Below are 72,089 nucleotides of genomic sequence, written 5' to 3' on the forward strand. Positions count from 1 at the left end.
GTGCTTACTGTAGGCATGGCACAGTTCAGGTATAGGTTACTTCCCTTCCCCTGCCTCACCCAAGGAGCAAACCAAGTCCTGTTTGTTTTTTGGAGAAGTCCCTCTCTGCTTATAGGATCTAATCAAATTCAGGTTCAAAGGCACATTGTCTTTAAGGATTAAGTATCATAGAGCATACACCTTTCAGAGAGGCATTATGGATCAGTAAACAGAGCAGCTGTTGGGAGACCCAGATCTCAGAAAGGTCAAGAAGCTATGGCATATATGGTTTTTCCAGCATTCTATCAATTGGAATCCATGACCATGGTAGAAGGGAAAGAAGCAGAAGATCTGGGTTGAGTCCCAGCTTCATCACTTAGTAGCATTAAAGCTGTAGGCAAGTAATATTAGCTCTCAGAGCTTCAGTACCTTCTGTAAAATGTAGATTATAACACTACATTACTCTAAAAACACCAGAGGGTACTTGGAGGAAGAAAAAATTTTCTGGGATCATTGATTAGGATGCAGTGATATAATTTCAAGAATATTGATGAATGGGAATGTCAATTTAGGGACAATGTGTCATCAGTCTTGTCCACTGAAAAGATAAAAAGTCCACATTTTTTCTTAATTCCTGGTACTTCTTCCCTTGCTCCTGACATAGAGAAAGTTCTTTAAGTGAATCTGTGGGTTAATTTAATGCTAGTTATTCTGTGAATTCTCTCCCTGTATGATGGGAAAATGAAGCCTCAAAGACCACTGTAAATGCCTCTGAATGAATGGAGCAATACAGTGGCTATGTGTCTCACCTTGAGCATAGCAACTTCAGCAACCTGCTCTTAACTCTTTTCTTTGGCCCTTTCTATTTCCCATTCTACATTTCTAGTCCCTCAAACCCACAACATTTATTTGATAAATGAGATCAGATGTGAGAATTGACTTACAGAATTCACAAGCTATCAAATCAGTCCTTCAACAATTGTTAAGCGCCTGCAATGTGCGGTACACCATGCTAGGTGCTGTCCTGGTGTAGATCCTTAATAGACACACCCTAAATGGTAAGCGTAGCCTGAAATAGTGATTACATGGATAGGTTCTCAGTGTCTGCCGAACCTGAATGCCATGTCACTGGAAGCTGGTGTGAGCTGTGCACAGACTCTCCAATGGTGTCTGAACTTGACCAAGGCAGATAAAGTGTCCCAACAGAAGCACAGAAATCACCCACTGTGTGTGTGTAGCTTGCCATGAAGATCGATGTACCAGAGTAGTGCACTAACAGAGGCAAATTTCAGCTCAATGTGGAAAAAACCAAACTTCTTAGCAACTAGAGATATACCAAAATAGACCAAATTGCCTTGGGGTATAGTGAGTTCCCTATTATCGGAAGTCTTAAACTGAAGGCTGGATAACCACTTATTGTAGAGAATATTCCTACAGAGGTTTAGGTTGGACTAGAAGACCCCTGAGCCCCGACCCAACTCTGAGATTCTGTGATAAGAGCTAAGCCAGAACTATTCATCTGGTTTCCTGATTCCTAACCCAGTATTTTTTTCTGGTTCATAAGAAAGAATGTAATGCTAAGAGCCACTATGCTGTATTCCAAGTGCACATTATACATATGCCCACACATTCTGAGGCCTGAAGGAACACAAAGCATGAAAGAAATGGCATCCCGTGTCATCAGGATGCAGCTGATTCCGGGGGTGGAGTCTTGTTTCTGCTTACCAACTATACAATAAGAATTTGTAATTTAAAACACTAAAATGCTCTAAAAACTAGAAGTAGTTTAATGCGTTGGACGGAAAGGCCTTCCTCATACAAAAAACATAGATTTTCAGAAAAGCAATTTTGTACTAGAAAGAACTAGACTAGGAACCTGGGAAAATGAGGCTCTAAGTTCAGATCTTCCTGCTCCTGCTTAAGAGCTGTGTGTGTGAGTACCTGCAAAGTCATCACAGATTGAGAGAGCTGGAAGGGCCTTTAAAGGTCATCTAGTACAAACTCTTTATTTTACAGAAGGGAATAAGAGAATGGCCTTTAGGGACTGGGTATCACGAACAGAACACCTTTCAGAGAGGCCTTATGGATCAGTTAACAGAGCTGCTGTTGGGAGGCTCAGATCTCAGGGTGGTCAATGGAAGGGAGGAGATAGAACTTACTAGGGGAATCCACCTTCTTCACAGAACCAAACCTCAGATATCTTGTTGGTAAAATGAGAGAAAGAACATCAGGACTGTGAGGAAGATGTTATTAGAAAGAACTCTCGTTCCTGTCATGACCATGCAAAACTTTCTTTGGCGTCCCCTGTGTGAGATCGCCCATAGTACACAGCTATGTGTGAACATGTCAGGAATACCTAATCCAAAGGGTAATTTCCTGGGATAAGAAAAAAATATTTATACTTCTGGAAAAAATTCCATTTCTGTTGCCAATTAGTTCAGCTTTAGCACAGTGTTCTCAACACCAACATGTCATCAGTGGAGCTGTGAATTTTGTTGATTATCTCAAGGATAAAAATCTTAAGGAAAAAACCCACATGATTTATCTTTTCTCTCCCCTCCCCTTTCCCCCATCTCCTGCCCTTTGGACATGCTTATTAGTGATGAAAGGGTCCTGTGGATCATTCTGTTTGCTTTGTTATTACTCCAGGAAATGCTATAAAAATGATCTGGGAGGCCTGCTCACCGTAATTGACTGTGGAGAGAAGTTGGCTACTGCAGAATTCTCCATCTCAAAATCTGTTTTGAACAAAGCTCCAGTCCAGTGGCTCCTAATTATACCTGCTGCCCAGGACAAGTGGAGGGGAGCAGAAAGCTAAAGGATTGTAGACACCTTTCTGTTTTCACTTTGTGGTATAGTGAGAGACAACTGAACTGAAATCTAGGAGACCTGGGTCCAAGTTTGATCTCCCCTATTAACTGACTATATATGACTTTGGGTCAGTCATTTAGCTTTCTTTTTTAAAAAATTTATTTAGTGTTTTATTTTTCCCCAGTTACATGCAAAAACAACTTTCAAGATTTGTTCTCAAAATTTTGAGTTCCAAATTCTCTCCCTTCTTCCCTTCCCACCCCCACCCCCCATTGAGGAGGCAAGCAATTCAATATAGGCTATATATGTGTAGTCATGCAAAACATTTCCATAATATTCATGTTGTGAAAGAAAATAGACAAAAAAACTCAAGAAAAATAAATTTGAAAAAAGTATGCTTCAGTCTGTATTCAGACACCCTCAGTTCTTCGTTTGGGGATGGAGAGCATTTTCCTCATAAGTCCTTCAGTGTTGCTTTAGATTGTTGTATTGGTAAGAATAGCTAAGTCATTCACAACTGATCAGCTTGCAGGATTGCTGTTACTTTGTGCACAGTACATTTCACTTGGCATCTGCTCATGTAAGTCTTTCCAGGTTTTTCTGAAAGCATCTTGCTCATCGTTTCTTATAGCACAGTAGTATTCTGTCATAATCACATACCATAATTTGTTCAGCCATTCCCCAATTGATGGGCATCCCCTCAATTTCTCATTCTTTGTCCCCAGAAAAGAGCGGCTATAAATATTTTTGTACATATAGGTCCTTTTCCTTTTTTTTTTAATCTCTTTTGGGATATAGACCTAGTAGTGGTATTGCTAGGTCAAAGGGCATGCATGGTTTTATAGCCCTTTGGGCATAGTTCCAAATTGCTCTATAGAATGGTTGAATCAGTTCACAACTCCACCAACAATGCATTAATGTCTCATTTTTCCCACATCCCTTTCAACATCTGTCATTTTCCTTTTCTGTCCTATTAGCCAATCTAATAGATATGAGGTAGTACCTAAGAATTGTTTTAATTTGCATTTCTCTAGTCAATAGTGAGTTAGAGCATTTTTTTATATGGCTATAGATACCTTTGATTACTTGTCTGAAAACTGATCATATATGCTGATCATTTATCAGGTGGGGAATGGTTCTTATTTTCTTAATTTTGACTCAGTCTTTACATGTTTGAGAAATGAGGCCTTTATCAGAGAAACTTGCTTCAGAATTTTTTTTCACAGTTACTATTGCTAACTGTATTTTACTTCATCCTATCCCCCCATTTTTTCTATTCTCTCTCTCCTTTCACCTTGTCTCTCTTCAAAAGCATTTTGCTTCTGACTATCCCCATTTAGCTTTGAGTCTTATCTCTAAAAATGTGTTAGACAAGGTGATCTGTAAGGTTCTTCCAGCTCTAACATTTTATATTTTATGTTCTAAGGATACTTTCCAAGTCTGACATTCCATATTTTCAGGCCCCTTCCAGTTTTAACATTCTATATTCTAGTGGCCATCATGGCTCTGATAGCCTACATTCACAAAATCACAGAATCTGAGAGTTGGAAGTGACCAAAGTGGTCTTCTAGTCCAACCCATACGTGAAAAGAATCTGTAGTATAGCATATATTAATAACTGATCATTCAACCACTGCTTAATGACCTTCAAAGAGAGAGAACCTACCCCCTCTCAAGGTATTCCTTTTGACTTTTAGACGATTCTAATTGTTATGTTCTATAATTCTGGAAATTAACTGTAGATAAACTTTATTAATGAAAAAATTAATTAAAAAAAAAGACCTGTTAACATAGAAATGGTGAGGCCTGATTGCTCCACAGAAAGGTGATAGAATCGTATCCATACTGGAGGTTGGTTGCTCCTAGAGTCTGCTTGCTCAGAGATGAAGTCCAGTAAGCTTTTGGATTCTTTTTATGGATCCTCTTATAGAGGGAAAATGGATAATTTTTTAATGTTTATTGGGATTCCAGATTCAGTCTGCCTTCTTCTTTGTGTGTTGTAGTTGAAAGAGTGCTGTATTTAGCCATAAGATCTAGTACAAATCCTGGCTTACAACCCTTTAAAAGTAATTTAACTCTCTGAGTCTCAGTTACCTTATGTGTAAATTAGAGATAGAACTGTTTGCTCTTACCTCATAGTGTTGTGAGGAAAGTGTTTTGTAAATTCTGAGTAGCCATAAAAATGCGAGAACCTAGGCTAGTTATGTCACTATTCTAGAGAACTCCCAGGCTGGCAATCCCTCTACGTTCTCTAGCAGTTATAGTCTTGGAGAGTTGCTCAGATCAGAGGTGTCAAACTCTATTTCTATTTGAGTTGGGCATCTCTGGCCTAGAATATCAAGAGGTTAAGTAATTAGCAAGTGTATGTCAGAGACAAGAGCTGAACTCAGTCTTACCAGCTCCCTAATCACTGTGCCCTGCCGCCTCTTTGTTGATGATGATGATGTTGACTATGATTACATCTGCTGCTGCTACTGGCACCACTAAAACTATGACTATTGCTATTATTTGGTTGAAGGCTGAGCATTGAGGTTTGGAGGGATTCCCCCCTCTGCCCCCTGATACACGCTAACTTCTGTTGCGTTCCCATCTTTCATCCTTGTTGTTCAGTTGTGAAATCACATCCAACACTTTGTGACTCTGTGGACCATGGTACACTAGTAGCGTCCATGGGGTTTTCTTGACAAGGATACCAAAGTGGTTTGCCATTTCCTTCTCCAGTGGATTAAGACAAACAGAGGTTAAGTGACTTGCTCAGGGTCACATAATTAGTAAGTGTCTGAGGCTGAATTTGAACTCAGGTCTTCCTGACTCCAGGCCCAGCATTCTGTGCCATCTAGCTGCCTCATCCCTCATCCTGCCCCCTCTTTTTTTCCTACAATGATCATAGTAGATCATTCATAGAGAATAATTACCTGGAACTGTACAAGGCATCTCAGCATTTTGGCAAACATTTCTTTTTTTTTGTTCCTTAATAGTATTTTTTTTTCCAATTACTTGTAAAGATAGTCTTCAAAATTCATTTTTGCAAAATTTTGAATTCTAAATTTTTCTTTCTCCTTCTCTCTCCTCTGCCTTCCCCAAGACAGTAAGCACTCTGATATAGGTTATACATGTACATGCTATAGGTATATGATAGAGGTTATACATATGCATGTTATAGGTATATGATAGAGGTTATACATGTTAAGCGTATTTCCACATTAGTCATGTTGTGAAAGAGCAATCAGAACGAAAGGGAAAAAGCATGAGAAAGAAAAAACAAAAAAGTGAAAATAGCATACTTCGATCTGCATTCAGACTCCATAGTTCTTTCTCTGGATGTGAGTAGCATTTTCCATCATGGGCCCTTTGGAATTGTCTTGGATCATTGTATTGCTGAGAAGAGCTAAGTCTATCAAAGTTAGTCATTGCACAATGTTGCTGCTGCTGTGTAAGGTGTTCTCCTGATTCTGCTCACTTCACTCAGCATCAGTTCATATTGGCAAACATTTCTATTCTTATTTCTATTATAGATGGGCACAGGTTTCCCTAAATAACACCACCTTATATATTTCTATGGCACTTTAATTTTTAAAAAATTGACTTTTTTTGCTTTTATATGATGTTAATTTCTAAATCTCTTTCTTCCCCCCTTTCTTTATCAAGTTATCCCTTTTAATAAATCATTAAAAAGAAAGAAGATAAAAGGAATGCAATAACACTAAAATCTCAACTGAATCTGACACTATCTGTACTATTCCACATCCATTGCTGTTCGCTTTTTAAGAGAAGAAATGGAGGGTGCTTTTCCATTTTACAAGGTACTTTGTTCACAACAGTCCTGTGAGGTCAGTAGTGCAAGTAGTATTAGCCTCATTTTACAGATGAGGAAACTGAGGCACAGAGAAATTAAAGTGACAGAATTCAGGCTAAAACTCAGGTCTTCTGATACAGAAGACTTTTTCTGCAACACCCAGGCTCCTTTCAACAGTCATCCTCACTAGAACTATGAACAGAGTTGCTCAAGAGCAGACAAATATTGGCAGGTAAATCCATTTATTGAACTTTAGCAATTGTTTTCCCGCTCACCTTCTGGTAGGTTAACTGTGATATGGTGAGGCAGAGGCTGTGGATAACCTCAGATTACATGGTGGGTTCACTGAAAATTGACTGTACTTTGGATCCTGGTAGATGATAAGTACCTAGGCTTCCAAGATAATGTTCTTTCCCTAGCAACACCCACAGATGTGCTTCCCCTAGAGAGCATCAGAATTTTGGAGTACTATTAAAAAGTCACTGTCTTCATAGTGGCAAATTTGAAATTGTGCTCATACTTTGGGGGCTGAATCATTCTCCTTGCACATCCCTCACATATGTGGTTAGCTGACTTGCATGTGTTTCTATGTATGCATATGTGTGTGCATGTGTGAGTGTGTGTTGGTGGTTGTACATTTCACTCCCTACATCTGCTAGCATTTTAGGAGTCTCTACTTGGGACAACACATTGGAAAAATACTCTACTGAGATGTGATTTATTCACCACCAAGAGACCATTAAATCCTTAAAAACTTTTTTCCCCTTGAAAAATGATTCACTCAGGCCATTAAAAGCCAGCAAAAACCATTTCAGTAAAGCTGTTTCTTTGGAGGAAGAAGATGCCAATAACTTCATGGAATTGAATCAGAACTTGACATTAAAGGAAAAGAGGTCATCTTTGATAATTTACAATAGTGCACATTTTAATGGTGCTGCATTGCAGTCATGGAAATAGCTTGCTTTTCTGCATGGAGAAAGTCCAATCCAATCTTATCCAACAGACATCTTTTTTGTTTGTTCTGTTTTTCTGTAATAGTTTTATTCTGAATATAAACAAAGAAGAATATAAAAAAGAGGATTCTATGAGAAAAGGGGTCTCCATTTCATATCATTTGCTTTTTTTTAAGAACATATATTAAATCTGCATGTTACTTTCAAAGCTATCCTACTTGTCTGTGCTTCTTTCTGATGTTGTTTCTGTTTTCTTTGATGCATTTTTTTTAAATGTTAGAATGGTGCTTGCTCTCTCTCTCTCTCTCTGTGTCTCTCTCTCTCAACTTGGTATTGTCTTTGCTAATTCCACCTTCCCCCAATGCACTTGACAGAAAGAAAGGGGTGGGGACATGCTTGTTTAAAAAAAAAAACCTTGTCTAGCAAAAATTAATCCATACAATGGCTGTGTCCAAAAATATATATCTTTAGACATGGTCAACATCACTTCTTAGAAGGTGGGTAACATTAGGCTTCTTCATGGCTCCTTTGGGGACATGGTGGGTCAGTGATTTGATCAGTCTTTCAAAGTTGACTTTCTTTACAATGTTGCTTTCTTTTTATTAATTGTTCTGATTCTTTTCACATCATTCTGGATCAGTTCATATTATCCAGGATTCTGTACAATCATTTCTTTTTTCATTTCTTATGGTGCAATAATATTATTTTACATTCAAAGAGTATAATTTACTCAGCCATTTTCCAGTTGTCTAAGAGGTGATCTATGGTACCCCCTTAGATTCTAGTTCCTCTTTCCCACACTTTAAATCCTCTTTAAGGTCCAGGAAGTTTGTTTTCCTTGTAGCTATTCCCTCTGAGTAATCATCCTCCCTCTTAACCCTTCCATTCGGCTCTGATCTTTTTTAATAAAAATGCTTGAATTTCCTCTAGCCTAGTAAAGGTTCATCTTCTCTGTAGGAATTGTACTCATCTTTTCATAGTAAATTTTTTTTTATTGTAAGCCTATATCTTTCGCATTTTGTAATATTATAATCCAAGATCTCTTCACATTTTTTGAAGAAGCTGCCAGGTCTTCTGCAATCCCAGTTGTGATTTCTTGGTTCTTGAATTCTTTCTTTCTGGATCCTCACAGGAAATTCTCTTTGATGTGGGTGCCATGGGTTTTGTCTGTACAACTTTTCCTTTTGGGGTTTCTCTCAGGAGGTGATCAGGTATTCTTTCTGTTTTTACTTTGCCCTATGGTTCTAATAGATCTTGGAAGCCTCCATTATGATTTCTTGGAATCTAGTGTCCAGGCTTTTAAAAAAATCATAGTTTTTAGGGAGCCTATGATTCTTAAATTAACTCTCCTTTACCTATTTTCTAGGTCAATTGTGTTTTATATCAAACATCTTACATTTTCTTTTATTTTTTTATCTTTGGATTTTGTTCTAATATTACTATCTCAGAGTTGTTAATTTCTGTATGGTTTGTTCTGGTTTTTAGAGAGTCCATTTTTGAGGGTAAGGTCTACCACTCTTTCTTCTAAGTTATTTACTCCTCTTCCAGTTCTTTCCTTGAAAGATTTTTGCTTCATTGTTTTCTAAGTGTTTATGTAGTCCTTGTGAGAAATCTCACCTTGCACATGTCACAATTAGATGTGCAATAATTTTTATACTAGTCAGTGTTTTCTTCTATTTTCTCATCTCTTCAGTTTTAGTTCTGAAATCAGAGTTTTGTGCCTGCGCTGCACTTTTGGGTGGGGTGGTTAGCCCTGCTTAGTGTTATGCAGGGTGCTCTAAGTTCTTGTGCTGACCTCCATTTCCTGGAGTTTGGCCTTCCTTGAGATTTAGAATATTGGATCTTCACAGTTCTTTCTGGTGTCTCAGGACAGAATGAGAAGGACCTTAGAACCCTGGGCCTGGCCTGAGTGTTGTGGCCTAGTACCACCACACAACATATTGGTTGGTACTGTGTGGTTGTTGGCTGTACTTGCTCCCTAGGGTTTTCAAATTGCCTAATTGGGTGGGGGTGGGGGAGCACTTTCTAACTATGTTTAAAGCATTCTTGGCGGATCCCCTAGCACTTGCTGCCCCTGGACACGGCCTTCCTGGTTATACATGTTCCATCTCTGGTACTCTTGTACTTGTTTTACTTAAGGAACCCCATTCCTATTGCCCATGGGCTTCTGGCTGACTTTTTGTACAGTTCTGGGGTGGAAGATGGCTGGAAGTTTCTCAACAAGCATTTCTTAAGTGTCTACTTAAAATATTAGGCTCTGGCACACAAAGACAAAATGCACAAAGTCTCCACCCTTAAGGAAAATGCAGTGTCTGTGACTGAGAGTCACTCAGAAGGGTATGCTTGTCATTTCCCATAAGACATAGATAGCATGCTTATCAGGTTTTCAGGTGACACCTTGCTGGGAAGCATAGCTAATACCTGGGTGATAGATTAAGATCCAAAAGAATTTTATGGCTTTGGGTTTGAATGCCCCCTTAATATATACTAGCATGGCCACCAATCCACTTAACCTCTCAGTGTTCCAGGTAACTCTTCAAAACTATGGAAAGAATGTTGATCTGTATTGGTTGAGGAAGCTCTCTCTAGAACAATAAAATCACAGGGCTCATAAACATCAAGAACAAGAAGAAGAGATCAGTGTGCTGCATTTAATCAGGTGGAATTTGTTAGGGATAAGTGGAAAATTCTACACTCATTAAAATAATTGACTGTGTAAGTTACAACATGTCTACGGCTAGACAACAATTTGTGTAAAAAATACCTGGTGGTTTAACTGGTCTATAGCTCTATACGTCAATATTGTAGCATGCTAACCGTGAAAATCTATATGATCTTAGACTGCCTTAGTAGAAAAATGATGTCCATAATGAGGATGATGATGGTCTCACTGAACTATCCCTTGATTAGGCCAAATATCAAGTATTGTGGTTAGTTCACTTTAGGAAGGGCACTACTGATAAACTAGTGTGTGTCCAAAGGAGATGGACCAGTGCATTGAGGGAGCTCAAAAGCATGCTATACAAAACTTAGGTCAGCAGTGTGGGGCAGTGCAAAGGGGGGATTGCTCTAGCTTCAGATCCTGACTTTGGCACTTGCTGTATGACTTTGGGTAAGACACAACTCCCATGGGCCCTGGATTCCTCCCACATCTGTAAAGTGAGAGTGTTGGATTATGTAATCTATGAGGTCTCTTTTCGGTTCTAACTGATTCCATAATCTAAGGATGTTTATCACAGAGGAAGAAAATTTAGGGAGGGCATAACTGTCTTACAAGTATTTGAAGAGGGATTAGATTTGCTCTTTTTTACCCTGAGGGGGCAGGGGGAGGGGAAGAACGAGGAGCAACAGGTAAAAGTTACAGAGATGCCAATTCTAACTACATACGGGGAAATTTTCCTAACAATTAGAACTGTCCAAAAAGTGGATTGGGTTGCCTTGGAGAGTAGTACATTCCCAATTCGATTCAACAAGCATTTATTAAGTGCCTATTATGTGCAAGGTCTTGGACTAGACTCTAGGAATACAAAGTCAGAAATGAGAAAAAAATGTTTCCCTGTCCTCAAGGGGATTTTGTTGTTGCTGCTTGCCCTTCATTCTGGAAGAGGACTACGGCATCAGGAAGATGACGCTATGACTTGGAAATTGGATTTAAGTGAGGGAGGGCTGAGCAAAGTCACCAGACTCACTTTCTCCTCCACAGCCATCTGGGTCCAGTGGCAAGATATAGATCAGGATGACTGGAGATGGCTTCTATACAGAGGGAGGCCTTGGCTAAGGTCTTTCCCAGGTCTCAGTTTGTCTGAGGCAATACCCATTCAGTGATTAAGGCTAAGTAAGAAATGAGGCAGAGAATGGTCTCTTTTACCTTGTCAAAAGAAAAAAAATCAATCTGGGAGGGGAGGACCCTCGGGGGTTTCTGGCCCAAACAGAACCCTTTGCTATTTACATTCACTCTGAGCCAATCAGGGCCCAAACAATGACCAAGTGGGGCTTGGCCTGGGACCTACTGGGACCTACTGTTGGCCAGTCAATGAATGCCAGAGTGATTTGGGTTTAAGCTTAAGAGAATTACATTCTGTTGGAATGTAAACAGATAAGATAATATGAGGAGGGGGAGGCCATTAACAACTGGGGGCATAAAAACAGACTTCTCATAGGTAGAAGAACATTAACTGAACTTTAAAGGAGGCTAGGGACCCTAAGAAGTGTAGGTAGAGGAAGAACATTCTACATATGGGAGAGAGAGATTGCGGGATAGTTTCAGCCCGAGGCTCATTAACCTCTTATTGGTAACATCATACAGGGAATTCTTACTTAGATACATGTGGGGCTAGAAGATCTCTTCCATTTTTTATATTCTATGATATTTTAAGATGGCTAGAATCTTATGCCTTCCCACCATCAGCCTCTGGTCTGACTGTCCAGGTAGTTTCAGAAAAGGAAGTATTGAAAATGATTGCTTAATAATACTGATTAATGATCCTGGCATGATTGGGCAGAATTTTGGATTCAAAAAAGTTTAAGTACAAGATGAGAGAAGAATGGTTAGATAGCAATTTGTGAGAAAAAGATCAGTGTTTTACTGGATTACAAGCTCATGTGAGCCAATAGTGTGATAAGGCCACCAAAACTGGATTGAATTAAGAAAAGTATAATATCTTGGAATAAGGAGGTGAAAATTTGGTTATATTTCACTGTTGTCTGATCATATCTGCAATACTGTATTCCATTCTGGGACAGTTTAGGGAGGACATTCACATACTGGAGAATATCTAGAAGAAGCCAACAAGAATGGTAAAGGGACAGGAGTCCATATCTTATGAAAATGGGTTAAAGGAGCTAGGGATCTTTTGCCTAGAGAAAAAAAAAAGACTCAGGCAATCAACAAGCATTTATTTAAAAATCTACATGACAGAATTTATGAGACTACGAGTCATTCTCCAATTGATAAAGTTCAAAGGATATGAAAAGGCAGTTTTCAGATGAAGAAATTAAAGCTATCTATAGTCATATGAAAAAATGCTCTAAATCACTATTGAGTAGAGGCATGCAAATTAAAACAACTCTGAGGTACCACACCGCACCTAATATGAGTAATATGACAAAAAAGGAAAGTGATAAGTGTTGGAGGGGATGTAGGAAAATTGGGACACTAAGGCACTGTTAGAGTTGTGAGCTGATCCAACTATTTTAGAGAACAATTTGAAACTATGCCAAAGGGCTATAAAACTGCATACTCTTTGATTCAGCAAAACCACTACTAGGTCTGTATCCCAAAGAGATCATAAAAAAGGGAGAAGGACCCACATGTACAAAAATATTTATAGCAGCTCGTTTTGTGGTGGCAAAGAATTGGAAATTGAGGGGATGCCTAGGGAATGGTTGAACGAGTTGTGGCATATGAATGTAACGGAACATTATTGTTCTATGAGAAATGATGAGCAGGTGGATTTCAGAAAAATCTGTATTTACATGAACTGTTGCTGAGTGAAGGGAGCAGAACCAGGAGAACATTGTACACAGTAATAGCAACATTGTGCAATGACCAACTTTGATAAGACTTAGCTCTTATATCCCCTGACTTACTCTCCCAACCCTCATCATTGCTACTACTTCTCCCCTAACCTGAAGGATTACAATAGTCTTTGCCTCAATCACCACTAAGAAAGTGAGGAATCGGTTTTGACCATGCTTTTTGTATGCACAAGCAATTTTGGTTCAATAGCCAACCAAAAAGCCTTTACTACATAGTAGGTAGACAGGAAATAGTGCTCTAAAGTCCACATGCCATTTGTGCACACTTATAAGGACTGGGCTCTTATTGGCCAGTCCTCTTAGATATTGATGTTTTTTTCTTTTTTTTTTTTAAATCACTGTGACTGCCTAATTACTGCTGTATCATCCCCTCCAGAAAACCCTCCTTGTAACAGATAAGTTCAATGTAGTAAAATAGATGAGCGTGCTGGCCGTGTCTGTAAATGCCTCATTCTGCAGCCATAGTCTACTACCTGTCAGCTGAGAGGAAGGAAGCAGTTCCGAGGGTATCTTTTATCTCAGTTCCTCTTTGAAGTCCTTTATTTATTATATGCTATAGTGTACCCACACCCATTGTCTTCTATTAGATACTCATTTCTAGTTATTCTACTGAATTTTTATGACATTTTAACAGAGAATTAAACTAAGTCCAGTTCATTTATTTAATTCATTTTTTGTTGCTCTTACATTTATCACATGCTGGGAATTCCTGCTTAGAATGGAATTGGACTGGATGATCTCTGAGGTTCCTTCCAATTGTGATTTAATGTCATTGCATCTGAGGTCATTTTATTTTTGTCCATTTCTTTGTTAATAAAACCCTGGTTAGCAGGGAGTTTCAAAAAATCTCTGAACAGATTTATGGTAGGCCTTAGAATAGAGCTTAAGTTTATTCTAGTAGAATGCTTTAGCAACTCCTGGAAAAGGTTATGTGCCAGATCTCAAGTGATCATTTGAGTCCTTCTGCATTGGCTGCCTTACCTGACCCTGAATTTCAACAGATCAGAGGCCCAGGTAGTAATGGAAAAGTGGTGGAGGGAAAACAGAATTTCACTAGATTCTCATCTTTGTCCCAGTGTGATTCTGGACCAATGAATATGGTTCCTATCTCATCTTCTTGGGCTCTCCTTTTATTAGGCAATTTAATCTCTCCAATGATCTTAATGGCAGCCTTTAATAGTAATATAATAATATTGCTTTCCTCTATTAAAGCATAACTCCAGGGCCTCATCCTACTGTGGAGGTGGACCAGAAGTTTTGAAGATTATGCCAATGGAACATAAGTACTGATAGGTCTTACATGGATAGAAAGGTCCAGTAACTGTTATGAGCCTAGGACCAGCTTAAGTGTGGAGACGCTTATCTCTAGGTTGGTCACATGAAGTGTTAAGATTTTTGGCTATATTTACTTTCAAAGGCAGTCTACCATGTTGTAAAGGGGTAGTGAGAGCCAAGCATGGCACAGTGGGCTGTTGGATTAGGAAAAAGAGGGCCTGAACTTGAATCCCAGTTCTACTGCTTACTATCTCTGTGATCTTAGGCATTTTACTTCTCTCTGGGTTTCAGTTTCCTTATCTGTAGATTAAGGGTTCAGAGTAGATGACTATTTAGGTCCCTTCTTGCTCTAAATCTATGGTCCTGTGGTCCTTTGATTTATGCAGACAGGGAAAAATTCACATTTTAATCCATTATACACATGGTATGTTGGAAAGAACACTTGATTTAGAATGAGAACACATGGATTTTTATCTCAGTTCAAGTATATGCTATTTGTGTGTGATATTGGACTGTTCACTTAACCTCTCTGGGTCTCAGTTTTTCTCCTTTCTAAAATGAAAGGTTTGAACAAGAGAGTCTAAGAGAGAGAGAAGAAGAGAGAGGGAGTCAGAAAGACAGAGAAGGAGTGAGGGAGAGAGAGGAGAGTGGGAGGGGTGGGGGAAGGGGGGGGAAGGAGAGGGAGAGGGAGAATAAAATATGCCCCCAGATATAGACCTCATTTGCAGTGAAATGATCGCTTGACCTGTGCCTTTGCAGGTCCCTCCTCTAGGTGTTCTCTTCAATGTAGACAGCAACATGAAGGAACTAAATTTCACCTTGTTTGAGTTAGCCAGATTGTGCTGTGTATTCACTTTGTGCCGCTTCTTTTCTCTAGTTCTCATTTTCCTAATATGTGGAATGGCTGGTAGTGATGGTTTAGAACTAGGATCCCTAAGAGCCATTCCAATCCTCAGTCAGTGATTATGTGATGTTAAGACTTGAACCCTGAGGTGTGAACCCATGGAGAAGAAGAAAAAGAGACATTTGTCAGAAATGGGCAGCTAGGGACAGCCAACTGAATTGTGCATGTTGGATCTTAGGTGGGAAGATTTAGAAAGATGAAATAGATTTAGACTGGAAATTGAGGTCACTTGGGGGATCCTCTGGTTGTGTTGAGCCCTTTGAGGGCTAGGATGGTGTTCTGAGCTCTGGAAAATGCCCGGCAGCAGCGATGGCATTCTCAAATCTTAGTCAATCAACAGATATTTACTAAATGACTAAATAGGCCAAGCACTGTGCTAGTTGCTGGGGATACAAAGATAAACATGAAAGAGTTCCTTCCCTTAAGAGGCTTACATTCTGTCAGGGGAGCCAACACTTACATGTATGCAATCATGCGATATGAGTATGCAAAATAATTCCCTCAAATCTCCACAACATAATTTTTTGGGGGGAGGAGGGAGGCAATAACAGCTGTAGGGATTAGGAAAGGGGGTGCTTGATCTGAGTTTTAAAGGAAACAATTTAAAAGCCAGAGGTGAGGAGAGAGTGCATTCTAGACATGGAGATAGAGTGCCATCTGTGAGGAGTAGGAAGGCCAGTTTGGCTGGACCACAGTACACATATAGAGTAAAAAAGCCCCAGAGTAATCAGTCTGTTTAACTCTAGAGGGGGATGGGAGCCATCAAGATCCCTCCCCCTCCCCCTCCCCCTTACTGGACTTTCAGCAATCAATCAATTCATCATATGTACTCTGAAAATTTCCTCAACAGTGACCTGAGCCTCTGATGCTTCTTAACAGCCTCCTGCTGTGCAGGAGCCGAACAGGATCACAGTTCCAGGATCTAACCCAGCCTGCAGAGGAATAACCAGGGCAGGAATCCCAGACCAAAGTGGAGTCTGCGGTTCTGTCACCCTGAATCAGCAGAACTTTCATAGCTAACTGATAGGGGCTGAGTCCAGCAGTATTCTCTTCTTGCTTTTTGATCAAAACCCAAGTCAAGAACTTGCAGAGCTCAGATTAGGAGGGTAGAAACCACACTTTGCCCTAGATCAGACCACTCTGGAAGCACTAAAAGCTTGTAGGTCTCCAACCTGTTTTTGAGATCTTGAAATAATATAACACTCAATACCCAAAGAAAACATCAACAAAACCAGTCCAGACCTAACCTCCAGAAGTGTCAGAGTCCGACTCTAATATCAAATCCAAAATAAAGAAGCAGGCTGGAAGAATAGGCAGACAAAAGGTGAACCTCATTATAATGAGTTATTATGGTGGCAAAGATGCTCAAGACACAAATGCAGAAAAAGAGAATGACTCCAAAACACCACCAAGCCATCCATCAGAGAATAACACAGCTTGGACACAAGTTTAACTAGATTTTCAGAAAGAGTTGAAGCAAGAGTTTAAAAAAAGAATTAAAATTTTTTTTTTTACAAATCAAATGGGAGTACTTAAAGAAAAAATGAGGCAAAAAAAGACAACTATAGAAGGTGGACTTGGAAAATGAGTTAACAGTTTGGCAAAAGAGGTACAAAACCTTGTCCTGAAAATTTGAATGGATCAAATAGAAAGCCAATGACTCCACGAGACAATAAGAAATAATAATAAGGCAGAAAAAAAATAGAAGAAAATGGAAAGTATCTCATAGCAAAAAAAAAAAAAAAAGCTAAAAATAGATTGAGGAGAAAAACTGCTAAGAATCATTGAGCTATTTGAATGTCAGGATCAAAGAAAGAGCCTAGGCACCATATTTCAAGAAATATAAAAAGGAAACTGTCCAGATCTCCTCGAACCAGAGGGCAAAATGTAAATAGAAAGAATCTACTGGTTACCTCCTGAAAGAAACCTCAAAATAAAAATTCCTTGGAATATAACAGCCAAAATCCAGAGCTTCTAGGTCAAAGAAAAAATATTACAATAAGCCAGAAAGAAAGAATTCAAATAATGAGGAGGCATAGTCAGGGTTGTATACAATTTAGCAGCCACCACTGTAAAGGAACAAAAACTTAACATATGATATTTTAGAAGGCAAAGGATGTGTGCTTAGCCAGCAAAACTGTGCTACAGGGTCAAAAATGGACCTCTAATTAAATAGAGGACTTCAAGTATTCCTGATGAAAAGATCAGAGCTTTGGAGAAACTTTGAAGTTCAAACATAGGAGTTAAGAGAAACATAAAAGGAAAATGATGATCAACTAAATAAAGATAAATGGCTTACGTTCTAATATAGGGAGATGACACATGCATCAACTCTGAGCCCTATTATCAAGGGTCATAGAAGAAATTAATTAGATAAGGCCCGAGAGTCATCAGTTACGTCTTGATGATCTTAGGAGAAGAATGTAAAGAGAAAGGAAGAGTAATATACTGTCAGAGGGTGGGAAGAAAAGGAAGGTTAGGGGGAAATATGTCATATAATTACAAACAAGGAGGAGGGGTTGAGGAAGAAACCGTCACTTGAACTTCCCTTTCATTTGAACTAGTTAAAGGAAGAATACCAACACACCTACACATGGAGTTGGCACATATTAAAATTAATATAGGTACAGAAATATATTTCATTCAATAGGGAAATAGAAGAGATAGGAGAGAAGGGAGGATGGGGAAATTAGAGGAACGGTAGATTAAGGGAGGTATTAGTCCTCAACAAAACAAATTCTAAGGATGTGCAAATATATTTATAGCTTTTTTGAGGTAGATAAGAATGAAAATCTGAGTGCCCACAAATGGGGAATGAATAACTTATGGTATATAAATGTAATGGAGTACATTATAATTATAAGAATAAAATTATAAGAAATGATGGAGGTGATAGTTTCAAAGAAACCTGGGCAGACTTATATGATCTGATGCTTAATGAAGTGAACAGAACCAGGAAAATGATATGAATATAGTAAAAGCAAATAATTTTGAAAGAATTAGGAACTCTTGTCAGTGTAATGACCAGCCATGATTCCAGAGGACTAATGATTAAACATGCTGCCCACTTTTTGATAGAGACATGAAGAACTCAGACTACAGAATGAGAAATTTTTTTTAATATGACTAAAGCAGGAATTTGTTTTGATTGACTATACCTGTTTATAATGGAGTTTCACTTTCTTTAGTTCTCAAGTGTGGGGGGGGGTTTGAGATAGAAGGGTGAGAAGGCAGATTTTTGCCGATTGAAAAAAAATATATAATTTGAACAAAAGAAAGAAATTTCCTGGAGCCAGATGAATTGGTCTTTGTTTATTTTTGAGGAAGGGTAAGGAGTCCAGTGTCATAGGATTGCAGAGTACTTGGGTGGGGGGTTGCGGGGTGAGGTATAAGAAGATTGGAAGCGGGGAGCCAGTTATGAATATCTTTGAACAACAGAGGATTTTGTATTTGATTCTGGAGATGATATGGAACCTTTGGAGTTTACTGAGGTAATGTAGTCAGACCTGTGTTTTAGGAAAATTATTTTGACTGCTGAGTGGATGATGGACTGGAATCAGGAGTGACTTGTGGGAGGGAGACTAGCCAGAAGGCTATTCCAATAGCCCAGGCATGGGATGATGATGCTTTGCTCCAGGGTGGTGGCAATGTCGGAACAGAGAAGAGAGCAAAGGCAAGACATGTTAATGAAGGGAAAAAAATCAACAGCCCTCGGCAACAGATTAGATAGGGAAAGTGGGAGAGTTGAAAGAACTCTAGGTTGCAAGTCTGAGTGACTGGGAAGATGATGATACCCTTGACAGTAACAGGAATGTTAAGAAGAGGGGAGAATTTGTGGGGGAAAATAACGTATTCAGTTTTTGGACTTGTTGATTTAAGATGTCTGTGGGACACCTAGTTCAATCTGTTCAATAGGCAGTTGGAGATGTGAGATTGGAGTTCAGTAGAAAGATTAGGGATGAATAAATAAATTAGGGAATTGTAACAACAATGCTGCTTGCCACAGCTATGGCTATATAAGACCAACAACAGGAGCACACACAAGGGCTGCTAGCACAGATTCTTTGATCTGGTTTTCCAAGGAAAGCAACTTTAAGGGGTTAACAATCTCACTTTAATTAAACATATATATATCATTCACCTAGTTCAGGGGGAAAGGCTAGCACCCTTAACTTCAGAGCAAATACAAACAGAAATTAGAAACAGAGACAGTATAAAGAGAGCAAACACACACAGTTATCGACAGGCTGTCTGACCGAAGAATTACATAGTTACCAGAGAGAAAGGCACAATATCTGGGTTTTCAAAGCCGGGGCGGGACTCCAGTGGCTACCCAGAGTCTCATCTGGTCAAATCACACGACACTCTTCCAGTGAGTAAGAGCCACCCCCCACCAAAAAAAAAAAGCTGACCTCGGAGTTTATATACCCTGTTCAGGGTCAAAGGGCCTCACAACCATGTGAACTAGGCTTTCTTGTTTCTTAAGCAGGCCATCAAAGACTTCCAATTTAATCAAAGAAGCAAAGGCCTGACCCACCAAAGGCACTTGATTACCTCAGTGATCCAAAAGAGAAAACAGTAAAAAAGGCCCACCTTAATTACCATTACAGGAATCAATAGCATAGAGATGAAAATTGATTATATGGGAGTCGATGATATCACCAATATCATCAGTAACAGAATAGGAGAGGAGAAAAGGACCCAGGACAGAGACCTGTGAGACACCCTGATGCTAGCACAGGCATGACCTGGGGTAAGATTGAGCAAAGGAGACTGAAAAGGAGCTGACAAATAGGTAAGACAAGAACTAGGAGAGAGCAGTATCCTGGAAAGTTGTTTGTGATTTTGGGGGGAACTTGTGAGAAATTGAATCCTAGATTTTTAGCAGCGGAAGGGACTTTATAGTATAGTGAAAAGAATATTGGATTTGGAGCCAGAAGGCCTGTGTTTTAACCTTAGCTCTGCTTCTACACAGGCCTGTGATTTTGGACAAGTTAATTACCTAGGTCTCAGTTTCCTTGTTTGTAAAGTTATGGGGAGGGGTTAGATGTACTCTTTTAAGTCTTAACCCTGCCATTTATAGTCTCCTTTCCTGTGGAATCTTGTGTGATCAGGTGATCTAAGCTCACAGTAGAGATTTCATTGAAGACAGCTGCTGCTTTTCTCAGTATACTTGGAGTTTGAGGAAAGTCAGAACTTTAGGTACTTTCTCTTCAAGAAGGTGGTTGGTGAAGCTGGGCAGGAAGGGTCAGCCAGTAACACAGCAGGATTTATTTAGCACTTACAGGCTCCAAAACCCTGGGCTCCATCTCTCAGGAGTAGAAACAGAGACAACCTAGGGAGAAGAGAGAGCATCCTTTTGCATTTATGGATAGCATCAGAATGACAGAGCTGGAAGGGCCCTGGGAAGGTAGAGTGGATACAGTGGTTCTCAAATGTTTTTTCCCCCTCACAATATTATTCTTTCCCATGGAGAATACATTAATGGGACAGGAGAGTTGAAAGACTTCTTCACGTGCATACAATAGCAACTGTAAGTTCCATACAATTTGCAGCTAGTACTTTGTCATAGCCTACCCTTAGAAAATTACTGACAGAAATTCAAAGTAGAGAATGATCTTAGAATACAGATGACGTCAGAGCTAGAAAGAACTTTAGGATGCAGAATATAGAGTAGGAAGAGATCTTAGAACATAGAATGTGAGAGCAGGGCCTTAGAGATTATCTAATGCAACCCTCTTATTTTATAGATGAGGAACTGGTAAGGGGGAGTGACTTCCTGGGCACGTAGCTCACAGGACTCAAATATAGGCCTTCTGATTCCAAGTCCAATGTCTTTCCACTACACTGCTTTCATTGCCTTTCCCTGCCCTCAGGGAGTTTTCATTTTGATGTAAGAGAGAGAAAAAGTGCACCCTTAATAATTCAACAAGTGTTTATTAAGCACCTACTGTGTGTAGAACACAGTGGGTAGAATGTCTGGGTGAAATGTGCCTTAGTACACACACAATGGAAAATAAATATAATACATAATGATGTACAATAGAAACAGAATAAACATAGTGTTTTATCATCCCCCCATTTAATAAATGTTATTGAGTGCTTGAACAGTGGAGGAACTTACATAATGCAGTATAAACTGCTGCCTTTCCCTGAGGATCTTATAGTCTACCCGGGAGACAAGAAACAGACATAAAAGATTAAATTTACAATTAATAGAAGTTACATAGCAATGCACAGTGAGAAGAAAGGAAGATTATAAAGCAGTTTATAGTTTTTGAGTAAGTGTTAGGGACAGTAATTGCTACAAGAGTTGAGAAGATAAGAAGAGGTTACTGTGGGCTAGGATGCTCAGGGTTATATCCATTAGTTGATTTAATAATGGTAAGATAGATAGAGTGCTTTTTGGACCCGGAATCAGAAAGAATTGAGTTCAGATTTGTCCTCAGATGTGCATTAGCTGTGTGACCCTGGACAAGTCACTTAACCTCTGCTTGACTCAGTTTCCTCATCTATAAAATGGGGATAATATCAGCACCTACTTCAGTGGTGGTGGTGGTGGTGGGGATCATCATAAAGCTAAAATGAGATTATATTTGTAAAGGGCTCTGCAAACTTTAAATAAAGCACTGTATAAACCTATGTTAGCCTTTGTCCTTTAGGCTTGGTAGATACTACTTATCCCATTTTATAGATGAAGAAACTGAAATACTCTCTCCTTTGCTCCTAATTGTGATTGTTCCCCAAAGCTCTGTCCTAGGCCCTTTTCTGCTGCACTCTCATAGAATCTCATCAGCTCCCAGGGGTCAAGTACTATCTCTATGCAGACGACTCCCAGATCTGTATACTGTATATGACCCTAGCGTCTCCCCTGCACATCAGTCATTCAACAATAATAATTAAGGTAGCATTTACATAGTACTTTAAGGTTTGCAGAGCACTTGACAAATATTCTCTCATTTTATCTTCACAACAACCCTTGGAGATGGGTGCTATTATTTACAGATAAGGAAACTGAGGCAGACAGGTTAAGGGACTCAGGGTCACACAGCTAGTAAGTGTATGAAACTGGATTTGAACTCAGGTCTTCTTGACTCTAGCTCAAGCATATCCATTGTGCCACTTAGCTGCTTCCTAAATAGACACTTATTAAATGCTTGCTATGTGCCAGACACTGTGGATAGAAAGAGAGGCAAAAATACAATTCTTGTCCTTAAGGAGCTCCTATTCTAATGGTGGAGAACATGTGATAGCTGTATGTATAAGACATATAGTGCAAAAAGAAAGATGATCTCAGAGGGAAGGCACTAATTGGAGTTCAGGGGGAGGGGACACTACGAAATTCCTCTTTCAGAAGGTGGGATTTGAGCTGAGACCTAGAGTAAACCAGGGAAGCCAGGAGATGGAGCGGAAGAATGAGTCTTAGTCATGGGAGACAGCCAGGGAAAACGCCTGGAGTCAGGATATGGAATGTTGTCTCTCTTCAGTCTGGCATCATTAATTATTAATTGGATGCTTCAAACTAGATGTCCTAGAGACATCTCAATCTCTACATATCCAAACCTGAACTCATCTCCCACCCCCTAAAAAAAACAAAAACAATTTTCTCCCTTCCAGACTTCCCGATTTCTGTCATGAGCACAGCATCTTTCTGGTCTTCCAGATTCGCAACCTCGGCATTATCCTCACCTTCTCACTCTTCCTCACTGCACACGTCTGATCAGTTGCCAAATATTGCCGTTTCTGCCTTTACAACAAGCCTCTCATCTGAGATCTCTGTGCTCACAACACTCCCACCTTAGTTCAGGCCCTCATTACCTCTTGCCTAGATTATTGCAACAGTCTCCCAGTGGGTTTTCCTGCCTCATCATCATTCCAGGCCATCCTACACATTCCTGCCAAAGTAATTTTCCTTAAACACAGATCCCTACTCTGTAAACCCCCGTAGCTTCCTAATGCCCGCAGGATAAAATATAAACTCCTGTGTTTAACTTTTAAATCCCCAAACAAGGAGACTGGCCAAGATAACGGAGAAGAGAAAAGCAGTTCAGCCTAACTCTCCCTAATCACTATCCCAGCAGAGATCTAGAGAGAGCATCAGCCCCCAAAGAGTGATCAGGAAATTCATGGAGAAAGCATAGTCATTTTTCTAGCTCAGGAAATAAGAACAGGAGTCAGAGAGAAGCTGTGCTGCTTTGACCTCAAAGAAGGGTTGTAGATCCAAATAAGGGGACCTGTGGCTAGGTGTGGGGTTGACCTGCGGCTGTCAGGCCAAGGAATCAGTTTCAGCCGATACTGAGCTCCATCCTATATACCTTTCAGGGAGCAGAAATAGGGATTAGCCAGCTGCTGTATCTCTTTGACTCAGAGTTAGGTTGGGGATCCAGTGTTGATTAAGTAGGGGACCTGTGAATGTGTGCCAGTCTGACCTACAATTACGTTCCAGGGTAAAGGGGATCTCAGACATATCTTGAGGCTTTATGTTGAGTAAGGATCAGGAGTGGAAATGAGCAGCAGCTGTGTGGCAGTGACCTTGGAGTAGGGTCATGAAGTCATACGATAAACATGAACATGGACTGAGGCCTCCAGCTGAGTGACCAGGGTAGAGAGTTCAAACCAAGGAGGAGCCTGTGGTTCTGTTGCTATGGACTTGCCAAGCCTTTCAGCTAGCTAACGAGATGAGTGGAGCCATGGTTGAGCCATTAGACCTCCAACCTATACTTTTTTCTCTTAGACTCAGACCAGGGCCAGTGTCATATAAAGCTCAGGTCAAGAGGGAAGAAGACTTCACCCTAGATTAGACTTCTTAGGACTCATTGAATGCTTAGTTTCCTGATCTGAGCTTCCCCTAAAATCCACGAAGAATACAACACTAAAAATTAGGACCAAACAGGCCCCTGAAATTCTTTTCAGAAGTGCTCAGAGCTTAGTCTAAATACAAAGTACCAATTCCAGAGGTAAGAGTGGAAGAATGAGTAAATAAAAAGGACTCCCACCATAAAGAGTTATCATGATGCTAGGAATGCCTAAGACATAAACCCAAAAGAAAATAATAACTCCCAAACACCTATAATTAAAGCTTAAGAGAAAAACACAGCTTGGACACAAGGTCAATTAGAATTGCTGAAATGAAGCAGTAGGTTTTTTAAAAAATGGTTTTTGTAAATGACATGAGTATTAGAAGAAACAATTGGAAAAAAAATGAGAGTTTTGAGGAAAGACTTGGAAGAAGAATTAATAGCTTGCCATAAGACATATAAACTCTTACACAATTAACTATCTCTTGAAAATCTGAATGGACAAAATCGAAGTTAATTACTTTTGTTAATAAGAATCATTAAAACAAAGTCAAAAGGCTGAAAAAGAAAAAAATGTAACATTTCATATTTCAAAAAACTGTCCTAAAAAACAAATTAAGGAGAGATAATTTAAGAATCTGTGGACCACTTGTAAATCATAACCAAAAAAAGTCCTGGAAATTGTATTTTAAGGAATTATGAAGGAAAACTGCCCATACGTGCTAGAACCAGAGGGCAAAGTGAAAATAGAAAGAATCTCCCAGTTACCTCCTGAAAGAAATTCCAAAATGAAAATTCCCAGGAATGTCATAGCAAAAATCCCAAGCTCCCTGGTCAAAGAAAAAATACTGTTAAGCAGTAAGGAAAAAAAAAAGTTCACGTATCAAGGAGCTATGGTCAAGACCACACAAGATTTAGCGGCCACCACTATAAATAAGTTAAGAGGTTGGAATATGATATTCCAGAAGACAAAAGATATAGGCTTACCCCCAAGAATAACTTGCCCAGCAAAACTGAATTCAGGGAGGAAAATGGATCTTTAATGGAATAGAAGACTAATAAGTATTCCTGATGAAAAGACCAAAGCTAAATAAAAACTTTGAAATATAAACATAGGAATCAGGAGAAACATAAAAAAAAGTAAATAGGAGTTGAGAGGAACTATTCAAGGATAAAATGTTGATATTGTAATGGGGAAGTCGTGCTTAGACAAATCTCTTCTGATCTCTAATATCCTCAGGGGGTCTTAGAGGGATTTAAATAAGACAAAGATCCTGGGAGTGGCTCTTATTGTGTTTTGATGACTTTAAAAGAAGAAAGGAAAGGGAGGGAGAAAGGAGTACACTAGGGGAAAAGGGGAAAGTAATGAGGGGAACTTGTTATCTCATATAATGGGAGTATAGAAGTAGAAGAGCACATAACGATAAAAACTATTATTAACATTACAGATAAGGAGAAAGGAAGGGGTGGTGGAAGCAGGCATCCCTTGAATATTACTTTCATTTGAAGTTGCTGGGGAAGGATAGAAACTTATATACAGGCACTCACATACCCGAATAGTTTGAGATGGAAACACATTCAACTCAACTGGAAAACATAGAGGAAGGGGGAGAGAGGAAAGGGCAGTCTAAGAGGTGGGGTCATTTAGGTGAAAGCTTAATCACAAGTAAAATACACTAACAAACTCTAACCTGTAGTGGCCAGGTGAAAGCCTGGTTGGGGTGGGGAGGGGTTGGGGAAAATAAAAAGGAAAGGGGAGCAGAAGCGGAATGCATCAAGCCTGCAAAATGGAGCTGAACACACTCCTCTTTCCCCATCTTCTTCTTGGTAAAGAAGAGACAGGAAGCAAATAATGGGAAAAGCGTAAGAAATTAGGATGGAGAGATATACACAATTATTTATCATGGCCCTGAATGTGAAAAAGATTAGCACCCATAATAGCAGAATGGATAGAAAGCAGAATACAATATGTTGTTTACAAGAAGCACACTTGAAACATAAAACCCTACATAATCTGGCCCCAACCTATCTTTCCAGACACACTGGACATTACTCTCCCTCCCACACCCTGCTATCCAGCCAAGCTGGCCTTCTCCTTATTTCTCATACATAATTACTCTATCCCCTGTGCCCATGCCTTTGCCCTTGCCATCCCACATGCCTGGAATGGACTTCCTTCTTACCTCTACCTCATAGAGTCCCTCTTTTCATTTTTAATATAGGTCAAGCATCATCTGCTGCATGGAGCCTTTCCCAGTTCCCCAAAATTCTAGTCCCCTCCCTCCAAATACCCTGTATTTATCTACTTTGTATATATTTGTATTTACTCACTTTATATTTATGCTGTGTAAATTTTTTAATATGTACTTGTCTCCTCATTCAAATACAACTTCCTTTCTAGTAGGGATTATTTCATCATCTGTACTTGTATCACTAGCACCCAGGATAACGCCTGGCACAAAGTAGGGGCTTAACAAAAACTCGTTTGATTGATTGAAAGTGGTTAAATGACTTGTCCAACGTTACGGTACAAGTAAGTGGAAGTCAGGTCAGGACCACTGGTCTCCAATTTAGCCTGTGTTTTTTCCACTGTTCCATATATTACCTCCCTTTAGTGACACCCATTCAAGACCCCAGGGTTGGGTAATGTTGGTGGGTGGCAACAGGTTTAGAAAGTTAGAAGCTTGTGGGGATATAGAGAACGCTGAAAAAGCCCTATTGGGCTCTGAGGTTAAGAATGGAAAGGGCTCAGAAGACAGACAACTTACTTCTGTAGGATCAAATTTCATAGCATCATAGATTTGGGGCTGGAAGGCAACTTTACAGATCATTTAGTCTAGGCATTCCTAATCTGGGATCCTTGGATAGATTTCAGAGGGTCTGCTAATTGAAAAAAATTACATCATTATTTTCCATAACCTCTAGCTGAAACTTAACATTTCTGTCAATTATTTAAAAACATTATTCTGAGGAGGTCCATAGGCTTAACCAGACTGCCAGAGGGGTCTATGACACACAAAAGGGTAAGAACTCAGTATTCTAGTCCATTGTCCTCATTTTGCAGCTGCAGAAACTGAGAACCAGAGAAAGTTAAGTGAGTTACCCAAGGTCACAGGGGTACTAAGAGGCAAAACTAGGATTTGAAGCCAGGCCATTTGACATCAGCTCCAGAACTCTTTCCAACCATAGCTTTCTGCATAGCAGAGAGACAAATGCCTTGCTGTGCCTTCTCCAAGTTCTTTCCAACCATTTCACTAGTAGCTGCTTGAGAGTGTCTTTTAAAAAAAAATTTGACCCTTTTTCTATCCCTTCCCATCTCTATTAAAAAACATATTCTTGGGGCAGCTAAGTGGCTCAGTGAGTAGAGAACTGGCCCTGAAGTTAGGTGGACCTGAGTTCAAATTCAGCCTCAGACACTTGACACACTTACTAGCTGTGTGACTTTGGGCAAGTCACTTAACCCCGACTGCCCTGCCTTCTTCCGTTGCAAAAGAAAAAGAAAGAAAAAAAAACAATATTCTTTAAAAAACTTTGTTAATGGCTAATATGGAAATATTTTGCATGACTACACACAATAATCTAATCAAATTGTTTGCTTTCTCAAGGAGGCAGGGAGGGAGAAAATTTGGAACTCAAATTTTTGAAAAAACACTGTTAAAATTTTTTGTTTAGGGTAGCTAGGTGGCTTAGTGGATTGAGCAGTGGCCCTGAAGTCAGGAGAACCAGCGTTCAAGTGTAGCCTCAGATACTTACTAGATGTGGGACCCTGGACAAGTCATTTAACCCTGATTGCCTCTAAAAATTTTTTTTGTTTACATATAATTGAGAAAAAAATAAAACAAAAGGTTTAAAAAACTTTGTTAAAATTTTATATGTAAATTTTAATAGAATAATAAGACTGCCTTCTTTGTTTCCATGCCCCTTTTTGTACTCTCTTCTGTATGTTATTTTCTAATTTTTTTTTTTGGAGGCATTGTGGTATAGTAGATAGATAGACCTCCTCAAAGTCTGGAAGACCTTGGTTTAAGCCCCTTCCAGGCCTATACTACCTGAGTGACCCTGGGAGAGTTACTTCTCAGTACTCAAGGCAACCCTATAAAACAACAAATTGAAGAAAAAATGCCAGCCTGAATTAGTAAAGGGGATTGGCCTACCCAGAAGTCTGTAAAGTTTGGCACAGTGTCTGGCATGTAATAGGTGCGTAATAAATGCTTATTCCCTTGCCCTCCATACAAATGAAATTATGGGTCCAATCCCTAGCCCTATTTTAAAAAATGTTTTCTTAAACATAGTCTTAGTTGTGTAGTTTTTTTTTTTGCTCTGCATTCTTTATTCTGCATAACTTTCTTCCTTTGGAATGTTCATGTGTTATTTCTTGTGACACAGTCATATTTCATGTATTTCATTATGTTTATTTACCATCATTTGTTCAACTGTTCCATAATCCTTTGACTTAGGATTTGGGAAAATGGTTTCTTCAGGTAGTCTGATTCTAATGAAGTTCAGCTTTGCAAGGTGGCTAGAATACCTGGTGTCCTCCATGCCCACCTGTGCCTCCTGAGAGCCTTGATGGCACAAGTCACTTTTGATTCTAATAGTTTTCCATTCCATATTTCTTTAAAGTGCAGCCTACGCATAGTAACTTAGCCTATGTTCTTTAACCTTACGTGAGGGGAAGCACCTTCCCTTCCCCTAACCAGGTAATCAGGGCCTTCACCACCGACTCCTGCCCCCAGGCCAAACAAATTCATACGTGGGAAGTTAAGGACATAGTGGTGTGCTGGCAAATGTCTAACAACTGGCTGTCCAGTATGTATGAATAACACACACTTAAGTTTAATCTAGACTTTTGCCATTTTCTCCATTACTTTCTTAAGTCTAGACAGTTAACAAAGGAATAAAGTAAACACTGACTTGTATCACTTGATGATTTCTGAGATATAAATGCTCACACCGAAAATTAACAATCAGTTCTTTTACTGGTTTGACTCAGCTCTAGCACACCTCTGGAATTACCTTCTAAAGGTTTTCTAAGGATAGCACAGTATGCAAAATTAAGAGCCAGAGCACTTAAGCTTAAATCCTATTTTTGCTCATTATAAACAAACAAATATTTATCACCTTGGCCAAGTCTCCTAACTACTTCTCTTGGCCTCAAAAATCTTCATTTATTAAATGAGGGAGCTAGACTAGATGGCCTTTGATATCTGTTTCGACTTTATAGCTATTGTCCTATGTCTAAGCAGCAAGGTGTCGTGGATAGAAGGGAGTCAGAAAGGCCCAGGTTTGAATTCTGCCCCAGACTCTCATTAACTGTGAGACCCTTGACAAATCACTTAATTTCTCTTACTCAGTTTCTCATCCAAATAAGGGACATACATCACAGGGTTGTTGCAAAGATCAAATGAGAATATATATACACATATATATATATATATACACACACACATGCACATACACATATACACACATATATACATACATACACATATATAAATACATATACACACACCTATATGTATATATATGTAAAGCATTTTGTAAACATTAAATCTCTGTGTGTTAGCCACTATTATTATTATTATTATTATTAAATCAAAATCTTATCTGGACTTCCTGGCTCAGGCACATCCAATCTAGCCTTCAAAGCCCTATGTGAATACCTCTTTCATGAAGCCTTCCCTGATTACTCCAGCCCTCACTGATCTCTCCCTTCTGAGCCCTTATTCTTCTGAAACTCGAGGCCACACAGTTTAGCACTTAATTTTGTTCTCATTGTTTCCTGTATTAATTTCATATTTCCAAGTAGAGTATAATCAGTCTGTTCCCTATTCCTGATATGTTCCCTCTCAGTCTTCTTTATTGTTGAATTTCTAAACCATCAGCCAGCACTTATTAAACTACCCTGTTCCAGGCCCTGTGTTAAGTACAAGGGATAAAACTACAAAAATGAAACTCTGCGTCCTTGAAGAGCTTATTGAGAGAGACAACGTCCGCTGTAAGAAGGTACGAGATACATTCAAAGAAAATACAAGGGTGCTTGCTCCGGCAGCACATATGCTAAAATTGGAACGATACAGAGAAGATTAGCGTGGCCCCTGCACAAGGGTGACACGTGAAGCGAAAATACAAGGTAGTCTTTATGTTAGGGCAGCTGGGTGGTGAAGCAGATAGTATTCAGCCTCTTCCTGAGTTCAAATCTGGCCTTGGACACTTACTAGCTGTGTGACCCTGGGCGAGTCACTTCACCCTGTTTGCCTCAGTTTCCTCATTTGTAAAATGAGCTGGAGAAGGAAATGGCAAACCGCTCCTGTGTCTTTGCCAAGAAAATCCCAAATGGGATCACAAAGTCAGATATGACTGAAAACAGCAGCAAAGACAGCAGCAGTTAACAGCAGCAACAACAATTTTTATGTGGAAAAACACAAGAGGCGGTAGAATCAAACCAGGCTGTATTTAATAGGTGAAGCTTGAGCTGAGCTTTGAAGTAAATTCTAAGGAGGATTCTAGGAGGTGGAATTGGGGAAGGAGTGCATTACAGGCATGGAGCACAGCCTAGGCAAAGGCTTGGGGAGAGGTGATGGAATGCTGTTTGCGAAGCGCAGTAAAAAGGCTAGTATGGCAGAACCACAGAGTATATAATGAGGAATGATTTATATTGAGTTTAAAAAAGTGACCAGAGCCAGGTTGTGGAGGGCTCGATGCTCCACCCAAATGCTATCCACTCCAGGAAGCCTTCTCTGAGCCTCCCCTTTGTACCTCACATAGCATTTTGGTTTATGAATCATTTACTTATCATATAGTATAATAATAAATAATGATAGTCAGCATTTATGTAGCACTTTAAGGTTTGCAAAGCACTTTGCAGACATTATCTCATTTGATCCCCACAACACCCCTGTGAGGGAGGTACTATTGTTATCATGCCCATTTTACAGAGGAGGAAACTGAGGCAGAGTGGTGGTTAAATGATTTACCCAGGGTCACAAAGCTAGTATCTAAGGCAGGATTTGAACTTAGGTCTTCCTGATTTCAAGTCCAGCTGGCTATTAAGTCACTTTATTTGTGTATATATCCTACTCTTTCCTACATGAAAAGCTCCATGAGAACTGCCTCTGATCTTGACTCTGTACTCTTCCCCAGTACTTAGCCCAGTGATCTACATACAGTAGTACTTAATAAAAAAAATTTTTTTTTAAATAAATGAACGAGAGCAAGAGATTTTGTTCTCCACTACTTCTCAGACTTCCTATAGAGCTAAACTGACTGCTGGGCATCTAGGCGGTAATCTCTAAATACTTGCTAATTGTGCTCTAGGAAAGGTACTACTCAACCCAAAAGAATGACTCTAAAGGTAGAATTTTAGATGTTACATCATTTGGCTATGGGGCTAGAGTTTTTAAGGAGGAATCTGTTGGTCCCCGAATTCTGTCTGTGTATAGAACTGACCTAGGCCATGTAAAGATGTTTGGTCTAATCGGTGTCCTGGGCAAACTGTGCCGTAGAAACACAAGGGAAATAACAGACATGGCTGCTTCTCTCAACCTTCTCCCCATTCCTCACTCCACTCCAAGCTTCTCATCATCCTGCATTTGGTCTCAGTGTCTCCTGGCTTCTGGGGAATTCCCCCCCCTCCCACCCCCACTTTGTACAGATCCTCTGGCCCGGATGTCATTGAATGAGCCTGATAACAGTAGTTCTAAAGCTGAGAAGAGTTCGTCCGGGGGACATTGTGTTCCTGTGGCTAAAAACAAACCCTTCTGCCCTCATTAAAAAACGAACATGTCACTGGGGATGGATGAGGCAGGGGACTGTTGAGCTTCAGATCCTAAATTCTTTCTTTGGATAGAGTTAGGGTGGTGGCCCCTAATAAAGTATTACAAAAAGCTGGGGCTGAAATTCAAAAGCTCCTATTTGGTGACAGGTTAACAGTTTTTTACAAAATATATAGGTTTGGCTCATAGGGAGGTGGATATGACTCTAATACCCCAGAAGCCCCTAATATGAGAACTACAGAACACTTTAGCTAGAGCCTTATTCAGCATTACCTCCAAAGAAAGAATCTCTTCTATAACATCCCTTATTCAAATTCCATGGGAATACTTCCAGTGAAAATAAAGATGATACATGCCACCATTTTGGCAGATCCAGGTATCACTAAGTTCTTTTATGTTGAGTTGGAACCTGCCTCCCTGTAACTTCCGCCTGTTGCTCCTAGTTCATAGGACTCCAGATATAAAGCTCTAAGGGACTTTAAGGACCTAGTCCAACCTCATCATTAAATATGCACACACACACATTTATTTTGTTAAAGATTTCCCAATTACATTTTAAAAAAATGTGGTGTTGTTCAGTCATGTCCAACTCTACGTGACCCCGTGGACGTTGTCAATGGAATTTTCTTGGCAAAGACACTGAAGTGCTTTGCCATTTCCTTCTCCAGAGTATACCCATTTTACAGATGAGGAACTGAGGCAAATGGGGTTAAGTGACTTGTCCAGGGTCACATAGCTAGCAAGTATCTGAAGTTGGATTTTAATTTATATCTTCTTGACTCCAGGCCAGTACTCTATCCACAAAACCGCCTAGTGCCCCTCAGTTACATTCTCTTTTTTTTTTAACTCAGGTCTTCTTTAAAAAAAACTATTTTTTATTGATTTGAAACTTAATACGAGAGAGAAAAAAGAAAATTTCCATGTGTAAAGCAGACCATAAAGAGAGGATTCAATATAAAACCATAAATTCCATTTCAGACTGTTTATTTTTTTTTAAAAAGTGTGTAATAAACACTATACATTGTTTTCAAAGCTATGCAGTCTTTCTATGCTTCCTTTGAAGAATTTTTTTGTTCTCTGCTCTGTACTTTTTGTTTTCTCCCTCTTCTCTACCTTGTCCAAGAGAAGGCTACAATTAAAAAGAAATATATATGCCCATACACACACACACACACACACAAGTACACATATACATATATGTAAAACCATACTGTACATACTTCTAGTTACAAGTTATATCTCTGGAGGTGGATAGTATTTTCCTTCATAGGTCACAGTCTTTCCATGTTTTTCTAAGATCAGCCAGCTCATCATTCCTTATAGCACAGTAGCATTGCATCATAATCATATACCACAACTTGTTTAGCCATTCCTCAGTTGAACAGCATCTATCATTTTTTTTATTTAAATTTATGTATTTAACATATTTGGTTTTCAGCATTGATTTTCACAACAGTTTGAATTACAAATTTTCTCCCCATTTCTACCCTCCCCCCCACTCCAAGATGGCATATATTCTGGTTGCCCTGATCCCCAGTCAGCCCTCCCCTCTATCACACCCCTCCCCTCTCATCCCCTTTTCCCTTCCTTTCTTGTAGGGCAAGATAAATTTCTACGCCCCATTACCTGTGTAGCTTATTTTTTAGTTGCATGCAAAAACTTTTTTTTTTTGAACATCTGATTTTAAAACTTTGAGTTCCAAATTCTCTCCCCTCATCCCTTCCCACCCACCCTCCCTAAGAGGTTGAGCAATTCAACCTAGGCCCCACATGTATCATTATGTATAACCCTTCCACAATACTCATGTTGTGAAAGGCTAACTACATTTTGCTCCTTCCCAACCCATCCTGCTTTATTGAATTTTCTCCCTTGACCCTGTCCCCTTTCCAAAGTGTTTGTTTTGATTACCTCCACCCCCATCTGCCCTCCCCTCCATCATCCCCCCCCCATTTTATTTTATTTTTTTTAATCTTCCTCCCTCTTCTTTCCTGTGGGGTAAGATACCCAACTGAGTATGTATGGTATTCCCCCTCAGGCCAAATCTGATGAGAGCAAGGTTCACTCATTCACCCCTCACCTGCCCTCTCCCCTCTTCCCACAGAACTGCTTCCTCTTGCCACCTTTATGCGAGATAATCCACCCCATTCTATCTCTCCCTATCTCCCTCTCTCAGTATGTTGCTCTCTCATCCCTTAATTTCACTTTATTTCTTTTAGATATCTTCCCTTCATCTTCAACTCACCCTGTGTCTGCTCTCTCTCTTTTACATATATATATATATATATATATATACACAAATATATATATAAACACACACATATATATATACACACATACATACACATACATACATATACACATAGATATATACATACATTCACATTCACATATATATATATATATATATATATATATATATATATATATATATATATATGCATATTCCCTTCAACTACCCTAATACTGAGGTCTCATGAATCATACACATCATCTTTCCATGTAGGAATGTAAACAAAACAGTTCAACTTTAGTAAGTCCCTTGCAATTTCTGTTTCTTGATTACCTTTTCATGCTTCTCTTGATTCTTGTGTTTGAAAGTCAAATTTTCTATTCAGTTCTGGTCTTTTCACTGAGAAAGCTTGAAAGTCCTCTATTTTGTTAAAAGTCCAAATTTTGCCTTGGAACATGATACTCAGTTTTGCTGGGTAGGTGATTCTAGGTTTTAATCCTAGCTCCATTGACCTCCGGAATATCATATTCCAAGCCCTTCGATCTCTTTAATGTAGAAGCTGCCAGATCTTCGGTTATTCTGATTGTGTTTCCACAATACCCAAATTGTTTCTTTCTGGCTGCTTGCAGTATTTTCTCCTTGATCTGGGAGCTCTGGAATTTGGCGACCATATTCCTAGGAGATTTCTTTTTGGGATCTATTTGAGGAGGCGATCGATGGATTCTTTCAATTTCTATTTTGCCCTGTGGCTCTAGAATATCAGGGCAGTTCTCCTTGATAATTTCTTGAAAGATGGTATCTAGGCTCTTTTTTTGATCATGGCTTTCAGGTAGTCCAATAATTTTTAAATTATCTCTCCTGGATCTATTTTCCAGGTCAGTGGTTTTTCCAAGGAGATATTTCACATTGTCTTTCATTTTTTCATTCCTTTGGTTCTGTTTTATAATATCCTGATTTCTCATAAAGTCACTAGCTTCCACTTGTTCCAATCTAATTTTTAAAGTAGTATTTTCTTCAGTGGTTTTTTGGACCTCCTTTTCCATTTGGCTAATTCTGCCTTTCAAGGCATTCTTCTCCTCATTGGCTTTTTGGAGCTCTTTTGCCATTTGAGTTAGTCTGTTTTTTAAGGTGTTGTTTTCTTCAGTGTATTTTTCAGTATTTTTTTGGGTCTCCTTTAGCAAGTCATTGACTTGTTTTTCATGGTTTTCTTGCATCCTTCTCATTTCTCTTCCCAATTTTTCCTCTACTTCTCTAACTTGCTTTTCCAAATCCTTTTTGAGTTCTTCTATGGCCTGGGGCCAGTTCATGTTTTTCTTGGAGGCTTTTGTTGTAGGCTCTATGACTTTGTTGTCTTCTTTAGGCTGTATGTTTTGGTCTTCTTTGTCACCAAAGAAAGAATCCAAAGTCTGAGACTGAATCTGGGCGCGTTTTCGCTGCCTGGCCATATTCCCAACCAACTAACTGGACCCTTGAGTTTTTCAGTGGGGTATGATTGCTTGTAGACTAACGAGTTCTATGTTCCACGTTTGCGGGGGAGGTGCCAGCTCTGTCAGACCCACACTACTCCCTCCCCAAGAACCCCCAGCCCGGGCTGGGCTTAGATCTTCAGCAGGCTGTTGCACTCCTGCTCTGATCCGCCACTTAATTCCTCCCACCAGGTGGGCCTGGGGCCAGAAGCAGCAGCAACTGTAGCTGCCCCACCTCCGCTGCCCCCGGGGCTGGAAGCCGAACCATGAACTCCTTCCACTCCCACAGCTTTTCCCACTAACCTTCTCCGAAGTCTTTGGTGTTTGTGGGTCGAGGGGTCTGGTAACTGCCGCAGCTCACATATTCAGGGCGCTAGGGGCCCCATCTACCGACTCCAAGTTTGGTTGTTCCACGCCGCTCAGGCTGGGCTCTGCTCCACTCCGTTCCCAGCTCCCAGCTCCCAGCTCCCAGCTCCCAGCTCCATGTGGAATAGACCTCACCCAGAGACCATCCAGGCTGTCCTGGGCTGGAGCCCTGCTTCCCTCTGCTGTTCTGTGGGTTCTGCCGTTCTAGAATTGGTTCAGAGCCATTTTTTATAGGTTTTTGGAGGGACTCGGTACGGAGCTCACTCTAGTCCCTGCTTACCAGCCACCATCTTGGCTCCGCCCCCCAGCATCAATCATTTTAGTTGAAGTTGTATTAATTTGCATTTTTCTCATCAATAATGATTTAGAGCATTTTTTCATATGACTATATATAGTTTTGATGTCTTCAATGAAAAACTGCCTGTTTATGTCCTTTGACCATTTATTAATTGGGGAATGACTCATATTCTTACAAATTTGACAAAGTTCTTTATATGTTTGAGAAGTGAGACCTTCATCTAAGAAACTATGAAAAATTTCCAATTTTCTGCTTTCTTTCTAATCTTGGCTACATTGGTTTTATTTGTATAAGAACTTTTCAATTTAATATAAATGAACTTATCCATTTTACACCTCACAATGCTCTCTATCTCTTGATTATCCATAAATTGTTTTCCTGTCCATGAGTCTGATAGGTAATATGTTCCGTATTCTAATTTTCTTGTGATATATCCCTTTATACCTAGACCATGTATCCATTTTGACCTTATCTTGGTACATGGTTTAAGATACTGGTCTACACCCAATTTCTGCCAAACTGTTTTCCAGGTTCCCCAATACTTTTTTAGCCAAATAATGAATTCTTATCTCAAATACTTAAATCTTTACATTTGTCAGATAAAAGATTACTTTAATACTTTACTACTGTGTGCGGTATGTCTGCCCTTTTCCACTAATCTACCCCTCTTTCTTCTAGTACCACATAGTTTTGCTATTTACTGCCTTATAATATAGCTTTAGGACTAGTATTGCTGAACTTCCTTTCTTTACATTTTTTATTAGTTTCTTTGAAAGTCTTGACCCTTTATTCTTCCATACAAAAATTTTCTTATTATTTTTTCTAACTCAGCAAAATAATTTTTTTTTAGTAATTTAATTGGGATGGCATTGAATAAGTAGATTAATTAGGTAAAATTGTCATTTTTATTATTTTGGCTTTGCCTACCCATGAACAAATAATATTTCTCCAGTTATTTCAATCTGACTCTATTTGTATAAAAAACTGTTCTATAATTATGTTCATGTAGTTCCTGGGTCTGTTTTGTCAAGTATACTCTCAGTAATTTTTATTTTCTAGTTATTTTAAATGGATTATTTCTTACTATCTCTTCTTTCAAGGTTTATTAGTGATATATAAAAATACTAATGATTTATTTAGGTTTATTTTACATCCTATTACTTTGCTAGAATTAATTTTTTAGCTAATTTTTTAGTTGAATCCTTAATTATATTGTCTGCAAAAAGAGGTAGTTTATTACCTCATTTCCCATTCAATTTCTTTTTCTTCTCTTATTACTATTGCTAACATTTCTAAAACAATATTGAATAATATTGGTGACATATAGTGTAGTCTATTTTAGCTTTAACTCTGTCTGAGATCTAAAGCTTAATAAATTCCACTCTAGCCCTTTTTAACTCCGTGTGTATCTCTCATTTTTAATTGTGTTTCTTGTAAATGACTTATTGTCAGATTCAGATTTTTAATCCATTCTGCTGTCCCTTTCCATTTTATGGGTAAATTCATCCTATTGACATTCAAAGTTATAATATCACTATTTGTCCCTCCTGTTCCTTAATCTGCCTCTCCCTCTGAGAATCCCTTCCTTATTCTCTCCCCCCCTCTCTCCTAATTCTTAATCTACACACCCTTCTAAAAGTCCCTCCCTTATCCTATCCCTGACCCTCTATTTTTTTTTAGAGATGTTGTTCCCTCTTTAACTCAGTTCTGATGAGAGTAAGGTTTCATCACTATCAGCCCTCCACTCCCACTTGCTTCTTCTATATCACTAATTGCTCTGTTTTACCTCTCCCTACCCAGTTTTATCTTTTTTTAAAATCAACTCATCTTACTCAGCTCAGCCCAAACCTTTCTTTCAAATTCCCCAAGTAATGATGACAGTCTTAGGGGTACTGATAATATTTTCCCATATAAGAAATAAACAGTTTGACCATATTAAGTTCCTTACAGTTGGTCTTTAATGTTTACCTGACATTTCTCCTGAATCTTATATGTAGAATTTTCCGTTGAGTTTTGGTATTTTTGTCACAAATACTTTTCAGTTCATTGAATATCCATTTTTGTTGTTCTTGTCATTCAGGATTATACTCAACTTTGCTGGGTAAGTTATTTTTGGTTGCAACACCAGCTCTTTTGCTCTTCAAAATATTATGTCCCAAGACCTACAATCTTTCAACATAGAAGCTGCTAGGTATTGTGTGATCCTGACTATAGCTCTGTGGTATTTAAATTTATTTTTTCTTGTTGCTTGCAGTATTTTCTCCTTAACTTGGGAGCTTTGAAATTTGACTGTGATATTCCTGTAAGTTTTCATCCTGACATCTTTCAGGTGGATTTATATTCATTTTTTTTTAAATTCGAGTTCTAAATTCTCTCCTTCCCTCTCACCGTTCTCCTGCCCCTTGAGAAGACAAACAATATGCTATTGATTATACATCTGAAGTCATGCAAAAAATATTTCTATATTAGCTACATTCTGAAAGAAAACACACACATATTACACACACGAAAAATAAAGAAAGTGAAAAAAAAGTCTGCTTCAGTCAGCACTCAGAGTTCAGTTCTCTCTCTGGGGGTGGATAGCATTTTTCATCATGGGTCCTTTGTAAGTGTCTTGGATCATTGTATTAATCAGAATAGCTACATCTTTCACAGCTGATCCTCATTACAATATTGCTGTTACTACGTACAATGTTCCCCTGGTTCTGCTTGTTTCACTTTGCATCAGTTCATATAAGACTGTCCAGCCTGTCATTTTACAAATGGAGAGACTGAGGTTGAGAGGTTAAATGACTTGCCCAAGTTTGCTCAGGCAGTAAATGACAGAGCGAGAATTCAAAGTCCCATCCTCTGACTCCAAATCCAGCGCTCTTTCCATTGGACATCATTGCTTCCCACTGTAGCCCTTTACCTTTCAAGGTAAAGCCTATAGCACCTGGCATCCCCAGGGGGTCTCCCATCCACATACTAACCAGGCCTAACCGATCCTGCTTAGCTTCTGAGATTGGATGAGATCAGGTATGTTCAGGGTGATGTGGCCATAGTCCTGTTCTCTGGGGCCCAGCGGAATAAATCTGATCCCACTTTCATAGGGCAGCTCTTCAGATATTTAAATAGTTTTCATGTACCCGTAGATGGGTCTTCTCTAAGTTAAACATCCCCAGTAGCTCCAACTGTTACTTGTATAATGTGGTTTCACGTGTTCTCACTATACTGGTTATGCTCTTTTGCAGCTTATTAATATACTTTCTAATATGAAACAAAACAAATATGAACTAGTATGAACTTTCTAATATGAAACAAAACACTTCATGTGGTCTTACCAGGACAGGGCACAATGGGGCAGTCATCTTGCATGTTCTTGGCATGAGACATCCATTAGCATAATGTAATAAAGTAATAATATATTGTACATTATGATCTAATAATATAGAACATACAATAATATATTATTGTATTGTTACAATATATGGTGCTGCATTATTTCAAGCCTTTGTACCAGGAAAAAGGTATCGTCTTCCAGACAACACAGCCACAGCATCACCTGGGCTGGAAGAACTCGTTTCTCCAAATTTAAAACCCGCAGAAAAGTTGGCAAAGGATATATTTAGAACTGGGTTCTGAACTCTTGGCCTTGAGCTTTCTTTTGGACTTTGGCCAGCTCTGAGGTGCTCTCTGTTTTAATTCTGAAGGGGCAAGGAGGACTCGACCCGAAATCTTCCTGCTTGTGGTATTAGCCACTATGCAATCAGGGACACACAAGGTTTTTAAATACCGGTGGTTACAGTAAGGGAGAAAGAACGGTTCATTTTGTGGGAAGGACCTCTCAAAATATATGCTTCATGTGAAAAATGCAGTAATCCAAAAAACTCAAATTTGCCCAACACTAAGATTTGAAACATGATTTCTTTAACCTTTTCCACAGCCTGTGAGCTAAATATCCCCATTTTGCAGATATGGTCAGTGAAGTTCAGAGAAGGAAAATTATTTTTTAAGGTCACACAGTTTGTAATCAGAGCCAAGATTGAATCCAATTCTTCTGAGGAGGTAAGGATACCAGGTTTGGAGTCAGGGAACCTTGTTTTAACTCTCAGCCCTGATTTGAATACCAATCCTTGCTCACTTTCCTTGGATAAATCACTTAACCTCACTGGGCTTCAGTCCTCTCATCTGTAAAATGAGGCAGTTGGATCTGGAGAACACATGATCTATGGATAGATTTCAGGGAATTTGTGGATTAGGAAGGGAAACAATTAAATCTTCATTTTCACTAACCTCTAATGAAATTTAGCATTTCTTTCCATTATGGATTTTTAAAAAAATTCTTCTGAGAAGGGATTCATCATGTTCGTTAGACTGGCAAAGAGACCCGGGGTTAAAAAAAATATAAGCAGCTCTGGACTAGAGGATCTCCAGTATCTCAGTGAGCTCTCTATCTAGAACCCTAAGACTGGCTATTCTTCGTTCTTTGACATGCTGCCTCTAAGACCAGGCTCTCCCACAGACTCAGCTATGTTCATCCATGTAATTGAAAAAAAAGAGAGACAAGCATTTGGCTTTGAGATCTTTTGGTTAGGCAAATCACCTCGCCTTCCTAAGCCCCATTCTCCTCTTTTTTAAAATAATTGGGTTGGATTAGATAATCTCCCCAGTTTCCTTTGAGCACTAATTCATCTACTCTGTTGTAATAATCAGGAAACACCAACTATGAGCTAAGTGCTGGACAAGGTATGTGCATGCTTCATACGCTTGATTAAAAAAAATGATATATATTAGATCCAGAAAGCCACTCAAGACATATACAGACTGTCAGAGAAATGACTTTCCAAGAACCGAAATAAACATTTTGCTGTGAGAAGACACTTTGGCAATCTCCCCCAATCCATTTGAGATTCACATGGAGCGTCTGGGGCTGCCTAATCCATCCTGATGTTTTTAAGAACACTGAATAACTTCAGTCTTTTTCTGAGTTTGTCTGTTTTTTTTTTTTTTTTTTTTTTTTTTTTTGCCATTTTACAGAGTCCAGAGAGAGGGGAAGAAGATGGAATGCATTTTCCTGGTATGCTTCCCTTCAAAGTTTGCAAGCTTGCTTTTTCTGAGATTGACACAGTTGCTAATTATAATAGCTGAAGTGCCTACGGTGTTTTAAAGTTTACAAAACACTTTGTTCGCTATAACCCAGTGGTACAACAGTGCAAGGATTATCATCCCCGTTTTATAAATGAGGAAGAGGAGGCTCAAAGAGTGACTTATCTAGAGCCACACACCTTAGGAAGTATTGGAGAAGATAGACAAATCTAGGTCTTTTCTGACTCCATTGTGGGGATAAAACTTCACTTCCCGCAACACGTTTAATTTTCCCGGCTCCAGGGAACATGGGGAGGAAGATTGTGAGTGTTGCTCAAGACTTAAAATGAAGTATGAAAATATATGCAAAACTGGACTTCAGGGTTACTTGGGCAGGGAAAACCAGGATAATTTTACCTTCTTAGTTTACATTCCTCTGCCTCGGTGCCCAATTTCACTTCCGCATACTACTCATAACAAAGTAGCACTTACATAGCACTTTAAGGTTTACAAAATGTTTCACATATGTTTTCTCATTTGGTTCTCACAATATACCTTTGAAATGTGTATTTTATTATTATCCATATTTTTCAGATGAGGAAACAGAGGCTGAAAGAGATTACGTAACTTGCCTAGTGTTTAAGGTAGGATTTGAACTCAGCTCCTCCTGGCTACCGTTCCCAGCGATCTCTTCATTGACAGATCTGATCTAATGGCTGTTCTCAGGCTTCCTCCTTCTTGGCCTCTCTGCAGCCTTTGACATGGTTGACCACCCTCGTCTAGATGTCCCTTCTCTGTAGGTTTTAGTGATATTGGTCTTTCCTAGTTCTTTTCCTCTCCCGCTGTTCTTTCTCATCCTCAAGGCATGACCACTAGCTTGGGTTTTGTCCTGGGCATCCTTCTCTTCTCCCTCTGTGCTATAATGCTTGATGAGCCCATCAGCTCCCATAGGGTCAGTTATCATCTCTATGCCCATGATTCCCAGATCTATACATCCAGCCCTAGTCTCTCCCAGTTCCACATCTCCAACTGCTTTTTGGACATCTCAGACTTAATGTCCCCAAGACATCTCAAATTCAACATGTCCAAGATATAACTCATTATCTCCAAAGCTTCTTCTCTTCCCAACTTTCCTATTACTATTGAGGGAACTGCCATTCTCCTGGCCACCCAAGTTTCACAATGTTGGTATCATCCTAGATTCCTCAGCGCCACTCACCCCCATATCAAATCTATTGTCATCTTGGTGTTTCTGCCTTCACAGTATCTCTCATACACATCTCTTCTCTCTATTCGTATAGCCATAAGCCTATTTCAGACCCTCATCACCTCTTGGCTAGACTACTGAAATAACCTTCTGTTTGGTCTTCTTGCCTGAAGTCTCTCCCAGTTCTAATCCATTTTCCACTTAACTACTGCAGTGATCTTCCTGAAGTGCAGATTGGATCATTCCACTCTATTCAATAAACTTTAGTGGCTTCCTGTTACCTCTAGGACCAAATATAAAAATGGCATTTAAAGAACTTCACAACCTGGCCCCTTCCCAACTCTCTAATCGTCTTATACTTTACTTCCTTACTTACACTCTAGGATTCAGCTATACTAACCTCCTCCCTGTTCCTCAGATAGGATACTCAATTTTCTGATTCTGTGTCTTTTTGTTGGTTTCATCCTCCTTACCTGGAATTCTCTTTCTCTCTGCCTCCTCGCTTTCCTGGCATCCTTCAAGACTTATCTCAAATCCCCTTGTGCAGTAGACCTTTCTTAGTGCCCCCTCCAACCCCCTGTCTGAGATTACTTTCCGTTTACAATTAATTAATCCTGTACATCCATAGTTGTTTGTCTGTTGTCTCCCCTCTTTAGACTGGGAGCTCCTTGAGATGAGGGACTATGCTTTTGCCTTTCTTTGTATTCTCAGTGCTTAACGCAGTGCCTGGCACATAATTAATACTTAATAATGCTTGTTGACTTCTGAGTCCTGGCTTCTGAGTCCTGAGGTCTGTCCTCTATACCATCTGGACTTCATGTCCTGACAGTGAAAAGAAAAGTATAGTCCAAGTGCTTCGATTGAATAGGTACAGTGAAAGAAGATGGCAAAGACATCCCAGAATTTCTTTTTGATTTTTTCCCTAGAGAACTAAACTCAAGATAGCTTTTGGGGCAGGAGTAACCAGACCAAGAACCCTGAGCCTAAGTTTCCGCATCTCTAAAATGGCAATGGGGGCCAACACTAAGATTAACTCTAGGTTCCCTTCCTAATCTCAAAATTCCTAAATTCTCTGAAACCATATTTTAGGGATTAACCTAATTAGACTAACACTCTACTGTTACATTACCTAGCTTCATGTTCTAGAAGAGGCATCACACTTAGGTAGGGTTAGGGACAAGATCTGTGATTAAATTGATGTAGAGGAATTTTCTTTCACTGTGCAAGTCAGCACCTTTCCTGCAACTTAAAAAGTTTGGATTCTGTCAAAGGGCCACATGTGGCTTCAAGGCCATAGGTTCACCACTCTTGCTCTAGAGTATGCAGTGATTTACCCAGGGTCACATGTCCAGTATGTGCCAGGGGCTGGATTTGAATCCAGGTCATCCTGGCTTTGATGCCACTCAGTATTTATGATGCCACAGATGTCTCTGTGTATTACATTTTCCAAGAAAATCATAATATTTATTCATTGAGTGCTTACATACTTTATTCAACATTGTGCTAGGCTCAGTAGGTGAGGACAAGGTTCAGGTGAGATACAGTCCTGAAAATTAAATACTGATGCAAGGAATACAGTCCTGCAGAGATGGCATATTTAGTTAGCTGTTTATGTATATATGTCTTATCTAGATAGTTAGACTATGAACTCCTAGAGGGTAGGCAGGGTCTCGCTGATTAATTTCTTTTGTGTCATTCCTTGGTGCATGTCACAGTGACTTATTGCAGAGCATGCATTTAATAATAATAATTTGTTAATTAGTAATGGATGAACCTTTCCCTTTAAGGCAAGGAACTAAAACTTTGATCTCTTTCCCAAGCCTTCCGCCCCCAGAACTGCCTTTATTACTTTACTCAAATGGGGCAGCCATCTGTTTCCAACAAGCCCCAGTCACCAGGGACTATTTTCCTGCAAGCTCTCCAAATCAGGTCATTTAAAATGAACATTTACAGGGATTTGCCACTGGGCCTGTGTGAAAGGTCACCTCATTAAGCAGAAAAACTAGTAAAATGCAAGGAGAGCTGAATTATAATACCACATGTGCTGCAGAGCCCTGGCTAGGCCCCTGCCCCATCTTCTGGCCATGAAAGTTATGGACAGAGGTGAATATATTTGTCTGCAGAGAGTTTGGTAGATTTTCTTAAAGAGATGCTACAAAACTAGAATTTAGAGCTAGAAAGGATATTAGAGGTTAGTTATTCCAACTCCATCATTTTATAAATGGGGAAACCAAGGCACAGAGGAAGGGGAATGACTTACCCAAGGTCACACATGTAGTAAGAAGCAGAACTGGGTTTTGAACCCAGGTTCTCTGACTTCAAATCAAGTGAACTGGTAGGTACAATGGTGTTTGCACATGCATCTGTAAATGTGTTTCTAGAGCGCCTGCCTGTACTTGAGTTACTATACACAATCATTGTATAGAGGATATACCCTACCTTTCAGTAGAGCTATGATGTGCTTTATGAAAACCTTTGTAAAGTGAATTTCTGTAGAGTGAATGATATTTTTCCATTGACTTCCATTATAAAATCAGAGATGCATTCTCATAGAGACTATCACCTAGTAAACTGAATTGAAGATAGCCGTATGGCATTTTGAGGGTTGTAGCACAATGCCTAATTAGGGTGTTTAGCAGGACTTTCTCAGTGGAGAGCATTGGACTTTGAGTCAGGAAGGAATTAATTTGTTTGAGACAACCATGGTTAAGTGACTTGCCCAGGCTCATACAGCTAATACATTTCTGAGGCTGGATTTGAATTCAGGGCCTCCTGATTCCAGGGCCAGTGCCCTATCCACTGCACCACCTAGCTGCCCCTGGAAGGAATGAATTTGAAACCCACGCGAAATACAGACCAGCTATGTGAACTCGAAAAGACTTGATCTCACTATGCCTCTGTTTCCATATCTATAAAACAGGAGGATTGAACTTGATAACTTCTAAGGTCCCTTGTGGCTTTAAGTCAAACATCAATTAATCAATAAACATTTATTTAGCACCTGTTATATGCCAGACACTGTGCTAAGTCAATGATCCTATGATTTCCCTTCCATTGTAGACTTCCTCTTCCATTCAGTCAAACTGAGACCTGGAGAATACCTTAGCTTTAAAAGGCCATGGTCTCCCACTGCATCCGGGACCATTTCCAGCTGTCCTGATCCATACCTGGCCACTGGGCCCAGATGGCTCTGGAGAACAAAGTGAGGCTGGTAACTTTGCACAGCCCTGCCTCACTTAAATCCAATTCACTTGCATGTCGTGGCATCACCTCCTTGATGTCACAGTCCTCTTTGAGAACAAAGGACAAAGAGCAACAATCCTCTTCCATACTTCCAGGCCACAGAAATTTTCCCCAATCCTGAATATGCCCTGAGTTCACAGTCTGCACTCCGAGTATTTTGTGTTACATCTCCTTTTGTCAAGATACTTGCAAAGAATGACAAAGCCAGGTTTGGGGTGCCATTTTGCCAGTAGATCTCACCTCCTAACATGTCATTTCAGATTTCTAGTCCAAAAATTATTTAAATTCAAAGCTTTAGCTTATGTAAAATGAACTGGCTCCCTTTTTGATAAATGCTTCAAGTTGGAAATTCCACATATCCAGTTTAGTTTAAATGTAGACACCCAGACAGCATAGCTTAGTTGGGGAGTTGCTGAGTGTGGTGGGAAAGGCTTTAAAGAGTTAAATTTCCTAGCTACAATATAGAAACCCTTCTGCCCAAAGCGGGGACTTGACTGGTGCCCTAGGGGGCTGAGGTGGGTCCTGGGTATCTGGACCAGGCCACCATTTCTAAAAGACAAATGGAGGGAAAGGAAATCATACAGAATGTGACCAAGTACATCTTGCTAGAGAAAGAGAAATGAGGAGAGCAAGCTGGCCTGATTTGTCACTTGTAAATAGTTTACATTGGGAAGAACAGATGGTTTATCTCTCCTTGGGTCCTTGCATTTTTTTCCCCTCGTTAAAAAGCCTCTGTTAGCTAACAGGAACTAGCTTGGCAGTGTACACACCCGGGGTTTCTCTCCTGGCCAGAGAAAACCTAAGAGAGGTTGGTGTGGGAGCCTGCCACATTCCATTGCCTGGGGCTTGATTCTGAAAGATCAGGGTGTCAGGTTTGGAATAGAGAGTGTGTATGTGTATGTGTATGTGTGTGTGTGTCAGGGGGAAGGGGAGATTATCAAAGTCTAGTCTGGTTAAGTCAACAAGTATTTATTAAGTACTTGCTATGTGCCAGGTCTGTGCTTAGTGCTAGAGATACAAAGAAAAGTAAAAGATAGTCCTTGCTCTCAAGGATCTCACAGTCTAATGGGAGAGACAATATGCAAGCAGCTCTGAACAAACAAGCTGTATATAGGATAAATTGGAGATAATCAACAGAAGAAAGGCCTCAGTATGAAGAGGGAGCTAGAGGACTGGAGCAGGGGGCTGGAGAAGACCCACAGCTCATATTCCTCCCATGGGCAGGCAAATCCTCTGTGAGAAAAAAGTACACTTTTGTTAATCCTGAGCTGCCTCCTTGCCCATAAGTTGGGCGGTAATAGGCACAGGCAGAGCCAAAGAAGAGATGAGCAATTCCCTTGTCTCCAGCCTAGGATGTAGTTTTAGAGAAGGGTGCAGTCACATATGATAGGAGAACACAGGATGAAAGAGGGTGAGGAGGAAGGGCTCTCTCTTTCCTTCATCTCCTTCATCTCCAGGCCATCCCCGAGGTATATGAATAGAAGCTTCCCCCCACCCTCCAATCCAGCCATTTGGGGTATAGAGGCAGGGTGGTATGGTGGGAAGAGCATTAGCATCAGGCCTAGCTCAAGAGACCAGGACTCAGTCTTGGCTGCCCCTCCCTTGCTGCCCTTAGGCAAGTCACAGACTCATAGAATTGGAGAGCTAAGAGGGGTCTTAGAGAATGACCCCTTCATTTTCTGTTGAGAAAATTGAGGCGTAAAGAGTACGTATGGCTTGTCCAAGGTCACACAGGTAATAGAGCTTAGACTAGAACCCCAGCCTCCCAACTCCTAACCCTTTGCCCTGTCAGTCTGTACTATGCTGCTTCCAGTTCTCTGAGTCTTAGTTGCCCCATTTGAAAAATAGGACCACTTGCGGCAGTCCTACCTCTCCACGAGGGCTGTTGTCATTTTGTAATAACAGATATAAAAATGCCTTGAAAAGTATCATTGACTATGTATAAGTGAAGTATGCTACTATGTTGCCATTGTTATCAGGGCCTCCCCTCTAGCTTTCCTCCTGGCTGATGGCTACTCTGTCAACACTAATCTGTAAGCCAGAGACTCCTCTGTGGTCTGTTGTTGAGCATTGGTCCTTAGCTGCCCCAGAGAAGAGTGAGCAAGAGCTTGATGGGACCATGGGCCATAAAGCTTACTACTTTCCCAGGCAGCTGAGGACTAAACCTAGGAATCTGATGGCATTCTTCCACCAGGGCGAAGTTAAGGGACGCTGTGCTAAATGTGCCAAAAATATAATTAAAACCGCCTCAAGATTGTGCTGGTAGTTTCTCTGTATTGGACTAAAGCAAGAAAACAGTCTGGAGCCTCCCTTCTCCTCCTGCTGCAGAAGGACCCCACAGAGAAAGATTCCAGAGCAAAAAGAGACAAGGCAAAGAGGGCATGAATTAGGCCTAGACTTGGTGGCTGGCAGGAGTGGGGCTTAGAGCTATCTGCCCCTTCTCTTTGTCCCCTGAACACACCTGGTGCATGCTGATCTCTGTGCTTTTGCTCATCACCCTTCGAGGCCCAGCTCACTGAAGTTTTTCCCATCTAGCTCTCATTTTCTGAACTACACCTTCTGTACATACCATCTTTATATGGCACAATATAGTACTAATTGCATGCTGCCCTGCATTGCTTTCTGTTTTTTTGTGTGTAAGTCTTATCTCTTTAACTGGACCGGCAGCTTTCTGAGGGCAGGAACCATGTCTTATCCTTCTCTAGCAGCCCTTTTTAAATTGTGGGTCACAACCTCATATGGGGTCATGACCCACAGTTTAAGAAGCCCTGAAGGGGTCCCAAGTGGAAAAAGCTTAAGAAGCCCTGCTCTATAGCATCCGTATTCTCTGTAACTAGCATAGCACTGAATACACGGTCAGCAGGTGCTCATGCTTGCAGATGAAAAGGCAAAACTGCATAATATGGCACCTCACTATATAAGAGAGGCCAGAGTCCTGACTTAGAGGTCTAAGGGAGACTGGAGGGCAGTGTGGTACAGTGAAAAGAATCCCTGGACATGAGTATGAATCTTAGCTTTTACTACCTGGTTGACCTTGGGCAAATCACTTAATGTCTCTTGTCCTTAGTTTCCTCATATGGACTAGATGACCTTGAAGGTCACTTCTAGCTCAAGATCTCTGATTGGCTGAGCTGTGATCATTGTGGTTCTATCATTATAAGTCTCGTTCTATCATAGGAATACAGAAGGCCTAAGATAGGGGTACTTCCCTGGCCATTTGCTTCATTGCTTCAAGGACCTGTAATTTCAGTATCAGTCTATTCTTTGACACATATTGCAGCTCCTGTGAGCCTTAGACAGTCTTTATGAGTTGCTATGGATCAAAAAAAAAATCATCACCTCCTGACTCATCTTCTGGTGATGAGCCTCTATGTACTTAGCTAGTCTGGTCCCCAGGACACAGACGCACAGTCTAGCTCTGAACTATACTTTCCAACTTGGTAGGTCCTTCTAGAGCTCAGGACTTGTTGGCATAGATTTTGAGACCCTAGGATCATCTTTGTACCAGAATGCGCCATCAGGAGAAGGGTTCAGTTTAGGATCTGGGTCAGAGTCATTAAGTCATGGCATTATAGAGCTGAAAAAGAACTTACAGATCATCCAGAGATTCCCAAACTTATTTGGCCTATTGCCTCGTTTTAAAAAAATACTCAGTGCCCCCTCCCCTGAAATCTACTTTCTTTAACCCTTTAATTTTTTTTTAAATTTGCATCATCCAAGGCTACTACTACCACCTCCCCCAATCATTCCAGCACCCCCAGGGGATGGTATTGCCCACTTTGTGAACCTATGACTTCTAGACCAATCCCCCACTTCACAGGGAAAGAAACTGAGACCAGTTAGTGGCAGAGAAATAGACCAGCATCATGAATTCTTACTGCATAGAATGAAGTCAATCTGGTCAATAAAAATTGACCAGAGGGTACTTCTGTACTGTTATAGGAACCAGAATTGTTTGGGCCAGCTCCCCTATAGATGTATAGCCTACAAAGACAATCCATGGATGGAAACCTTCCAAAACAATTCCCCAGGAAAAATTAGTATAGAGACCAGGTGCCTGTTCTCCTAGCCCCTCATCTACTGCAACAACACACGCAGGCACACACGCACACATGCACAGTCTCAGCTCAGGGGGATAATACAAGCAGTACAATCAGAGACTCACTGTCCTTAGTAAAAAAAAAAAAACTTCATTTTATAATGAGCCGCAAATTTCTTTCAATTCTCTTGAAGGAAAACACCTAGGCTTCAATTAGTGGTAGAATGAGTGTAAGTTACTTTTCCTAGGCAGTCATAAACAGTTTAAATAACATGTCCTAAATATTTTTTTTATAAAAATCAATGTCACTTTTACCTAACAAAACCAAGTACATTCTTTCATATTAACCTTCCTTTTTTCTTTTTCTTCCTTCTTTCCTTCCTTCTTTCCTTCTTTCCTTCCTTCCTTTTTTCTTTCTTTCTTTCTTTCTTTCTTTCTTTCTTTCTTTCTTTCTTTCTTTCTTTCTTTCTTTCTTTCTTTCTTTCTGTCTCTTTCCTTTCTTTCTCTTTTCTCTTTCTTTCTTTTCTTCTTTTTCTCCTTTCCTCCCTCTTTCCTTTCTTCTATCTTACCTCTCTTTTTTCTTTTTTTAGGAGAGAACTCTTCCGCCCTCCCTCACTAGCATTACTCTGAAAAGGAATAGAAAAAGTTCACTCAGATTTTAGGAAGAAACACTGAAATTGGGAATCAGGAGACCTGGCTTTGAGTCCCAACTTTGTTATTTAACTAGCTGACAAGTTAAGTTAGACAAGTGAGTTCCCTTCTCTGTAAGTTGATTTCCTCATCTGTAAAGTGAGAGCTATGATACCTAAAGCTCCTTCCTGCTCTAACATCCGAGCTTCTAATCTTTTTCCAGTTCCAACATTCCATGTCCTAAGAGCCCGTCAGTTCTGACATTCTGTGTTGCTAAGTCCATTCCAGCTCAGACACGTTGTGTTCTGCCTTAAGGTCCTTTCTGACTCCAACACTGTAGAGTTCCGTACATTATAGTATTGCTGTGAGAACTGCGTGAGTTAATGTATGTGAAAGTATTACCAATATGTGAGGGATTATTGTTTTTGTTCCTGTTATTTTTATCATTATTTACTTTGTAGGGCTCAAGTGTCAAAGGTCAGTCATGAATTTTAAGCATAGGCAGCCTCTGGTACTGTGTGAGGCCTATAGATGAAGGAGGTCACCATCTCTGCTGGAGGTCTGTTTATGTTTTTTGGTAAACGAAGGGTAAGGAGGCCCTTCCTGATTTCTCTCACAGTCTCTGGCTTTAACAATCTGGTTTTCAGGGAGTTTGTATTTAAATCTCAACAAGCCTTTCAGACCCAGAATAATAGCCTGGGGTAGGGAACTAACTGGTCAATCCTCACAGAACCAAGAGTTCTTCTGTGGGACAGAAAATGTGGCTCATTTGCTGAGACAAATCTTTGGAGATCTTTCCTTCTCCTATCTCAATCAACACCTCCAGCCCTTCCCTTGACCCATGACCCTCAACAAGAGTGAAATAGGGAAGTCCCTATATGGGTCCAATTTGAAGGACACTAGAAGTTCAATCCTCCTATCCTCAAATGTTTCCTTCACTCAAGGGATAATTTGCCTTGAATTTCCACCATTGGCAATTAGCTCATTTGCCTTAAACATGAGCTTCTTTCTAATTCTGCTTCCAAATGTGACAGACATATATTAAGTACCTACTACGTGTAAAATGAGAGGCAGCGTTTTGGAGTCAGGAAGATCAGTGTGCAAATCCAACAACCTCTGCGGAATACTAATTGTGGGGTCAACATTGTGTAGCAACTTCCCGGTGCCCTGGCCAGATTTCTAAGACTAAGTTACAGAGGAGTTGTTCATCTGTATCAGTGGGATGAATTTCCACCCAGGTAGGCTCCTTACGCTGATGAAATCATAGATCTGGATCTGAAAAAGAAGTACAAAGTGAGGTGCTAGGGATGTAAAGGTGGAAAAAAAAAAGACAAGTCTCTGATCTCAGGGAGTTTATAGTCTAGCAAAATATAGAAACTCTTGGGTTTCCTCCTTAAGTCTCAAATATGCAGATTTGGATGTCCCTCCTAATGATGTGGATTTTTACACACCCATTCTTGACCATCATATGTGATTCAGACATTTCCTCCTACAACCCTTGGGACTCTGCCCAACATGCTGTAGTGCTTCTTTTATTTGTCCTAATACTTCAAGGACATCATTGAAGCACACATACCTCCACCTCTTCTTCCCTCTTGCTTACGTGACCAGCCTACCTTCTTTTTCAATAACACAACTCCTTTGTATATTTTTCACCTTATTTCCTTCTATTTGTTTTATAATGCAGCCTGCTCACACCCACCATGCACCTCTCCTTTGCCCCCTATGGGATAGTCATTTTTAATTCTTTGTAGAGCCTAGGTGAGGTAGTATGCATCTGTAATCACTGATATTGGGGAAGGCTGAGGCTGGTGAATCACTTGAGTTCAGGAATTCTGAACTGAATTAGGGCTAAAATTGATTGGGAATCCAATAAAGTGTGGCACAAATACAGTGAACCATTGAGAGCAGAGGACTACCAGCCTGGCTAGGAGTGGTGAGGGAAAATGGAGCATGTTAAAGCTTCTGGGCTAATCAGTGGTGGAATTAGTTACATTCCAGCCTGAAGGAGACCTGGTCTCAAAAAAAAAAAGAATTATTTGTAAACAATAGTGTTCTATGACTCCCAGCCATATGACAACCCAGCTTGAAAACTGGCATTAAAAAGATGGGCCTTTTTTTTCTAAGAGAAGTTAAAGGGGGTAAAGGCATTGTGACCAGCTTTCCTCCTTCTGTTAAATACTGGGCTCAGCTCATTTGTAGTATCTGTCCAATAAATGTATACTAATGGCTGAGTTCTCTGGATTGTTCATCTAACAAAATTTCCTTGTTGTTTATTTGTCTTTGTAGATGTAACACATGGCACATAATAGGCCCTTCATAAATGCTGTAGAATGAATGATTGGGTCAGTGAATGAATGGAGGGGACCACATGGGAGCACTAGGCAAGACACACCTAGGAAAGAGAAAGGGCCACAAGAGGGGAGAGGGGATTGCTAAAATAATAACAATGATAAGCTTTATTTATCTCCTTCTCGGGGGAAGCACCAGTGTTGACCCTAAGTCTTGGCTGCCTCATAACTCTGGTCAGTAATGAGTTAGGGAGATACTGGTCCTTTCTCTAACAGCAATATATGTTCTCCTGTCTCCCTGGCTCAGGCATACAAGTGTCTTGAGAGTGGCTTACATCTGATCCTGACCTCAAATGACCTCCACCTCCAGCCTCTTCACATTCTCTAGGGCAGAGGCAGGATGGTGTAATGATGTGTAGCTGTGTGGCTGATTCATGTTATCTTTCTAACCCTCATTTTATTCATCTGAAAAATGAGGAATTTGGATTAGCTGAGTTCTAAATCATAGAGCTTCCTCCTTTCAGGTTGGGGAGCAGACTATAGTAGAAAGGGCCTTAGGATTGGTATCCAAAGACATGGGTTGGACTCATGGCTCCAGAATAGAGAATCATAGGATTTTTGTTGTTGTTATTCAGGTGTTTCAGTCCTGTCCGACCCTTTGTGACCCCATTTGGGATTTTCTTGGCAAAGATACCAGAGTGCTTTGCCATCTCCTTCTCCAGCTCATCTTACAGATAAGAAAACTAAGGCAAACTGGGTTAAGTGACTTGCCCAGGATCACACAGGTAGTAAGTGTCTGAGGCCAGATTTGAATTCAGTAAGATGAGTCTTCCTGATTCCAAGCCAGTACTCTATCCACTGCACCATCTAGCTGCCCTGAGAATCAGAGGCTTTAGAGCTGGAGGGGACCTTAGCAATTATTTAGTCCAGCTCCTTTATTTTATAGGTGAAGATACTGAGGCCCCAAGAGTAGAAATGATTTACTCAGGGCCATTCAATAGGGTATAGGATTTGAACCCTGATTCCGCATCCAGTGCCAGACTTGTCTCCCCCAGTCTGAGTCTCAGTTTCCTCATCTATAAAATGGGGCCACTGATTCTTGCCTGATTCACCTTACTGGGTGGCTACAAGGAAGAGGCTTTGGGAACCTAAAATCCCTCTAGAAATGTGAGGTATTATTTTCCAGAAGTCCCTGCCAGTGAAGCCTGAACTCTCTTTAGAGTGTACTTCTGCTGCTAAGATTGCCAGCTTTGGATTAAGCAAGCAGAATGGAGGCAGCTTCAGCATAGCTGTAGTTGAATTTGACATAGCAGTGCTAAGGTAGAAAACTCATCCAGGTTTCCTGTCTTGTAAACCTGATCAATGCTAGATTAATGAGCATCAAACACAGTCAGGTACTGTGAAAAGAGCATTGGATTTGGAATCAGGATTTGGGGGATTTGGATCCCGGCTCTGTCCCTTACTACCTGTGTGAACTTGGATAAGCCCCCTTACCTCTCTGAGCCTCAGTTTCCTTATCTGTAACATGAGGAGGGTAGGCGGATCCTGCGATCTCTAAGATATTTTTATCCTTTAGAGCAAGGAGGAGACAGAATTTTGTAGGTCCTTGGAGAAAGAACTCTGAACCTCTGGAGTCAGTAAACCTAGGTTCTAAATCTTGCTCTACTAATCATTAGTTTTGTGGCCACTTTCTGCTCTCTGGGTCTCATGTTCCTCATCTTTGAAATGAGGGGTTTGGCCTCCCTGATTTTTAATAGCCCTCTTCACTCAGTGATTCTCCAGGAGCAACCTTGAAGCAAGGACCATAATCCCGTTCCCAGACTCACATTCCTCATCTTGGGCTATTTTACAGTTTCCTTTTGTGCTAAACTGAAAAGTTATTTTGGAAAGACTTGCAAGTAAAGTCAGCTGTGGTTGTATTTGAACTTCTAAAACAAGCCCTAAATGAGGGAATGAGACAGCAGAGGCACCCAGGCCCAGTGTTAAACTTAGAAGCATCACCACCTCTGAAATTGCAGGTTATCTGGCAGGAGGAAGGAAAGAACCCGAGCTTTGTAGACCGTGGGCCAGACTGGGCTGTCAGGGAGTGGTGCCAGCCACAGCTACGCCAGGCCAACCTCCTTTTCCAGGTGGCACCCCGGAGGAGTCCAGACAGTGCCTTTGGGGAAGAAGTAGGTAGCCAGGAGACCCTTTCCATGGCTCTTACATAGACTGCGCAAGGGGCTTTGTTTGCATAGGTCCCTGGCTGGGTGAGCAAGAGGACTTATTTTCCTTCCCTTGACTCCCTTGCAGATCTGTCTGTTCTGGCCCTAGAGAATGGGCCAGAAGCCTCTTGCATTCAGCTGATGCTTTCTCTTTTAGGAGCACGTGCAGTTGATGTAACCTTCTCCCCTCCCCCCTCCCCCCCATCCCCTCCTCTTTGAGGTTATTCTGGACTGGTCACAAGCTTTCCAAAGCCTGCCTCAGTTAGAGCTCCTGCTCCCCCACCAAGCACAGGCCAGAGAGGAAGCATCAAGTAAGCCGGCTGACATCAGGAAATCAGTGCTGAGCTGGCTCTGCTCCAGCCACCGGGTCAAGGTTTGGGAAGCTGCATGTTTTATACCCTTTTGCTGTTTGGGGCAGTGGGCAAGATAGAAGGAATGCTAATGTTTCTCTCAATTCAGGGGTGCTGCATAGAGAACCATGGAGATGCCCCTTCTCTCTAAAGTTAGTGTGTAATAGTAGAAAAAATTAAGGGTCTGGGAGAACTAAGACGTACCCTCAGTTTTGGGCCACACCAGTGTGTGACTTGGACTCAGTCAATTCCCTTCTCTCTCAGCCTCAGATTCATTGTTTGTCAAATGAACGGGGTAGGCTCTGAGGCCCTCCTGGTTCTGGCTATTCTGTGTTCTATGGGATTTTCCGGTTCTGAAATTATATATTGTGTCCTAAGGTTTCTTTCATGGAATCATAGTTTTAGAAATGGAAGCAACATTAGTCCACCCCCTTCATTTTAAAGATGGGGAGGCCAGAGCGGTGAAACAATTTGTCCAAAGCCACCCAGGTAGGCAGGAGCAGAGGTGAAATTTGACCCTGGGTCTTCTGACGCCTAAATCCATTTTTTCCCCCGCTGAACCATTCTGCTTTATTAATACACTTCTCAATTTCTGTCTTTTAAGGCCTGTTTCAAGTCTGAAATTCTGTATCCTAAGGTCTCATCCACTTCTGATATTCTGTGCCCTAAAGTCCCTCTCAGGCCTATGTTCCACATTCAAATATTATCTGTCTCAAAGTCTCTTCTAACTGATATTCTGTCTTGCTGCTCTTCCCAGTTCTGACAATCCACATTTGCCTGTTTTACCATTTCTTTCAGTTTTTACCTTCTGTGACCCCTGGGTGGTTTTAGGTGATGAAGTCTGGCTCTTAAGTGACTTTTTTCATTAAGCCTGCACCCTTGCCCCAGCCTGTGGCAAATACTAGATTTTAACGACCCCAGGCTACAGTGAGAAACCTTTTTGTCAGCCTTGCCTGCCTGGGGTTTGATTGCAACAGTTAATGAGCGGGGATCAGCTGGAGCTTAGGCTGCTCCAGGCCAGCTTCTCCTTCCAAAGCAAGAGGAGGGGGAGGCTGGGGGCGCTGTCTTGCCAAGCAGCTGAGCTTCAGGAAGTGTTTTAGCTCTCCAAGAGCCCGTGGGCGCCAGGCCTAAAGTTTCCAACACATGCAAAAGTTCGTAAACCAGAAACGCATGCAGCACAGAGGCCCGGCAGTGGGATCGGGCAGCAGCCTGTTTTCCCCAGTCAGCCACGTTTCCAGCCTGGCCAGCTCCCAGCTTGTCCCTTCCCCAACCAGGAGTGGGAGTAGGGGTCCATTTCAGGAGCTTCTCTCCTCCTTCCTTCTTCCCTGCCTTGCCACTGTACCTTAGCTGGGCCTTTGGGGTGAGACTCCTAATGGGTGTTTATCAGCCAGCCATGGCACATCTCTTCTCTACCAGATGGCCACAGCAAAGCGATGTTTCTGCATTCCCTAAGGAATAGGGTCAGCTACCCTCTTTGCCCTTCAGGTCCAGAAACTTCATTTCCTTCAAAGCTGGCCAGTGGGACTCAACTTCGCCTGAAACTTTTGTTTTGGGGTCAGGGGCTCATTTGGCAAGGAAGGAGAGATTTTCATCAGTCAAGGAAACCTCTTCTCCCTTAAATCTCCCTTGGAGCCTTGAAAACCTTTATGCAGCGGCAGGATAAGCTAAAAGGATGCTACCAAAAACCCCCCTGAAAGCCATCCAAAAGGGGAAGGCGAGGGCAGGGAGTGCCCTGAACCTGTTTCGCAAACTTCTTTCCCTTCTGAACTGGTTCCCACCCTCGCAGGCTCCCTGGGCCTTCTTCCAGAGGTGAAAAGGTACTTTAGGGCCGAAATCGGAGGAGCCATTTTGTTTTCCAAGTGAAAGGGTCTGGGTGGGACCCACAGGTCAAAACAGAAATGATATCTGAGGAAGAATCATTCAATCCATCTAACCACTCCTCCCTCAAGAGGAAATCAAATAAATCCTCCCCAGAGGATGGAAAGTTGGGAAATTTTGCAACAGCTTATAATGGCAGTCTTGTATCTAGATCTCTTAACAGAGTTGCAAAATGAGTGTGGAGGGGTGGGGTTGTGTTGTGGGGCTCCCAGTGGACAAAGATGAGCCCCCAAAGAATCTAGGCCTTGACACATCTCAGAGGAAGAGCAAGGATGAGGAAGAGAAGCACCTGGAACGTAGTAGGTGCTAATAATTTCTGTTCAGCCTTCTGATTTCATTGATGTGGGGAGCTCCCCAATGAGGAAACTCCCTTCACTATGCAGATCTGCTGTTGTTCTGCAATTTATGCTCTTAGAGAGTTGCCTGGGTCACTGAAAGGCTATCAGTAAGTCAACCAGGACCTTCTTTGTGCCAAAGAAAGGCAAAAGACAGTCCCTGCTCTCAAAGAGTTCACAGTCTAAGGGGGAGATAATATGTGAATAACTACATACAAACTATATATACATATACACTATTACATTACATATAAGCAATATAGTATATAAATAATATTTCATTTATCGTATAATATATTTATAAATAACAGTATATAATATATAATAAATTGGAGATAATCAACAGAGGAAAGATACTAGCTTTAAGGGAGATTGGAAGATTTCTGGGTTATATGAGCAACAAGATAGCAGACTAGACATTTTCCCTGATCCCTACAACCTCTCAAACCTCTCCAAAATGGAAATTATGCACCAAAGATAAAGCAACCTCAGGTGTTTCCAAGGTCCAGGACATCCAGAATCCAAAAGAAGGTTAAAAAAAAAAGAAATCCAGGGACTGACACTCACTGACCCCCAGTTTGCCTAGCACCCCTTCTTTACCTCCCACTAGCGACTGCACTAGTAGATCCAAGGACATGACCCAGGCTTACATCAAAGCCTACCTCTGCACCCATTCATGTGGGGGGCTGTGCAGCCTGAGGGAAAGAGCACAGCACACAGCCAGTGCCAGGTCTGACCACTCGAAAGTCAGTTGGGGCAGAGACCTAGTCTGGAGAACTGTGAACTGCCCAGTGTAGGAGAAAGCTGAGAGGTTTGGAGATACAGCCTCCAAGGAAATCATAGAGGGGAGGGAGTCAGTAAGTGACTGATAAGGAAAACAAGGGAGAGGGGAAGGGGATCAGGAAAGGCTTCTTGCTTAATTAAGGCAGAGAGACTTTAAGAAAGCTAGGAAGTCCAGGAGGTAGAGATGAGGAGGGAGAGAATTTCAGGCATGAGGTGAATTTCAGCCAGTGAAAACACTTGAATTGGGAGATGGAGTGTCTTATGTGAGAAACAGTAAAGAGGCCCCTGTCACTGCATAGCAGAAGTATGTGGAGGTGAGTGCGGCATAAGAACACTGGAAAGGTATGAGGAGCCAGGGTTTTGAATGCCAGACAGTTTTATATTTGATCCTGGAAATGATAGGGAGCCACCTGAGTTTATTGAATGGGGGGTGGAGGGAGATGTGACACGGCCAAACCTGCATAAGTGATTTGTCCTGGGTCATACAGCCAATAGGTGTCAGAAGTGAGACTTGAACCTAGATTTTTCTGGCTCCAAGGCCAGCTGTCCATCTTGTGCTGTGCCGCTGCTTCTCACTTCATATATATTTGTTGAATTGAAAAGGATGGACCAGTGTGGACCCAAGGCTGTTAAGGGTAATAATTCAGGGTGGTGGTGCTTGCCCACCCATCTCCCAGGTACAATACTTGGAGCTAATGCCTCAGGGTCATAAGTAGGAATTTTATACGGTGGTGGCCCAGAAATAGCTTTGGGCATATACAGACCAAGTGGAAGGAGACTCTTCCTTCTTCCCTAGTCACTAGTTGACTGAATTGTCAATCAGGCTAACCATCAGTTGCTTTAATGGGTTGTTGTATTACTGATGGCTGGCCTGACTGACTGACAGCTCCCTTAGCAGAGAGAAGGGCAGGAGTACAAGAGGACACCGCAAGGCCATTCTTCTTCTCCCGCCCCTCTGCCAATTTTAACATCTGAGGACGCAGAGTCTAAGAGCCACTGGTTTGAAACTACAACAGTAATAGTAGACATGACTGCATCCTCAGGAATGACTGCTTCTTTACTACCTTGTTAAGTAACCAGGGCAGGTAAGGAATAAAAACTCCCAGAGGGTGAAGGTTATTTCGTGTTTGCCCTTTTATGCCTGGTGCCTAGTAAATGCTTGTTGATGGCTGATTGTAATGGGAAGGCCTGGCCTTCCTGTATAGCAGAGAAGTGTGGTCACTGCGCTAAGTGGAGATACTTGTTCAGTCATCATTTGTTGAATTCCTACTACATGAATTCCTGGGTTGTTATGAGTCTCATGTGAAATATGTATTTGATGGGTGTGTGTAAATCACTTTACACACTTTAAAGGGCTTTATAAATGTCATTAACATTATTATTAATTATTAATATTATTATGTAGCACTATGCTACGTAGATAGGTGCTATGATGGAGATAAGAGAAGGAAAAGACATGGTTCTGGGTCTGTGTTGGGTTAAATAAGTTTAGTTGAGGACTCAATAATAATAACAGCTTATATTTACAGGGTTTCTATTGTGTGCCAGACACTGTCCTAAGCATTTTACAAATATTATGTCATTTGAGCCTCACAACCCTGAGAAGTAGGTGCTGCTATTAAAAACATTTTTAATAGTTTTTTTGTTTTTTTTCCTTTACATGTAAAGATAGTTTTCAGCATCCACTTTTGTAAGATTTTGAGTTCTACATTTTTCTCTCCCTCCCTCCCCAAGATGGCATGCAGTCTGATAAAGGCCATATATGTATAATCATATTAAACTTATTTCCACATTAGTCATGTTGTGAAAGAAGAATCCGAACAAAAGGGAAAAATCACAAGAAAGAAAAAAAAAGAGAGAAAATGGTATGTTTTGACCTGCATTCAGACTCCATAGTTCTTTTTCTGGATGGGGATAGCTATTGCATCTTGAGTCTTTTAGAATTTTCTTAGATGATTGTATTGCTGAGAAAGCTAATTCTATCAGAGTTGGTCATTGCACAGTGTCACTGTTACCATGTACATTGTTCTCCCGGTTCTGCTCACTTCACTCAGCATCAGTTCGTGTAAATTCAGGTTTTTCTGAAGTCCGCCTGCTCATCATTTCTGATGGAACAATACTATTCCATTACATTCATATGCCACAACTTGTTCAGCCACTCCCCAATTGATAAGCATCCCCTCAATTTCCAGTTCTTTGCTACCATAGAAAGAGCTGCTGTAAATATTTTTGTACATGTGGGCATCCTTTTCTCTTTTTTATGATGTCTTTGGGATACAGACCTGGTGGTGATATTGCTGGGTCCAAGGGTATGCACAGTTTTATAGCCCTTTGGGCAGAGTTCCAAATTGCTCTCCAGAATGGCTGGATCAGTTCCCAATTCCACCAACAATGAAATTGTGTTCCAGTTTTCCCACATCTCCAACATTTTTCATTTTCTCTTTTTTTTTGTCATATTAGCCAGTCTGATAGGTATAATGTGGTGCTTCAGAGTTGTTTTCATTTGCATTTCTCTAATCAATAGTGATTCAGAGCATTTCTTCATATGACTCTAGATAGCTTTAATTTCATCTGAGAACTCCCTGTTCATGTCCTTTGAAGTAGTTGCTACTATTACCTTCCTTTGGCAGCTGAGTAAACTGAGGCAAATAGAGGTTAAATGATTTTCGCAAGGTCACGTAGCTAGTAAGTGCCTGAGGACTTTAAACTCAGTCTTCCTGACTCCAGGCCTAGGGCTCTAGACACTGTGATACCTTGTTACCTCTAAGAATAGAACATGTAGAACTGAGAATAATAGAAGAAGATAATGGGCAATTTGGAACTGCATCGTGTGGTACAAATGCTAGGGCAGTATGGAAGCTCGGAAAGATCCATGTGGGCCCAAGTCATCCTCAGTGTACTTGGTGGTCGGTCACTTCCTTGCCGTGGGCCTCAGTTTCCCCCTCTGTGAGATGAAGATTGGTCGATCTCCACCGTCCCCTGGGCTCTTAGGATACAACGATCTTATTTTTGGGGGCTGAAAGGGGGCTGCGGTGAGGTGGGTCCTATGGTGCTGACCAAAGCCTTCTATGCAGGGGAGAAGTTACAGTTGGGGCTTTGCTGGGCAAGAAGGAGGCAAAGATAAGAATAGAACTGTATAAGAATGCAGATGTTGGGGGCCGCGGATACAGGTCTTGAACCTTCAGTGGCCAGAGGCCGTAGTTTGTTGTTATTCGTCCTTCCTTCTTGAAGGGGACCACAGCACCAGGAAGGGGATGCCATGACATGCGAGTGACTTGGATTTAAGTGAGGCAGGGCTGTGCAGAGTCACCAGCCTCACTCTCTCCCCCGGAGCCATCTGGGTCCAGTGGCCAGATGTGGATCAGGATGACTGGAAATGGCCCAGGATGCAGCAGGAGGCCTTGGCCTTCTCAAGCTAAGGTCTTTGACAGGTTTCAGCTTGACTGAGGCAAAGCCTGTTCAGTTTAGTCAGCAGCTGAGTCCAAACCAAGATCCTGACTGTGTCCTGAGGTCTAGCAGGAGGCCAAGAATTTAGGGGTCAGGTGCCAGACCAGCATCAGAGTGTTGAGCTGGCTAACAGGGGGACCCAGGGAATGGGGAAGGAACAAGCATTTATAAAGCACCTACTGTGTGCCAGGCACTGTGCTAAGCGCTTTTTTGTTATTGCTGTTCAGCTGACTCTTCATGACGTTATTTAGGGTTTTCTTGGCAGAGATACTGCAGTGGTTTGCCATGTCCTTCTCCAGCTCATTTTACAGATGAGGAAACTGAGGCTAACAGGGCTAAGCGATTTGCCCAGGGTCACACTGCTAGTGAGTATCTGAGGCCAGATTTGAACTCAGGAAGATGAGTCTTCCTGACTCTAGGCCTGGTGCTCTATCCCCTGCACCACCTACCTGCCCCAGGTACTTTATACTTATCATCTCATTTGATCCTGACAACTGGTAGGTAAGGTAGGGGCTATTATGATCCTCATTTTACAGTTGAGGAAACTTAGGCAGAGGTTAAGTGACTTGCCCACACAGCTGGTGAGTTATCTGAAGATGGATTTGAATTCAGGTCTTCTGACTCCAGATCCAGGGCTTGTTTCCACTGTGGTGCCCCCTAGCATTTGTTTGCTGTACTTGCCATTCTGTTCCCACAAGCAAGTTTTTCAAGCTCCTTTGTTTGGTGGGGCCCTGACGTCCAACTTCTCTTGCATTCCTTTTAGTTGAAGAACTCCTGACATCCATCTCTCTCTCTTTCTGCGTCTCTGTCTCTGTCTCTCTCTTGCTCTGTCTCTCTGTCTCTCACTCTGTCTCTGTCTCTGTCTCTCTGTCTCTGTCTCTCTCTCTGTCTCTCTCTCCCTCTGTCTCTCTCTCTCTTGCTCTGTCCCTTTCTTGCTCTCTCTGTCTGTCTGTCTCTCACTCTGTCTCTCTCTTGCTCTGTCTCTCTCTGTCTCTGTCTCTCTCTCTGTCTCTCTCTCTCTCTTTCTCTCTTTCTCTCTCTCTCTCACACACACACACACCATAATCCTCATCATCATGATTATCATCTTTCATAGCAATAATTGACTTCGTCACTGAGGATATACTGGAGCAGCCAAGAAAATAAAAGGTTAGCACCTAGACCTGGAGTCAGGAAGACCTGAATTCGAATCCAGCTTCTGGCACTTACTAGCTGTATGGTCCTGGTCAAGTCATATAACCTCTGCCTGCCTCGGTTTCTACAAAATAGGGATAAAAATAGCATCTCTCTTCCCAGGGTTGTTGTCAGGATCAAATGAAATAATTTTTGTAAAACGCTTTGCAAACTTTAAAGCTCTCTCTAAAAGTGAGCTATCATCACCATCATCATTATTTTACACAGAGTGGGAGGATATTTGAACTGGGCCTCTAAGGATAGGGGATGGGTAGAAGGCTGGGAGAGACCCATGAGTGAATGGATGTAGAAAGAACTCTGGCTCTGGAGTCTGAGCCCCTGACCTTGACATAAGTGACCTTGGGCAAGTCACTTAACTTGACTGGGTTTCAGTTTCCTCACCTGTAAAAATGAGACTATTAGGCTAGATGAGCTCTTAGGTCCTTTAATACGAATCATCTTATCTCTGATCTAATGAGGCATGCCTTGAATCAGCGTACTGTGTATGTGGATAGCGGCATGTTGGTGTCCATGTTAGTCTAGCAGGGGGGTATTTGATTGAGCATGATGCTTTTTAGGGAGTGGAGCTGTAAGGAAAGATGGTGTCCACTTTGCTTGTCCTGATCACTACTTGTAACTATAAGGCCAATAGAGACCCTGGGGCCAAGGCATGGGAACAGAAAGATTTATGTTTAATATTGAGAAGAACTTTCCCTTTGTAAATGCTGCAGACACAGGGATTTGTTCCCAGGGGAGAAAATGTTGTGCCCTAACTATTGATCCGGAGTGAAGATCACTCTCGTGCTAGCATGGTTTCAGTAACATGTTGGTGATTTTGCTCTCGTTGTTTACTTGTTTCAGTCACGTCTGGTTCTTTGTAGCCCCATTTAGGGCTTCCTTGGCAGAGATACTGGAGTGGTTTGCCATTTTCTTCTCCGACTCACTTTACAGATGAGCAAATTGAGGCAAACAGGGTTAAGTGACTTGCCCAGGGTCACACAGCTAGTAAGTGTCTGGGGAAGAATTTGAACTCAGGTCTTCCTGACTCCAGGCCCAGCACTCTTCCACTACCCTATCTAGCTGCCCCAATGCTGGTGACAGGAGTTAAACAGAAGTTAAGTGGCTTGCCCAGGATCATACATCTAGTAAGTGTCGGAGTCTGGATTTGAATCCAGGTCTTTCTGATCTAAATCTGGCTCTCCATCCATTTTACCATGTTGCCTCAAAGGTGATAGGGTAGTGACAGGAGGGTAGGGAATAAGAAGATTGTTAAAGGCCTTTTCTAGCTCAGTGACTTGAGGACTTGGAGTTTAATTGTCCACTTTGTGGGGCTGAGCTCTAACTTGGAATTTGCCTTCTGCCTAAGACCTTGTAGAAGACATCCCAAAGCATGTGGGCATTTGCGAGAAGGAAGGGTCAGTTAAGAGACAAGGAGGGGAGAAGGACAGATAGAAGACTATGGTTAGGAGGGGAGCTGGAGGCTGCCTGGGATCCCTAGGGGTCTTGCTGGTCTGCTGGGTAAAAGAAGAGAGGATGCCTCGGAACAGAAAGCCCTAGCTCAGAGGTCCTCCGATCAGATGGAGGTGGCAGGCTTGACTGTTAGACTTACATCTCAAAAATGGCCCTACATCCTTCTCACTCTCTGTACTCTGGAGGGTTCAGTCCTGCCTGGTCCTGAAGTGCCCTTTTTCTTCTGTCCTCCTTCCCCTCCAGGTGACGGCACTCCAGGCTGGAGACCATGTCGGTGAAGGTGAGGTTCCTCTCCTCTGGGGATGTCGGGACCATGGGCAGGAGCTCCTCCTTTGCCGGGTTCAGCAGCGTGCAAAGCAGGAGGATTTCGTAAGTCCCACTCACACAGCTCAGCTCCCTGACCAACACCCCTGTCACGGAGCAAGGCCTCTTAAGATGGGGAGTAGCTTTCCCCTCTCTCATCCTCCAGATGTTTGGAGAATGGCTTCCAGCTGCCATTTTTCACCTCCCCCGACCTCTTGCCCATAGCCAAGCACCAGTCATTGGGTCTATGTCACATACCTCACCCTTCACCCCCACCCCCGCCCCAGTAATTTTAATTTAATTTAAAATTTCTCTGATTTCAATTCCTTAAATTTGTAATAAATGCCCGGAACGTTTTCAGACCGTTCCCATTTAGTCTCTCTTTTAATCCTTACAAAAGCCCAGTAAGATAAGTAATGCAGGGATTATTATCCCCGTTTGACAAATGAGGAAACTGTGCTCCCCCACCAAAAAAAAAAATTAAATAACTTGTCCAAAGTGACATAATAAATTCGTGGCAGATCTGGGACTCAAACCCGGATCTGTGACTACCAGTCCAGTTTGATCTAGGAATGGGTGTAGGAAGAGACTTAAAAGTAGGATAAAACTACTCCTTTTTCCCCCAGAAGGGAGCTAAAACACAGAGAAGAGGAGCCACCTTAATGAAGGTTGATGGGAAGTTTGCGAGAAAGGTGTCAACAGGCAACTACAATGTCATGAGACTTATGTGAAACCAGGTTTATTTATTACAAGAGAAATGTGGATCCCAAGGAGTTCCTGGGCCTTATAGAAGTTTGCATATCCTTAACAGAGGCAAGAATAGCCCCTTCTTCTCCAGGGCAGTCATTAACCGGCCTACCTGGAGGGCAGGCTCAGAGTGTCAGTGGGAGCTCCAAAATCAGGCGAGTGTACACTCAAACTCATGTGCATTTCTGGAAAGTGTGGCAAGGAAAAAGGCCCATCCTCTGTTATCTTAGTCGTATCCAGGGGGAGAGAAGCAGTCCATGGAAAACATTTCTGTATCCCTGACCTTTATGGAAATGTCTCATTTCTCAAAGTCTGGTCTGTACTGCCTCCATTTTCAAGATTCAGATGCACCACTGAAGATGGGGTGGGGGGGGTGGTTGGGGTGGGGATGGGAAGAGACAAATATGGCTTCTTATTAAGCACCCCAGGCCCTACTGGAAAGAGTCTGTGGGAATTACGGGAAGCTGAAGTTCAGCCACACTGGAGTCAGAGGACCTAAGTCTGAGTCCTAGCTGGACTGCTCACTTATGACCATGGATAAGTCACTTCCCTTTTTGAAACTCAGTTTCCTCACCTGTCAAATGGGGGTAGTAAAGCTTGTGCTACGTATCTCCTAGGGTTATTGTGAAGAAGAAGTGCTATAGAGAAATGAGGCTTTTTGTTTATTATTGAGAACTCCAGGCCCTGATGTGAATGAGTTCAGACCCCAGGAACTCCAGCTACCTAGAAAGAGCCACCAAAGAAATCATTCCTTCCTTCCTGTCTTTCCCCTGGAAGTCTGACTTACAGGCCAATAATATTCAGGGGCTAGCCTGTGGGACTGGGACGGGGTGAGACATCTGAGGCTGCCTCAGCTCTGCTCTCTGGACTTGTTCGTGGGCCTTGGGTGATGAGGTTTGGAAGGGCTGATTATAAGGATTTGGCAAATAGAATTTTAAAGCTGGTAGGGACTTAGGGGCTCTCTGAGTTAGAAGTGATCTTGGGATTTAAGATCTACAATGTTGGAGCTGGAAGGGACCTCAATAATTCTTACATTTTACAGCATGTGTGTGTATGTATACACATGTATATGTATATATGTGTATATGTATGTGTGTATATATGTGTATGTGTATGTATGTATATGTGTGTATATGTGTGTGTATATATGTGTATGTGTGTGTATATATATGTGTGTGTGTGTGTATATATATATATATTTATATAGTGATTTAAGGTTTACAGAACACTTGACATATATTATCTCACTTGGTCCTCAAAACGGACCTGTGAAATAGGTGTTGTTCCAATCCTTATTTCACACATGAAGAAACTGAGACTCCCAAGAAGCTCAAGGAGTTAAGATTCAGACCCAGGTCTTTCTGATTCCAAGTCTGTCTCCTAGGTCATGCAGTCTTTTGACCTTAGAGACCAGCCCTCAGATTTACAAATGAGGAAACTGAGGAATAGAGAATAGAAAAGGGCTGGCCAAGGTAAAAGTCAAGAACCATACTACCAGAACCATACCTTTTTCATCATACCACATGGCATATGTCAAGGAAGATAGGGAAATTGGTATTTATGCTGGGAGAATAGGGTGGGTATCGGCCAAAGAATGAGCTTCAAGGCTTGAGCCTGAAGCCTGAAGCTTACTTAATCATTCATGGGCTGTCAATGTCTGACCCTGCATCTGGTACATGTATGAGGCTTGTAGCACATACAAGTCTCCAAACTTTTGGGAGGATAAATGCAATTACTGTTGGCTAAAGAGCCGTATGAACCTCTTCCAACTATGAACTCCAGAGGTCTCTGTGTCTCTGAACTTCTCCAGGACCTTGGGAAGTATCCCTGAAGCCCAAGGGAAAAACCTGACCATCCCCTGAGAATGGTCCACCTTTCTTGGAAGCCACAACAAGGTTTGCAGATAACCTTTCCCCTTACCTGGTGACTGTGCTTCTTTGCCCCTGTTCTAAGTTTTCAGTGATGATGGGTGGAAGAAAAACGACAGAGAAGAGAGAGGAAAAAACCCAACAACTCATAATTCCCTGATGATCTCTTAGGGCTGTGAACAGGGACAATGAAACTGGATCCTGAAATTTTCTGTGTAGTTTATGGCAGGTATATGCAAGTGTATTTAAATAACCTTTGGCTTAAACTTGTTCCATTTGGCCCCACCTGGCACATATGTTGAAATTCTGGGGAGGCACATTTGGGTGTAATATAAAGAACAGCTTCCTCACATTTAGAGCTGGGTGAAGCTGGAATTCAGAACTTCCTGGGAAGATGAGAGACAGAGACAGAATATATTTCTTAAGCAGTGTGTGCCAGGCACCGTGCTAAGCTCTGGGAATACAAATACAAGACAACAAGACAGTCCATGCCTGCAAGTCATTTACATTCTAATGGAGAAAGACAATTCATAAAAAGGAGCTGAAAGAGGGAGGTGGTGATACCAGCTTAGAAACCAGGTATGGAGAAGTCTGGGAGGTAGAGTGTAGTTACGGTTCCATGTAAGAATAAGGAGGAAGTTCGTGGTGTGTATATGTGTGCATATGTGTGTGTGTGTGTATGTGTGTGTCTGATGAGTCCAAGATTACAATGGGAGGTGAGTGGAGGGAGGAAATGAGGATGATGCCAGAATGTGGGTAGTAAGCATGATCTCCGATCAGACATCTAGGACAATCCTAGTGAGAACCACTGCTCTCCCAGGATGCTGGGATGGAGTAGGTGGGACAGGGGTCATAGACTCACAGAGCTGTAAGGGATCTTAGATGATACTTGATCCAACCCATACCTGAATAAGAATCTCTGCTCTAGTATCTCTAAAAAGTGCCCATTTATCTTGTGCCTATAGTCCTCTGGTCTTAGCTAACCAAGTTACTATCTCTGAGGCAGGCCATTCCACTTTGGGGGCTTCCTAATTGTTAGGAGGGTACTTAGGTGGTGCCATGGCACACAGAGCACAGAGCCTAGAGTCAGGAAGACTCATCTTCTTGAGTTCAAATATGGTGTCAGATACTTACTAGCTGGGTGACCCTGAGCAAGTCACTTAACCCTGTTTGCCTCAGTTTCCTCATCTGTAAAATGAGCTGGAGAAGGAAATGGCAAAGCATTCCAGGATCTTTGCCAAGAAACCCCCAAATGGGGTCATGAAAAGTCAGACACAAACGAAACAACTAAACAGCAACAATTCTTAGGAAGTTTTTCCTTGCAGAAAAGGAGCTAGGGAGAGCTGCTACAGAATCCTGGATTCAAGGCCCAACCCTGCCTGATAAGTGTGATCCTGGGCAAGTCTTATAAGGGCTGATCTGCATCGGTAGGAATGTTTAAGTGGTGGGCCAGTAGTCAGGAAGGCTTGAGTTCATATGCAACCTCACACACTTACTAGCAGCATGACCCTGGTCAGGTCACTTCATCTCTCTTTGCCTCAGTTTCCTCTACTGTAAAATGGGGGTTATAATAGCATAGGGTGATTGTGAGGCTCAAATGAGATGTTTAGCCCAGTGCTTGGCGCATAGTAGGTGCTGTATAAATGTCAGTTATTACCACCTACTATGTGGCGGTCACTGTGCTCAGGACGTTACCAGTATTATCTCATTTGGTGTGTGCGGTGAGTGGTAGGTGCTATTATGATCCTCATTTGACAGTGCAGGGAACTGAGACTGACAGAGATTAAGTGACTTCCACAGGGCCTCTTGGAGCCACACAGCTAGTGAGTGCCTGAAGCCGGATTTGGACCCATCTTCCTGACTCCAGGCCCAGTGCTCTGTGCACTACCAGGCCACCTCGCTGCCCTGAGTAGAGGGGGTTTCCTCTGGGGGAAAGTCCTACACTGATGCAAACATCTGTAGGCTTTAAAAAAAAAAAAGGTGGGGAGGGGGGAAAGAACGTGTGAGCTTAAATCTGCTTCTTCATCCCTTCCCCTCATTTGTTATTCCTTGCTCTGTAGTACCCAATGGAATAGGTCTAGTTTGGTGGATAGAGTGCTGGGCCTGGAGTCAGAAGACCTGAGTTCAAATCCAGGCTCAGACACTTACTAGCTGTGTGACCTCAGGCAAATCATTTAGCCTCTGCCTCAGTTTCTTCAGCTGTAAAATGGGGATTATAACAATGCCAGTCTCCCAAGGCTATTGTGAGGATCAAATGAGAAAATATTTGTTAAAAAAAAAAAAAAAAGCACTTAGCACTGCGTGGCTGACGGATGGGTGTTCCAGAAATGCTCATTCTCATGTGGGGTGGGGGGGGTCTTTCAGATTCTTAAGTGACCTTGTCACTATCCAAGTTGTCTTTTCCCCAGGATCTTTTTTTTTTTTTTTTAACTCCCTGAAGGTTTTTGAGCTGTCTGGCAGTCAATTGCTGCTCATTAGCCTCCTCAGCCGTGAATCAGGGAGCAGGGAAGAAATGGCTTGTTTTCTACAGGCCCTCTTCTTCCCAGAGACCCTCTGGCTTGGTGCTCCTGCCTCCCCTGGGAGGGCAGGAATGACCCAGGCATTAAATTACAGACCTCGCCCACAGGTTCTCTTTCACCAGGTAACCTAACCTGGCTGAAATGGATTCCTGCTGCCAAAGCCAAGTCCGAGAAAATTATCTTGGGTCAGGAGGGAGATGGGAGGAGTGAGGAAGTGGTCACCAGCCAGGCACCTGGGTCTCCACAAAAATCCCCTCTCCCCTAATCCTTCCCCTTTTCTCCACTGCACAAAAGGAGTTCCAGGCTCTATTAGAGATAAGGCTTTTTCTAATGCAAATCTTTCTGGGAGTGTGAGCCGCGAGAAATCACTTTTACTTCTTTCTTTAATGAGTGAAGAATTTGTGGTTTCCTGGGTATGGGCCCTCACTCCCTTCCCAGGTAAAGAGCTCAGCCCCAGGGTGGAGAACCCCCTCCACCCCTGATCAAGTGGTCCTTCATGAATTATTGTGGCTGAAAAAATTCATCTTCATTCATAGCCAACCTTAAGGTGGATCGCCTGCCCTTTTGTACTTCTTGGAAAAGAGACTCACGGGTTGTCCCCTGCTAGCTTCAGGGTCCTGCTAGAAGAGTTAATGCCTGACCTCCTGGAGCCCTTGGTGACCTCCCTTGGGCATCAGAAGAGTATCTCCTGGGGTTCTTGGGAAGCTGAATGAGGTCTGCAAACTTTTAAGTTTGATTTAAATGCGAGTTGTCATTGTTACTATTATTAGGCCAGACTTGTGATTTCATGAGTGTTGGGAACTTGAAATAGCTCCCTCTGCTAATATAGATCTTCCACTTTCTTGGGGCACTGAGAGGTTTAGGTGACCTACCCAGGTTCACACACCTACCATGGTCTTCCTGACTTTGAGATTGGGCTCCCGAGCCGAGACAATACTCTGCCTCCAGAGGCAGTTAGATGACACAACGAGTAGAACACTGTACCTGGAGTTCTAATCTAGCCTCAGACTGTTATTAGCCCTGTGATCCTGGGCGTGCCACTTAACCCATCTGCCTCAGTTTGTTGCTGTTCAGTTGTTTTTAGCCATGTCTGTCTCTCCATGACTCCATTTGGGGTTTTCTTGGCAGAGATACTGGAGTGCTCTGCCACTTCCTTCTCCAGCTCATTTTACAGATGAGGAACTAAGGTAAACAGAGTTTTAAGTGACTTGCTCAGGGTCACACAGCTAGTGAGTATCTGAGGCCAGATTTGAACTCTGAGAAATGAGTTTCCCTGACTCCAGGCCCAGCGCTCTATCCACTGCACTGCCTAGCGACACCTGCCTCAGTTTATCCAGCTGTAAAATGAGTTATTAGGATCAAATAAGATTTATAAATCACTTAGTGTAATGCCTGGCATGTAGTGGTCACTTAATAAACGTGTTCCCTCCCCCTCTGTTATTGTTATTATTATCAAAGTTGTAGATGACTGATACCAACTTGTTTCTCCGGGATTGAGATTGCTGTTGTGTTTGTCCTTTGTTCTCTAAGAGGACCATGGCATCAGGGAAATGATGACACGACTTGCAGTTGACTTTGATTTGAGGGAGGGAGGTCTGTGCAAGGTCACCATCCTCACTTTCTCCTCCAGAGCCATCTGGGTTCAGTGGCCTGATATTCACCAGGACGACTGGAGATGGCCCAGGATGCAATGGGAGACCCTAGCCCTGTCAGACTAAGGCCTTTTCAGGGAGTTACTTAGAGTGAGGTGACACCCATTCAGGGAATAGGCCTCTTTAAGAAGTGAGTCAAGGGATGGCCCCTGTAATTAAAAAAAAAATCAAGCTGGGAGGAGAAGACCCTCAGGGTTGCTCTTCCAAAGAGAAACAGATACTCTGGCTGGTTGAAGCTTCCTTCCATGGGATAGTTAATAAAGGGATTCATTGAGAAAGAGCTGGATCTGAATCTTGCCTAATATTTACTAGCTGTGTGACCCTGGGGATATCTGTGAGCTGTAGTTTCTTCATCTGTAAAATTAGGGGGCCTGGACTCAGTGACCTCCAAGGTCCCTTCTTGCTCTCAATCTCCGATGATACTGTGATAAGAGATCTCACCTGGGTCAATTGACCAGGCTGCCTTAACCTCTTTATTGCTGTTTCCCAGTGAAGTAGCAACTCGCCACACGGATGGCATAAGTACAAGGGTGGAGATGTTAGCAACTGCTTTGCTAATTTTTACTTGGTATGGATTTTTTTTTAAGGGGAGGGAGAGACTAGGCATTGGTATAAAACCTGCCCAAGCGGCTCCTGAATTTCATAGGGTGAGGACAGTGACAAGAGGAAGCACCTCCCTCCCACTAGAGATGTC

The 72,089-nt window shown here is 41.5% G+C and overlaps 1 protein-coding gene and 1 non-coding gene across 2 annotated transcripts in view; both read left to right on the forward strand.

Annotated features, from left to right (window-relative positions):
- The first annotated feature begins 30,090 nt into the window (after nt 1-30,090).
- On the forward strand, nt 30,091-30,197 carry LOC118845113. Its single transcript, XR_005009997.1, has one exon. It is a non-coding gene; the product is annotated as a U6 spliceosomal RNA (small nuclear RNA).
- A 34,377-nt stretch (nt 30,198-64,574) lies between these two features.
- RIPOR3 (RIPOR family member 3) overlaps nt 64,575-72,089 on the forward strand; it is a 53,867-nt gene continuing 46,352 nt past the window's right edge. Inside the window, exon 1 of the mRNA XM_036751599.1 lies at nt 64,575-64,675. Coding sequence (XP_036607494.1) covers nt 64,575-64,675 — 101 coding nt within the window. The remainder of the gene's footprint in view (nt 64,676-72,089) is intronic.

The sequence above is a fragment of the Trichosurus vulpecula genome, chromosome 3 (assembly GCF_011100635.1).
Source record: "Trichosurus vulpecula isolate mTriVul1 chromosome 3, mTriVul1.pri, whole genome shotgun sequence".
Lineage (NCBI taxonomy): Eukaryota > Metazoa > Chordata > Mammalia > Diprotodontia > Phalangeridae > Trichosurus > Trichosurus vulpecula.